Source organism: Chenopodium album, chromosome 24 (genome assembly GCF_948465745.1).
Source record: "Chenopodium album chromosome 24, dcCheAlbu1.1, whole genome shotgun sequence".
NCBI lineage: Eukaryota > Viridiplantae > Streptophyta > Magnoliopsida > Caryophyllales > Amaranthaceae > Chenopodium > Chenopodium album.
Window position 1 is genome coordinate 34,444,698 of NC_137857.1, and position 60,948 is coordinate 34,505,645.

Sequence of the window (60,948 nt, forward strand, 5' to 3'; positions counted from 1 at the left end):
AATGTAATGGATATAATGAAGATATATTAGTGTATATACTTAATCATTGTTTAGACTTTAGAATTTACTAAAATACAAATGCCTTTCTATGTCATAACTTTTAAAGTTTTAATGAGTATGTTGTCTTTAGGCCAGGTTATGTTATGTGTACGGTACTACGGTAAGTAATTAAATGTCAAGGTTGATAGTTGATACTGTTGGAGCTCATTTTAATTTTTTAATTGCCTATGAAATTTTCTTTATCATTGCATACGGAGTAGAATATTTGCTTGTAATCATTTGCAAAACACACAGATTCCTAGATATTTTTAGAGATGAGAGAGAAAGAAAAAAGAAGACTCATGTGATATGAGAGAGATAGAGAGAATTTATTAACAAAAAAGAAAATTAATGCATCTAATTTAAAACTTCCTTAATTAGAAAGTTATACATCTAAAAATAAACGGAGAAAGTATAAAAATTATTAAATTATCCTTAAAAAGACGGTTTTATAATAAAATTAACGTAAGCCCGCCTTATACAAGATTTGTTACACAATTGCATGTCTCATTAGGATTAAGACGGAAGGAGTAGGACCAAAAATAACAGATGCAAGAGTAAAATGATCTATGGACTATGGCCCATCATATCCAATTATATAATTCTTAGTTACATGACAATATAATCTAAAAGAAAAATAAAAATAAGAATGAATGAATAATGTAACCAATTAATCGTAGTTGGGCCGTGCTTCTCTGATCTCCATTGTATGTAGGCTGGATTGACTATGTACTATATATAGCGGTGATGACAAATAAAATAGTGATTAACACAAACAAATCTTTGAAGAATAAGATTATGCGTGTTCGAAAACAGTCCTTTCAATCAAAATGCGCAAAAGAAGACAACTTTTGCCTTTCAACTCATTTCGTCACCCTTTGACATTTTTCCTTAGTGTAGGACCCATACTCTTATCAATATTGCTTATGACATATTCACATTTACTGAAATGATTGGAGTTGAACTGAATTGAATTGAATAGAGTTAAAATGAATATTTTATGAGTGAAGGAAATTAAGAGCTGAACTAAACTGATTAGAGCTGAACTAAACTGAAATTAAGATGAAGTAAACAGACCTTTAATATACTCGTATTTTGTTACTCTATCGATTTTGATTTTGGAATAATTGGCATACTTCCTTGAACATGTAGTTTTAAAAAAATATATTTATAGATAAGGAGATCAAGGACCATAAATCAAGTTGTTTATCATAAAGTAAAATTAGTGAAATTAGTTTGTATTAGAAAGGGGACATGTGAGAGTGGGAGAGTCATAATATATATGGTAAATGATTGTGTATAATTTAACCCAAATTTTTATATGTGGCTGGTCATATGGTGTGGCCAACCATAATGGGGGTCACTTCATTAGTGTTATAGGGGTTACTTGATCAGTGTTACAGAGGTTACTTTGTCAGTGTTACAAAGTTACATGGGTTACACAGTTATTGGGGTTACTTGGTCAGTGGTATAAGGGTTACCCGGTTGGTGTTAAAGGGGTTATTTAGGGTCTGTTCTCTTCAGCTTAATTTCAATCCAGTTCAGTTCAATTCAGCTCAGTTCAGTTCGGTGCAGTTTAATTCCTAATTTCCTTCTCTTATAAACAATTCAATTCAGCTCAGTTCAGTAAATCAGAACAAACCCTTAGTCAATATTACAAGGATTATTCGGTTAGTGTTATAGAGGTTAATTTGTTCTTTTACCAACGGCTACACGGTGACCTACCGCACACAAGACGGGTGTTGTACGTCGCTCACCTTCCATCTGTTTTTGCTTTGCACAACTTTTATTTTATTTTTTCTAAATTCCTTATTTTCCATAATTATTGGTTATATCTATTGGCGGATGTAGAATATTTAGTGTGGAGGGGTACTAAATAAAAAAATAAATAAAATGCTTGTATAAGGGCTTGAACCTAAGACTTATATTCCAAATTCAATGCATTACCGCTATGACAAAGCTAATTTGATGCTATTTATTACATCAAAATTGTATTTAACCTATAAATTTACACATTTACTTAAATAAAAATATAAAAATTTGGGGGGGGGGGGGGGGGCGGTGCCACCCAGGCCCCTTCATAGATCCACCAATGGTAGTTACATCTTATATCCATATAATTAATCTTAGTATATACTTGTATATAACTGTGGATGTATACATTGTATTTTTCAAGGTACTTACTACCTCTGGTCCAATTTACTCGCAACAAAGGGGTATTATTTATGAGACATAAAATAATCCTTTGTTGCGAGTAAATTGGACCGGAGGTAGTAATATTTATAGCCCAAATGTCCGCCATGGCTAGCTGGCCTATAGAAGTATAGATGAGGCTAAGGTTATAAAGTTTAGGGTAAAAAGCTGGCTTAGGGAGAGGTTAGACTTACAGTAATTTCTTGGAAAAAGACTGCTCGTAAATAGTCAACACTCAATTTGTCCCAGGAAAACTAGGGCTCCTTGTTATTAATAAAATGCTAGGGCAAAAAAAAAAAAAAAAAAAAAAAAAAGTTCAAAATTTCCTATACAAATTAAGGAAAACAAATAAACTATAAGAGTTGCAATATACATGGTCAAGGGAGACTTTGTTGAGATTGGGTTGGTTGAGAGATCACTAAAAAGAGTCGTTGCTCAAGTATTTTTGTGATAATGTTGAAACTCATGTTGTGCACAAATGAATTGTTCCAAATTGTTGCGTGAAAGATCAAAGGATAGAAAATGCCATCTTATAAGTTAGGGGAGTTACTTTTAGTATCACAAATTAATATTAATGAGTATAAACCTCCTTTAGATTCTCATTGTAAAACACTCCGTCCTCTTTCTTAGGTTTTGCTTTTGACACTATAGTTTTGGGTAGCACTATTTTCACAACAACATTTACTTGCTACTACTTTGATAAAATAAATATCCAATCAACATCTTAATACATCAATTATCGCTATTTTTGCCACATAGGGCCATAATTTCTTATTGTGAGAATCGGAGGCCAGAAGTGTTAAAACCCCTCTATTACATTTTATCCTCTTAAACTTCGTATCTTGGAAAATGTTTTTCCTTTTAAAAATTTTGTTTGTCGTGGTCATTTATTTTTACACCTTTAATTTGTACATATGATCATTAGTTGTGCTTCCGCTATCCGCTAATCCTATCATAAATGTTTGACTTTGTAGCTAGTATGAATGCAAACTATATAGCATATGGTGCTAATTAATACATGGAAAAGTTATGAAATGGTAACCATTGGCTTGGCCTAGTGAGGGCCCTTTAAGAATGTAGTTAGTATATGTCTTCTTCTAATTGATAAAGACCTAAAGTCATAACAACTATACAAAACATATAAAACAAAACTTTCAAATTCAATAAATATTGGTCTCCATCATTTTTTATTAATTTCCCTCTTAATATTAAAATTAAATTCTCATGATCTTCGAGACTTGTTTGTGTGATGTTTTCAGCTCCTTCAAAACTTTGCGCAACATATTATTTATGATTCTTCATGTGATGTGCCTATCAATAAACTATAGCTCGTCAAAACAAAAAAGAAAAGAAAAGATAAAGAAGAAACAAACTATGGGTTAGCCTGTTAATAGGGAAACATAATTATGATATACTGTTACTTACATAGTTACATTAAATACTATAAATGGAAATCTTGTCAAAATTACTTGCATAATTGTCGTAAAAACTGAGTCATTCATGCACTTATTATTTTCCCTCCATTTCAAAATTAAGTATCTGTTTTTATTTTTGCATGGCATTCAAGACTTACTTTTGGCCATCAATATCTTTAGTTATGCATTAACGAAAATTATTCAAAGTTAATATTATCAAATTACTCATTGAGATGAATGTAATGATCTGATAAGTCACATGATCTGAGTATATATCTTTAAGATATTAATGAAAAATCTTATTAGTCGAATTGAAATTTTTAAAGTTTGACTATTAAAAATAGAAAACACAATTAATTTTGGGATAGAGGGAGTTTAAGTTTTTTTTTCTTCTTTAATCTATCATAAATGACTAAATGTTTATACTAGGTTGCCATGAAGTTATAAAGTGTAATATGCAAAGCACATATATAAATAATACGAAGTATGTCCTAATCTAAAATCTCATCACTATACTATCTTCATATAATGAACTTTCATATTAATAATTGTATGAAAATAGAGAGTACTATAAAAGTATAGTGAGATTACATTATTAGTAAAAAATAATAATGGTCAAAGTTAGTATATGAATAATGTAAAAAAGTCGAGTGTGTCAAATATTTAGAAACGTAAAGAGTATTTATTTTAGAAACGTAAAGAGTATTTATTTATAAATTATATTTAAAAAAGCCTTTGTAGAAGTAAATTAATATAATATTGTCGGATATAGTTCCAATTAAAAAGGCATGTAAAGCTTATTAGACAAACTAGCGTGTGCCTTACATTATTTTATCTTTTTTTTTTTGAGGAAATACATTATTTTATTCTTGATACCAAGTCTAAAGTATATATTTTGTGACTTAAAATGACCAAAAATTGATACCTTACTACATTATCAATTAATTTATTGGCAAAACAAATGATTTTAATCATTATTATATAAACTTTTAAGGATAAGTTATTATAGGCTTATAGTAGTACGATGATTATCAATTAAGAGTGAAATTACTACGTTGATTTAGAGTCCTTAGTTCGTTGTTATCGCTAATAAATTCCAGCTTGACACTCTCTATATTATATGAGTGGTACCACCTTAGCTTTGTTGAAATATTGCAATTACTTTGTTAGGGCACACATCACTCCATTTCGATGCCATTTCTAATTCACGTGTACACGAGAACCGTGGGATACTTGTCTTGTACCGTGACATTTACATACTATTTCAAATTTATTATTCATGAAAATTTCACCAACAAGCAAGAGTAAATTTATAGGTCAAAATTATGTATCATATGTTCATTCATATCCATATGATTGATATGAATATTGAATATATATGATCAATTCAACCTTGCACTCAGGGGCGAAGCCAGGAATTGAATTGAAATATGGGGGGAGTGTGGGGGCGGGATTTATTAAGTAACAAAATATTGTATTTCCCGATGGTATTTGTGATATTATAAATTAGATTTGACTATATTTTATTAAGCAACATACGTATTTCATCAAAATAATCAACATTACAACCTACGAAATCTTGCCTTATTGGTTCAAGTGAAGGATTTGTGTACGATATAAGAGTATAGGCTTGATTTCCTCCTATGTCCTCCCCGTTTATATTTAGTATTGCTCTTGTGGTTCATTTGCACAAAAATCAATAAAATATATATAGGAATAAAGAATAATTTTTTTAAAAAAAGTTATGCATTTTACTAATTTAGTAAATTAGAATATCAAAAAAAATAATAAAAGAAAGTTTGAAATCAAAACAATTGATAAACAAATAAACGTAAGATTGAAGGGATAAAAGAAATATAGAGTAAAAATAATAGTACTAGTAATTTCAAGTGGGGAAAAAAATCCCTTAAAAAAATTGAGAAAAAAAAAAGTAAAAGATTGCCGTAAAAAAAAATGAACAATTAAAAAAAACATAAAAGTGACACCTACAAGGATCGAACACCTGACCAACATGTGATAAAGCTTACATATTCCACTATAACTACTAAGCTATACACTTGAAAACTATACTTCCTCCGTTTTCTTTTACTTGCAACACACCTTTTAGGCACGCGGTTTTAGGAGATGATTAGTAAGGGTAAACGAGCGATTTTATAAATATAATTTTTACACGAAGATTAAAATAGGATTAAGTATCATTTGTAAAAATTATAATGAATAATTTATCCGTTTACATTACATAAATCCGACCTCAAAACACGTGCCACAAAGCTGTGTTGCAAGTAAAAAGAAACGGAGGAAGTAAAAAGAAACAGAGGAAATATATAAGTCCACCTTTATTATATATATTTATGGGGGCTAGCCTTCAAAATATAAAGGCCACCAATTGGGCCACAAGGGGCCGGGCATCCACCACCCCCCCCCCCCCCCCCCGCCAATGGCTCCGCCCTTGCCTGCACTGTGTTATCAGTATGTAACTATCTTTGTTAATTAATATATGGAAAATTTGACAATTACCACATTCTATTATGTCCATTTTAACAATTATCACCTTCTATTTTTTTTTTTTGTGGAAAATTACCACCTTCTATTCCCAAAAATATCAAAAGTTACTACTTTCTTGCCTCCTAACTACCACATGACGTCATTCTGGGCCCACTCTTTCCCTTCCCTCCCTATTTCCCTCCCATTTCTCATTCCTAACAAAGAAAAGATACATTAAGATTTAATCATGAGTTTTACATTCACTTATAACAAAGAACATGTTATATGCTGACCTTTTAGATTCATTTCTATGTGTAATTATTAACTTTTGTAATTTTAATAACATGTATTATAAGAACTCGTTAAAAAAAATAAAAATAACATAAGGTTCAAATGTAGGATATTTATTCAAAAAAAAAAAAATAAAAAAAAAAATATGTAGGATATTAGCCAGAGATGGTGGGCTATTTCTTTACAATAACGCTAAATCTAAGCCCGCCTGTATTGGACTCTTCTGGGCCACCCCACATAAAGTAATGCTATCTGATTCTAATCATCTATTTACTCAATAGTCCATTACGAAGCTTTTATTCAAAAAAGAGTTTTTATTGGATCTCAAGTCTAATTACAAACTACAAAAGAATCTAATTCCACAAACAAGGTCGAACAATATATATATTAAAACTAACTAGTAATAGTATAAGTAACTCATCTATTTTATAAAAGTAGAAACGTCAAATGGGCTACAATGAGTTTCTACAAACTGATCATCAATCAAGCCTATCCGCCCAATTTGAGCCCATAATTTCATCATTTACACACTAAAATCAAACCAAAACACGGTAGGTGAATTCAAACTCAACGTATTTGATGAGTATTAGAAAAGAAAGTATTGCAAAATATATACAAGACAATAAAAAGAATAAACGAATAACACACAAAAAGATATATATTCTTTATAATCAAGTACATAAATAACAACAACAAATTCATAAACCATACGTTGATATTAAGAAATTATACAATAACGTAAAATAACTCCATCCTGATCTCACAAAAAAAATTGTGAGGATATATAAATGGATTAGAGCATTGTTTGAAGATCATGCATGCAAATAAACCATTATTATTACATATTTAAATTATTACAACAAATCTATATATATTTATACCTTAAGTAGCATATATAATAGGCTTAATTATGGCACCTTTAATGATTAACCCTCTCTTCCAGCTCCCACCATCATACTCATATAAGGAAAACTTCATATCTCCTTGTTTATCTTTGGGTGCCTTGAATGTTCCGGCTCGAATCTCAAACCATTTTTCTTTCTCCAAGTCCTTCAAATGTAATCTGTACTGTTTGCCCGACGATGGGTCTTCATAAGGAAGAGTGAGCTTGAAGTTCACAGGGACTTCCCAACCATAGGAAGTGCGTTCGAGCTTGACTATAAATGATACTTCGTAAGTCATACCTTCTGTGAGGTCTGCTATGTTGAAATATCCATGCACTTCTAGCCAGGCAACATTCCTTAGTTGGGCTATTATAACGTTATCATCGCCAAGTTCACTACAAAATTGAAAAAAAGGCCTCTATGTTAAGGACAAAAGAATTGCGGTAGGGTTGCACTACTGACATGGTGTACGGGAAAGTATTATATATATACGTAGCATGTTTATGTATAATATCGATCACGTACTCATGGTTGTACTATAAGCATATTATTTGGCAATTGGCATGCATAAATTATAGAAGGCAAAGATTGTATTTTTATCACCTTTTTTTCTGTAAGTACCAATAATTTGGGTTATCGGACCAAGTTATCTTGAGACCATTGGCGAACACCATGAAGCAGTTGTTTCCCTTCTGGTCCACCCAATATTTCTGAAAATAAATTAACAAGATGAATCATAACAATAACCTAAGGGCTCATTTGTTATCATCGTTTAACAAATCCTTGAAAATTTGAAATAAGAAGGAACATTTTATTTTATGCGTTTCAAAATCAACTTGACAAAATAGTTATGACTATGTACTTTTATTACAGATTTTGATAAATGAAAACTAAGTAAATGAAATCTGACAATAGGTTATTTGAATAAGTCATGCATGCAACATTTCATGATTAAAATGACTACCACTATATTCAATTTTAAGTGGCTGATTTTTTTAATTTATTTTTTGTTGGTCAAACTTAATTAAACTTATTTTTCTTTTTAAAAAATTTTCAAAATCCATAAATTAATTTTTGAAAAAAAAAATAAAATTCCAAAATAGAAAATTCATTTTTAATAAGTTCAGTTCAACCAACAAAAAAAATTAAATAAAAAATCAGCCAATTAAAATTGAGTAAAGTGGTAATCATTCTAAGACGGACTAATATAGAATTTTCAATGCATGCTAGAGCTTTTGTGATGTTGGCGCCTAACACGACCTATCATGTGATTCTCCCAACACAACATCGAAAAATAAATTTAAAAAAAAAAAAGACGAAGTTACTAACCTTTTTCCTGTTATCCCAATACACCCCTTTACCCAATAATTCCTTATTAGGGTTTTCCCTTGCTCCAACACTGGAATTATCTTTGACGATGGCTTTCCATGTAGATTCAGATGGAGGCTTAATAGGAGTAGTAGATTGGTTGGTTTGGCTAGGTTCGGCCGTAGATGCATGAAGAACTCGGGGTTGATTTGACTGTTGTTTTGAATTTCTCTCCAATTCAGTCATAACATTTCCCATTTTTACCTTGAATTATTAGTGTGTTGTAGGATGAAGTATGATATGTAAGTATATTGGTGTTTAGTCTCTAGTTATATGCGTATATATATATTGGTGATAAGGTGCTAGTTTGTTTGCCATTTGAATTTATTGTGGTAGAAATTCAAAACAATGAGAAAAGAATATAAGAAAGATGGTGAAGACGATAAGAAGGTATCGATTCCAAAATCGTACGTTCAGTCTATGGAGATATGGTTGCCATTCAGATGATGAGCATCTTCTTTACTTTCTTTACTCACTAAAGTTATTCTAGATTTGTGTTACAATTTTGAATTGGTTACGTGGTTGAACAAGTGCATGGACAAATTAAACCAGTATCAATCGAATTCGCGGTCCTAGTAGTTTGATGTAAAGTCTGGTTCACAAAGAGAAAGGAATTCGAACTTGTTTTTTACGAACAGTACAGTATCTAGAAAATCAACCTAATGAAATGACACCATTATACATTTTTCCTTAGCTTACAAGTTACAAAAGTTTATTCTGCTAAGAGGAAAGATTAACCAAGGTGCGTTTGTGAATGTAACATTCATCGCACAATTATTAGTCAACCTTTGTTTTTAATACATTAGTAAAAAATAAAGAACAGTCAAAATTAGTACTCCCTCAATCCCTTTTTTGTTGCACCATCCCACTTTTTGTGAGCGAGCTTTATGAGTCATACAGTGTAAATAAAAGGGGACAGAGGGAGTACATAAATTGTGTAAAAGCTAATATTGTGTCAATAATTATTCAAAAACAAATTAAAGAGAGTATATGTCTGCTCGATCCCTTCCTAGTGTATGGCCGAGATGGTGCAGCAGTGCATGGGAGGGGTTCGGGGTTAGTTCTGCAAGCAGGCCATCTAAGCAGCTAAGGGATTTTTGGACGTGTTACTAGGCAAGTGCCATGCTTGGTCTATCTGCATCATCAGTAGTCTCCTATGAATAAGAAATCATAAGTTAGCGGCTGTAAGACAACAGCTTCCTTTCAAAACAGCTGGCTTCTTGTGATTTTGACTCCAGATCACAATATCCATATCAAAAGATTGTACTATACATTGAAATAATGATTGTATTTTTGTAATACATAATCTTATATATACAATATACTTCCGCAATATATGCGAAAATCATAAATTAAAGCTGACTTTTGGAATTACTATTTCATGTTAAAGCTTTGACTCATTGAGTATCATATATGAGAAAGAGTTGGGATCCAGGATTATTTGATGTTACCATAATAACTATATGTTGATGTTGCTTAAAAGTACATAGATGTGAAGAACTATGTTAGCGTTACAACTGTGTCACATCCAACTAGGCTAGCTTTTCTAATAAGTGTAAATGTTAGTTACATCACATCGTTGTTCGATGACTTCGATCGGGTGTTACGACGTATGTCTTTGGTTGAGCATGTACACACGGGACCTTGTGTCAAAATCCACCTTGTAGCAACCTTCCTTCCTAGCTTCGCCACTGTGATCGAGACTTGCTCCAAGGGTGTTGCTTTGATAGATTGTCTCATTAGAGATTTAGAGCATGGTTATGTTTTTATGCATTGGTTAGGTGTATTCCCTTAATCATGCATGACCACTTTATATTATGATCCGAGGTAAACTGAAAGAGACAAAACATTTATGAAGCTGAGAGACAATCTTAAAGTGACGGAGGGAGTACCACTATGCTAGTGTTGCATCTTATCAGTGAAACGATTACAAAATCATAAGTTCTACCGGAACGAAAACAGGGTAAATCAGCTCCGCGTAAATAACACAACACGTGAAATTTGTGACTGTCAAAACCATTCAAAACTTGGCAGGATATATTGTCACCTCCATACAAGGATTTCACTCACAACCACCATTTTATCTGATATTCAGTCATTCACTTAATTACATCATCCAACTATACTTTGCATGTATTTATTGATTTCTGACAAAAGAATTTTTCACCAACCAATTTCCTAATTAATTAAATTTTGTCACACATTTTTATCTGTCCAATTTCTTACTCCCATTTGCACTCTTTTCTTTTTACTAATGTTACTGCCTAGTTTCTCATAAGTATGCCAAAACCCACCCATTTCTAATCTTGTGCAGTTTGATCACATTATACAAAAGGGAGAATTTTCAAAAAAAAAAAAAAAAAAAAAAAAAAAAAAAAAACCATAACTTGCTATGCACATTGAAAGTCGATCTTGTTAATCTTGGCGATATGATAATCTACACGTACACACTGTTGCGTCTACTTTCTCCTTCCTCGCTCTCCCCTAGCATAGACCGAGACTTGGATGATCGCGATGATCTTGCTGAGCCTGATTTCGGAGAGGAGTTTGATGATTTAGTCTTCTTCCGCCTTACTTTCTTGGAATTGCTATTTGAAGGAGGGAAGTTGCTTAACTTATTAGTTGATGTTTGTCGTCCAAAACTTCGCTCAAAATCTGTAACATCTTACCAGAAAATAATAGGAATCAGTTTTGTCCAAGCAACAACATCATCAACCTAGTCAATATTAACATAAAATGAACTTGCTTGCATAATCAAGTAAAGCTTGACTTTGGTATCCAAATTTACTTGACCCAGGCATTCAATTTTCCCCAAGGATAAAAGATCACATTTTTTGGGTGTAACACAACTTAATTTTGTTGGATTTTCAATGAAGAGAATTCACCAAGCTCATCTTCAAAGTTCCTTTTAATCATGGGGAAATTAGACAAAATAGCCCTCATAGAGATCTCTTATTATCTAACTAGCAACATACTTTGTACAAGGAAAGTTTTGTATATTCCTCCAAAAAACAAAATGATCTTTACAATCGCTATTAAAATAAAGAAATTCTCTCCTATTATCTCATGTTGAACTAGTGCGGGACTAGCTAGACATGGATTCTATAAAAAAAATTACTACATCCATTAATTATAATGTGTAACAAAGGGGTATTACTTGTGAGACATAAAATATTCCTTTGTTGCACATAATAATTAACGGAGGTAGTATTTCATTTTCCAAGCAAAAAGCGTTCAATTCAACCTCCAAACTATTATTTAAATAATTGGATGGTTTAGTAACTATAGACAATCCTTATAAAAAATTATGAGTGTATAAATATACTACGGAGTACAATCAAATTTCTGACTCAAGTATATAATTAAAGCACCCACAAATTATCCACTACATGACGACTGAAGAATATAGTACAGATGTACAATAATAAATAACTCAATAATACATCATGTATGCCAAGGTTTGTCTTATTTTATCATTTAGGTGAAACATGAGAACTTAGCCAAAAAGTGATGTTTTATTTTTATTTCTCTCTTATATAAGCTAATCAAGCCAAAACATAAAAAGTCAAAATTGGCCTTGACATTGACAAAGAAAATTGGTCCCCTAAATTTAATCCCGTGACATGTAAGCCAAAGTCGAATGTCTACGTTTAGAGGCAACGAATCTTAGAAAAACATCTCTCAATATCACAAAATATTTGATATAAAGAAAGGCATGTGAGGTGGTAGATCACTCCCCCATGAATTTCATGAACTAGTTCATAAAATTATAGATGAAGTATTTTACTATTATATAGATATATTTAGATATAAGATTGCACGTCCTAATAATTCAATGAACATCATTATTGTGGAGGAGTTCTATTGGGAGAAATTGCAATGTTAGCAATATTATAGGTGAAGTAGATAAGGACTACTTATATTGCACTTGCCTCATTGATCCTAAACTCAAGCCACACTAGTGGGCGGCACAAAAAACAACCATTAAACATGGCTAGTCACAATCATGCATCGATACAAAATACAACAGAACGAGAAATAATGAAATCGTAAAGGGTCTATTAGGCAAGTTATGAGGACTTGAATTACGTGAACTTTTCACTACAGATATAGAAAGACGTATATTTTTCATAACCCGTGATTGGAAGAGCAATCAACTATCCTATAATTAATGAACCCTAAGATCATTGCCCTATATGCTCTGTGTTAAAATCATGCGACACCTTCAAAGTTCAAACACAACTAAACAAAAACACCAAAGGGTCTAAACGGCATGACTAGAGAAATATTAAAAAATTGTCGATAAGTCTATGTTTAAAGATGTTTTAAAGAAAGGTCTTTAACGGCCTTATCCTTAAGCCACCTCGCGGTAGGCCGAGGACGGCATTGTTATCACAAAAAGAAATTGAATGCAATCTAAGCTAAGGGTGGTTGGAGGATTGCATAGAAATTAGTATACCTTGAGATGTCCACGTCTGCTCTCTTGAACCACCCGCACTACCACCGATTGATCTCACTGCCAAATCTGAGCCTCCTCCAAATTCACTCATCTACATTGTTCAATAAAACATCAAACTTTAGTTTTAAATTCAAATTCATAAATATTGAATTACTCGTAAATTGTTTCATTTAAAGACTACTAAATTAAAGGTACAAAATCATTAAATTTACATAACACGTACCCAACTAGGAGTTGTGCCCTCTGGACCGTCCCAGCCAATGTGTGCCACATGTTTAACATCTGTTGGAAGCCCGATTTCCATCTCACGTTCTTTGACCACTACAAAATTAAACAATTGAATACATAAATAATCTAGCTCAAATAAAAACTATCCAATATGAATATAATAGAAGAATCCTCCAACCAAATTTAATTGTCACATTATTAGTTTAGATTACAGTATCGGGACAATTTATTCCCGGCCGAGGGTGATTAGACAAGGGAGTAGAATATTACCAAATATATTTGAGATGTATTTGAATGACCCTTTGCACATCCCTTTAATCTTGGTCGTCATTGCTGTAAGACTTAGAAGATATGTCGAAGAACAAACAAACAAACCAAGAAAAGAGCTCCTTTTTTGCCTGAAAAAACAGAGCAAGATTATATGCTTTAGAAACAGAGCAAATTCTAATAATTTAAACAAAAAGGTAAATTAGTGTTACAGAAGTTTCCTAAAATGAACTCCAATTAATTCATATAGTTCCCTTCTAAAATGGGTTTGGTATCATTCTATATTTATTCTGTACAAACACATTTCAAGCAAGATCAAAAGGTAGACCTAAAAAAACAGAGCAATTAAAATTTCAATTTTTTTTTGAGGTGTATAGAAAGTCATAGGGTAGTGATGAAAACGCGATTTCGTAGCTAACACTTTGGGTTTTTTATTTAGTGTATAGATTGTTCATACTTTCATAGGACAGTGATGCAGACGCGATTTGTAGATAATAGATAAAAAAAACCGGATTACCTTTTTCAAAAAGGCGGAAGGGCTGGAAGTATACCACCAAGAAATTCCTCCTATAATTCTTATTCTTTTCTTCTTTCTTTGTCTTTTCTTCTGATTCTGAAACTATGATGCATCCGTTTGTAATAATAGAGTTGTCAAAAGATGACCCGACCCAAGACAGACAGAGGATTTGGGTGTGTTTTTCAGGTGTTCTTCTCTAGGAATTAAGGGGAAAGAAAAAGGAGAGAGTTTGGTTGAAGAAGGATTAGAAAGGGAGGTGGAGAAGCATGATTCTCAAAATGGAAGTCAGTCAGGACATTGGGAAATTTGAAGGTGGAAATTAAGAAATCAGTCAAAATATAAAATACTCCAGCTGTTTTAAAATATACCATTGGTATTTTTTTGTTAATTAATTATTTTTGACATTGATGTTTTCCAACGGGAGCAATGTTTTTTGGGAGCACAAAAAATTATACTACCTCCGTTTCGCATTATCTGCAACAAAGGGGTATTATTTGTGAAATATAAAATATTCCTTTGTTGCAGATAATGCGAAACGGAGGTAGTAGTATTTATCTTCTTTTTATTTTTTTGACAAAAACAAAAATTTTTTTTTATCAAGTTTACCAAAAATATTCTTTTGATGGTTAATAATATATCACCATTCACCAACCTTTATTGCTCCATGTTATGGGTGATCCATGAAAATAATTAAACTTAAATTAAGGGCCGGTTCACATTTACTGAACTAAACTGAACTGATTGGAGCTGAACTGAGCTGGACTGAACTGATTGGAGCTACTGAACTGAACTGAGTTGAAATCAATATTTCATGAGTAATGTATGGTTGGTGCACCCGGAAAGAACATTAGGTATATTTAAAAGAACATGGGAAAAAAAAAAGAACATTATAGATATTTATAAAGAACGTGAGCATAATATGTTCTTTAAGTTTGATTAATATGTTCTTTGAGTTTGAAATATATGTTCTTTACAATATACAATATGTTCTTTAATGTATTAAAAAAAAAAATATCCGAGTAACCAGGAAAAAGAACATGTTCTTTTTGTAAAAACTTTATGTTCTTTGGCTAGAAGTGATCAAAGTTAGACCGGCCCGACCCGGCCCGATTTTGGACGGGTTTTGGGCAGAATTTTTTCGCCCCCACATCGGGTTGGACCTGGCCCGTAAATTTGATGTTTTAAGCGGGTTTGGGAATGTGTTTTTATGCATTTTAGTTGATTCTTTTACTCGACCCGAAAAAACCCGCATGGCCGGACTATTTTGGGTGGGTTTGGGCACAAAAAATTTGGCCCAAAACTTGTCCCGACACGAGAAGTGATCTGATTTTTTAACTTTGGCCCGGCCCGCCCAATGATTACCTCTATCTTTGTCAAATGCAAGCATGTTCTTTTTTTGTCAAATATTATGTTCTTTTTCAAACACGTTCAACCACCCGAGTAACCATGAAAAATAACATGTTCTTTTTATATAGACTCTATGTTCTTTGTAATGTCATGTTCTTGTCAAACACAAACATGTTCTTTTGTCAAACACAGGTATGTTCTTTTTCAAACACTAGCATGTTCTTTTTTTTTTACCCATGTTCTTTAAAATATGTCTAATGTTCTTTCCGGGTGCACCATGCGCATGGTGCACCCGGGTGCACTATACTATTTTCATTTCATGAGAGAGGGAAATTAAGAGCTGAACTGATTGGAGCTGAACTGAACTGAACTGAACTGGACTGATTGGAGCTGAATTAAACTGAACTGAAATTAAGTAAGTGTGAACAGGCCCTAAGTGGTTAGTAAAGGGTGAATTAATCCAATTGACAATTTTACCATACATGTTTACTACAAGTAGAAGGCTTGAGGCATATCCTATCATAGTAACATATGGCATTCCAGGGGGCGTTAAGATATGTATTAAATTGATATGATACTGATTAATCAAGTCATCTTCTTTGATCGACTAGTGATAACATCAAGAATTTCTTATATAGACCGAGAGGAATTCCATATGTTACTATCAAGTCATCTTCTTTGATCGACTAGTACTAGCATTTAGAAAATCACATGTCTTTACATTTTATGCAAAGTAAAAAATCAATGCCGAAATTATTGTTGAGAATTAATCATGTTTAGTTTACAATACAAAAATAATCAGTCATTTACAATATAATGCTTATGAATTGGTTGGTAAACCTCATTTAATCTTCCTTACCAATAGACATTTACTTCCAGGACAATCAATATATGCTCAGGTGGACCATATTTTAAATGTGTTCTTTTGGCAGTTAATATAACATGTCACTTTCTTCACTTTAGATTCACTTCAAGGATCTACTTCTACTACATTTATAGGATTTTATACGTAGTAGTTATGATGATTTAAAGTAACTAGAACAGAGTTGTATTGAGTTCAAACTTTCAACCTTTGAGTTTCACTTTCCTAACTGGTTTAGGGAGCACCTTTTTTTCATTTTTTTTTTTTTTTTTTGAAATGGTTTAGGGAGCACTTATTTTTAATTTAATTTTCTTTTATTCGAGTACAAACTTTCAAAGATGCATTCTTGACATCCACATAAATTACTACACTTTATGTAATAATTTCTAGTACGAGTGACTTTTAATTAACCTCTACTACTTTCAAAAATTTTTAATTTATCTCAATATTTTAATTACAACACTTCCAAATTCTTTGAAAGTTTGTACTCGAATAAAAAATACATTTTATGTAATAACTTCTAATACGAGTTACTTTTAATCCACATAAAAATTTGAAAGCTGTAAAGCTTTTAACTAAAATAAGTTTAAAAGGACTACTTTTCATTTATTTATTAAGTAATCCGACATATAGAACAATCAACTGTAAAAAAAATTAACAAATTCAAATAAGAATCAACCATGAAAGGGTTGCTAAGAAGAATCCAATTTGCTATACAAAAAAAAAAAAAAAAAAAAAAAATCCAATTCAAATGCACATATTAACACTTTAATACATTATTGATTCGTTGTCTAATATAACTTTATGAGCAGATGCGCGCTTTGTAATATCTAGGTAACATGTTACAGTAGTAGAAAATTTATAAGATCGAAAGATTATCGATTAATCAGAGTAATTAAGATGGAAAAAGAAAGGTTATCAACTGCATGTATGCATGGAAATGGTCATTATGTGTCATCTTATACCACATTTTTAGCTCTGCTTACGAATTCAAATGCGCGTATCTTGAAGAATCCAAGCTACCAGCTTCCTATGATGCAACTTTTCTACATTTCTTTTTTTTATATCTATATATTTGGTCAATCAGAAGAGAAAAGCAAGTAGTACAAATTAAAATTAGAGAAAATCAAGTTAAAAAAAGGGGAATAATGGAACCAAATGTAAAATTATAACTGTACTAGTTTAATGTTTCGTGGCACCAACATTATGGATATTAATTAGGTCTTTCTCATTTCACAAAATGTGCTTGTAATTTTCGAATCTGATTCCCCTTTTAAGGTCATGTCAGAGATTAAGAATTCTTCTAATATATAGTATTATGAATTATAAATAGTTAAATACGAAGTACTTCCTCTGTTCTTTTTTACTTGACCTGTTTCTTTTATCACGCTTGCCAATGTAAAACTTTAACGATCAATAACTTTAATTCTCGGTAAGTTAAAATTGTAAAATTTATATATTATGATAGTACTTATTGAGACGAATTCAAAAAGTTATTACATGAATATGTTTTTTCTTACATATTATTCACAAAAGACGGTCAAAGAAGGGGTGTTGAATAGTATAAAAGTCAAAGCGGGTCAAGTAAAAAAGAACGGAGGAAATATATAATATCATGAGATGCTCTTTGTATCTCCGCTTTTAATATGTCGTTTAAAATTATCAATTATGCATAAGTTGAACTACATATGGTACTCATTACCCAAGTTATTAAGTGTTAACTATTATTTATTTATTATTTGTGAAAGATTTGTTAATGTTTTTTTTTTCCTTTTATAATTATATTCCATTTGTTGCAAATATTGCAACATTTTGATTTTTATGTTGTTTTTCTCATATTTCCTTACTTATAAAAAAGGCAATTTTTATAATATAACATATGGTTGGATTTGTCTCAATTTATGTAGTTTTCACATGTCAATAGTTTTACTAAAACACAATTGCATTGGAGTATATATCTATAACCAATTAAACTTGCATTGTGAATACTGAATAGGGTGAAAAAAGAGCATAAATATTTTGAACAATATATGATACTCCCTCCGTCCCCTATTGATGGTCACTTTTGCAATTTTTGGTGACTCAAAATGTTAGTCACATTTGCTTTTTTCAAGTACCATTAATATTATTTTTTTACCAAAATTCTCTAACATTTGCAAAAATATTTGTGCAAATTGAACTTTCCCATGTACTTTAATTACTTTCTCTCTCTACTTTTTTGCATACCCAATGTAAATTTACTTTTTCAATGTACTTTCTTTATTTCTCCTTAATTTTCGTGTTTTTTTAGCAAAAGTGACCATCAATAGGGGACGGAGGGAGTAATAAATACAGTATGAATTAACTAAGTAGTTGTCATATATATTTTGTACAATCGATCGCCATCTTTACCAATATATGTATATATATACCCTTGTCAAAAAAAAATGTATGTATATACTACCTCCGTTACAGGTTATGTGCAACGATTAGACATTTTTTTTCTCTACTTTATATTAAATCGTTGCACATAACCTGTAACGGAGGTAGTATGAGATCTCTTTGTTGCATATTATCAAAAACAGATTAGAGTTAGTAATTCATCCCGAACATACAAAAGTTAGACCAAAAAATAATTAGGCTGGCATAACATTTAGGAATGATACTTCAATTCGTATATGTTACTATGTTAGATTGTAAGTATGTCTTCGTTGTTGTTTTATTCAATACTATACAAAAGAGATTTTGATGGTAGGGGGCACGTTTTAGGGTGTTATTAATCTTTATTGTTGCTTGCTGTGAAACAATTAAACTAATTGTTGGCTGAAAATTATAGATCATAATATACTTTGTCAGCAGATTTGCGACATTAATTAGACAAATGAACAATCATAGGTGTACGGGATAGTACCGGTAGTAATACCTAATTAGCCGGTAATATGCAATAATAACACAGAAACAACTGATTAATAAGAAAGCTCAAATGTCCATAACGGCCTTTCTAAACGGCCACGTGGAGAGCTGCTTCAGACCACGTAGGCACCTGCTGCCTATGAGGTCGGTTTGCCACCTATCGTTATAGGTGGCACCAGCTTGGTTATTTCTCTATATATACCCAAGCAAATGTTCATCCAAAGGTACAATCTTTTTTTCTCTCTCTCTCTACACATCAAAAACACTTTCTCTCTCTTCATTCTTTCTTCTTATCGGGTTGCTGACTTTAGCATCGGAGAGGTTATTCCCGGATAACCCCCGGGTTAGCTTATCTGTGTTGACTGTGCAGGTGCGTAATTGGACGATAAACCTTTACCAACCCACGAAGATTATCTGTGCCGGAATTACCCGGAACAGTTGGCGCTAGAAGGAGGGGATAGTAATAACTTCTATCGTCCAAATAATCTTCGCCAGTCATGGAAGAAAACCAGGAATGCATAACACCGACAGCAGAAACCGAAAACCGTCAGTATGATAGCAGCACTTTGAATGTCAATGCAAACAAGATTGTCAATGCAATACCCGAGATTGAAGTGGAGGATGAAACTCATCTTCTCCACAGGAATACTGTGAACACACCGGTAACACCAGAACGAAGCCCCGCACGAATGCCGGACCCCATGGAGGAATTTACCCCAAAGGAGTTAGAAGTAACGACAAGGGTAATGAAGGCGATGTCCCGAAAAAGGAAGGAGGCTGAAGCTACAGCCAACAGGGGGCGAATTAATACACCGGCCATTCCTGTGATTGTGAATCTGGCAAGCCAGTTCAACCAGGCGGACGAGCAACCGCCGCCACAGCCCCAAAATCGAGGAATAATTATTCCAAGTGAACGCCAACCAACTCATGGGACGCCGATAGGGGATTCAGGGTCCCGACAGCAAGAGGTCAGTAGCGGGCCGCTAAGGCGTGGAATCAGGACTATAGTCAGGCCGAGAGTATCACCCTTCACCCAGGAGGTACTGGATCAACAAATGGAAAGGATAAAAATGTCGGCATGTACCTTTGATGGGAAAGGAGATCCCAGGCGATATGTAGCGGCGTTTGAAAGCCATATATTACTTTATACCGACACCGATGCGGTGTGGTGCTAGGTGTTTCCGACAACGCTCACGGGCCCAGCCTCGGATTGGTTTTCCAATTTGGAGAATGGATCTATTGATTTCTTCGATACCTTGGTCGAATTGTTTACCGGTCAATATATTAGCAATAGCGCAAGGCAAAGAACTTCTGGAGAGCTTATGTCGGTCAGGCAAAGAAGGGACGAGTCCCTTAGGGATTTCATAAGGAGATTCAACAGTGAGGCTAATACGATACCGAAATTACAGCAAGAAATAGCTGTAATGGCCTTAATGAATGGTTTAAGGGATAGTGATTTCAAAAAATATATGGCGAGAAAGTCGTTTCCAAATTTAGGCGTGGCCTTTGGCAAGGCCTATGAATACATAAAAAGCGAGGAGTTGTTGAAAACCAGTAGCCAGATAGCGGCATCAGAACCCTCTCGAAGGCAGAACGACGGCGTTGCGCCTCACGCTTACATTGGCGGAACGAACAGATCACAGCAGCAATCAGGCCCACCAAGAGCCGCCAGGCCACCCAGAGGTCTTGGCCGGTACAACAGTTACACGCAATTGAACACACCCAGGGCCGCAATATATTCAATAAATCAACACCGAGAAGAATGGACGCGACCGGCACCAATGATAACCAAAGGTCGGGACACAAAAAAGTATTGCATGTTCCATAGGGATATCGGCCATTATACGGAGGAATGCACTCAGTTGAAGGAGAATATAGAAGACCTTATTCGAAAGGGCCACCTGTCTCAGTACCGGGCACAAGCAGGGTCAAGCCGGCAGCCAGCCCCACAACCCAGACAAAATGAATATCGAAGACAGGGTGACTCGTCCATGCAAGATGACACCTACCGGCGAAACCACAACGGGGAATACCGTCAGGGGAACGACGTGCCCAATCACAAAATCACCATAGAGGTTATTACCGGTGGTCCGACACATGGGGGATCAGTTAGCGGGGCGAAAAAGAGTTTGTCTGAGCACCGACACACAGTAAATGCACTAGGTATAGACGAACGCCCAAGGCCCGCGTCCATGCCGTCAGTGTCCTTTTCAGAGGCAGACGCCAAGGGCTTGGTTTTTCCTCACGATGATCCATTGGTTCTAATTCTGACGGTCAATGGAGCCAACATCAAACGCGTGCTGGTCGATGGAGGGAGCTCCGCTAACATCCTGTTCGCAGAAGCATTTGATGCAATGAGAATAGGCCGGAAGTACCTAACCCCGGTATCATATCCGGTTATCGGTTTCAACGGTTCTACAGTTAGGCCCGAAGGAAGTATAGCATTGCAAGTTAGAATTGGCGAGGGCATGGCGGCCAGGGATGTTATGACGGAGTTTTTAGTAGTTGATGTGCCATCGGCGTACAACGCCATTGTCGGTAGACCCCTGATCCATGATGTGCAAGGGGTAGTTTCGACATATCATTTGACAATGGTATACGTTTCAAATTTGGGGAAGACAGAGCGCGTTAGGGGAGGTTAGACAATGGCCAGAGAGTGCTATGTAACAGCTCTAAAGCAGCCCAACCGACAGCCCCAAGTTAATCAGGAAACGCAGAAAAGGGGGCGAGCTGTATCTACACACGACTTAGCAATGGAGAATTTCGATACGCGCCCGGCAGCAGTTCCCCGCCCTTCGCCGGGAGGGGAGACAGTAGAAATTGAATTGCAACCTGGGGTATCGGGAAGGACTGTGCGAGTAGGGTCAGACATGGATGTTGATACCCGTTGTCACCTGGTAGAACTTTTACGGGAGAATGCCGACGTATTTGCCTTCTCGGCAGATGAAATGCCAGGGATTCACCCAGACGTCATAGTGCACAAGTTGAATGTGGATAGAAAGGGCAGACTGGTTAGGCAGAAAAAACGAAACTTCTCGACAGAAAAGATAGAAGCAATACAAGCAGAGGTAAACAAATTGCTAGCGGCAGGGTTTATTGAGCCTTGCACATACCCCGAATGGTTAGCAAATGTGGTCATGGTGAGGAAGCCGTCAGGAAAATGGAGGATGTGCGTGGACTTTACTGACCTGAATAAAGCCTGCCTAAAGGATTGCTATCCACTGCCCCGAATAGATAGGCTGGTAGATTCCACTTCCGGCCATGCTCTGCTCAGTTTCATGGATGCTTTCTCGGGATACCATCAGGTCAGCCTGTATGCACCAGACAGAACAAAAGCGGCATTTATCACTGATGCCGGAGTATTTTGTTACAAGGCAATGCCGTTTGGGTTACGAAACGCCGGGGCAACATATCAGAAATTGGTAGACAAAGTCTTCGCAAATCAGAAAGGAAGAAATGTGAAAGTATATGTTGATGACTCCATCGTAAAAAGCCGGTTAGCCACTGATCACGTTGCAGATTTAAGGGAGACATTTGAAACTTTGCGTCAGTATCGAATGAAGCTCAATCCGGAAAAATGCGTCTTTGGGGTTCGTTCAGGGAAGTTCTTGGGGTTTATGGTTAGTGAGAGGGGGATAGATGCAAATCCCGACAAAATAGAAGCTATACTTAGCCTACCACAACCCAAGTCGATAAAAGATATACAAAAGCTTACTGGCCGCATGGCGGCGCTAACAAGGTTTATTAGCAAATCAGCTGATAAGGCCTTACCGTTCTTTGTAGTCCTCCGGCAAAACAAAACATTCATCTGGGGAGAAGAGCAAGCAAAGGCATTAGAGGTGGTCAAAAGCCATCTAAGGTCTCTCCCGACCATAGCACGGCCGAAACAGGGAGAGAGCCTGCAGTTGTACATCTCGGCATCTCCAAAGACGGTTGCATCGGTGCTGATAGTGGAACGAAAGAAGGCTCAACTGCCAATTTATTTTGTGAGCCACGTTTTGAACGCGGCCGAGAGAAGATACCTTCTGATAGAGAAGATTGCATATGCAGTGGTAATAGCAGCAAGAAAACTTAGGCCATATTTTGATGCGCATACCATTGAAGTATTAACAAACCAGCCGTTAGAGAAGTCCCTACAGAAGATGGAGACGTCAGGAAGATTGCTCAAATGGGCGGTAGAGTTGTCGGAATATGCTATAATTTACAAGCCACGAGTGTCGATAAAGGCTCAGGCTCTGTCTGATTTCATTGTGGAAGCATCTTACACAGAAGAAGAAGAAATCAACGGAGTGTGGAAGGTTTCCGTTGACGGCTCCTCAGCATCAACAGGCTCCGGAGCCGGTATTGTCATGACATCACCGCAAGGTGACATATTCGAATACGCCATCAAATTCAAGTTTAAAGCCTCTAATAATGAAGCCGAATACGAGGCAGCACTTGCGGGGGTGCAATTATGTGTTGCGGCTGAGGCAAGGCGGATAGAACTCACGACAGACTCACAATTGGTGGCAAGTCAATTTGACGGCACTTATGAGGCCAAGGAACAAACAATGATGGCTTACTTGGCGAAGTTGAAAGCGATAACGGCTAACTTGGAATCATTCGAAATACAATTGGTGCCGAGAGCGCAAAACACACAGGCAGACGCCTTGGCAAAATTGGCAAGTTCAAGCTTTAATGATCTAGAACGTACTGTGATGGTGGAGCTTCTGGAACGTAAAAGCATTGACCCCGACAACACTCCAAAACAAGTGAATTGCGTGGTTAACGGCAAAGAATGGTATGATGACGTACTGGCCTACAAGGTGCATAACGTCTTACCGGCGAACAAAATAGAAGCCCAGAAAATAAGGAAGGACAGTATCTGGTTTGTCATGTTCAAAGGAATGTTGTATAAAAGGGGGTTCTCGTTACCGTTGCGAAGATGTATATCGGCCTATGAGTCAGCTAGGCTGGTAGAAGAGATCCATGAAGGAGATTGCGGAAATCATGCTGGAGGTCGGTCAATGTCCTTGGAAGCAATGAAAAGAGGATACTATTGGCCAACAATGAATGCCGATACCTTAGCATACGCGAAAAGGTGCGACAAATGTCAAAAATTTGGGCTGGCAATAAATCAGCCGCCAAACGACCTGACACCAATTCTAAATCCAATACCGTTTGCACAATGGGGAATGGACATTATCGGACCTTTCACGTCAGCAACAGGGAGCAGAAAATTCCTAATAGTAGGGATTGACTACTTCACTAAGTGGATAGAAGCAGAACCGGTAGCAAAGATAACAGCCAGTGAAGTTAAGAAGTTCATATGGAAGGGTATATTCACCCGATTTGGGCTACCGGTCGCCATGGTATTTGATCACGGCTCCCAATTTGATTGCAATCCGGTTAAGAACTTCCTTAGCATATACAAGGTGAAATTTGCATATGCGACTGTCTGCCATCCTCAGTCAAATGGGCAAGCGGAAGCCGCAAACAAGCAGATATTAACGGCACTAAAAAAGAAAGTAGAAGATGCAAAGGGCTTGTGGGCAGATCTGATCCCGGAAATATTATGGGCGAATAGAACGACAACAAGGGAAACCACCGGAGAATCGCCATTCAACCTTGCTTTCGGCTCTGAAGCTGTCGTTCCGGCTGAAGTAGGACTCCCTACGTTTCGTGTTAAGCATTTTTGTGAGGATCAAAACGACTTGCTCCTACGACAACAGTTAGACTTCTTACCTGAAACTCGGCTTACGACTGCCATCAAGTAAGCGGCATATAAGAATCGTATGAGTCAAGCGTATAACAAGAGAGTTAATTACCGGCCTCTGGAAGATGGGGATTTGGTCCTTCGTCGAACGGCAGCGACGGGTAGAGGGAATGCAGAAGGCAAACTCACAGCAAATTGGGAAGGCCCCTACCAGGTGTATGAAACGGTTCGGCAAGGATCATATCGGCTAATGTCTCTAGAGGGAGTACCGTTAAAGAATGTTTGGAATACAAATGTCCTTAAAAAATATTAGGTTTAGATTGTGCATTTGCTTCTTATGTTAGGTACCGGCATGGCATGTAGTCATGATTTAATATTTTTGTAACCAACCTCCAGGCCTGTAATTTGTTTTGATGATTTATGGCCACGGCCGTTAATTAATAAAAGAAAGTGTTATAACATATGGAGCCATCCCCTACTTTCGATATGATCTGATAAACAGCCTAGCTAGCTGTCTCTTTCATTCAAGTAAGGAGGAAGGTTGGATAACTATTGCGCCTCAAGGCAAGTTGAAATTGATGGTCTGATCTACTGTCAAATACTTGGCCTGATAAAGGCTGCAGATACAGGAAAATACCGGCAATAACAGATTGATAAGGAATTCCGAAATCAATTTCTAAGGAAATTAATTGCGGAATTCGGGGGCATATGCCTAAGCCTAAGAGTCGAAAAGACGGCAGGGCAAGCTATAAAATTTTTTCGTACAGATAAAACAACGAATATGCAATTATAATACAAATTACAATCTACTTGTAAATAGCAGTTGTAGAAATCGCAGACAAGCATAGTGTTATTGACGGCATTAGAATGAAGACAGTAAAGGAACATGCAGACAGTAAAATAAAATCAACGGTAAAATTATTCAGAAATTAAGCTCAATAAAGAAGCCGTCGAACGGCAGCGCAGTCAAAGCATGCAGGACGCTAAGTTCAAACATTGCAGATACGTGTTTAAAACATTACAGATACGTGTTTTAACTCAAACAGGAAATAAAAATTATTAGAACATACATATGAAATCGACAGCCATCACCCAAAAAAGACAAGGGTCAGATCGGCCAAAATACAAGTTTTAAAAACAGAATAAATTATTGTTGTCTTCAAGTAGAAACAAACATAAGCTGCTCAACAGTGAGCCTTGGAAATTACAGATAAGGAGGACCCGCAAGATTCCGGTGATGACTGCCCGCCCCATTAATCTTTCTTTGACCCAGGCTCCTTCTCGGGGGCAGGTTCAGAGGTGCCGACAGCAATGTCCTCTTTGACAGGACTAGCAATAAGAGCATCAGCAAACTCTTCTTCCGGCAAATCTCGCGGATCCAGGTTCTTCAGCACTTCGATTGGAGGAGGGTTGTCAAAATAATCCCCTTCGTAGCTGGTAGGAGAGAGATGCATGTCTTCACCATAAGCAGCCTCAGCTGCCTGCCATTTCTCCGCATCCCAATTCTCGGCTTTGTAGACGCAACGGTGAGCGGCTACCCACCCACCAGTATACCGGTCCACCAGCAAATTCCGATAGTTGTCGGACTGCAGGAACCGGTTGACTGCCCGGCGCCTGATACCGGGCTTCTCCTCTTCAGCTTTTTTCAAGGATCCCTCCAACCTTGCCTTAGCCTCTTTTTCTGCTTTTAGCTCCTGCTCGAGGCTGGTAATCCTCCTCTGCATAGACTCCTGATTGGTCAGCTTTGTGTTTAGGACAACCAGTTGGTTCTCCATAGTTTTGACGGTGCCTTTGAGTTTCTCCTTCTCGTTAACAGCAGCTTGTCGGGCGTCGTCGCACTTTTTTAATTTCGCTTCAGCTTGATCATGACAGCGCTGGTAATAACGGTACATATGTACCACCTCGACAGCCGAATTAACCGTCTAAAGCAAAAAAAAAAACATAAATATATATATAGTAAAATAAAAAATAATAATAATATATGAATCAAAACATAAGTAATAAAAAGTAACAAGGGTCATGACGGCAATTTTGACTTACCCGGAGCATATCATTCATCATCTGACCGCAAGGAGCTATCAGCTTGTCAACAGGCCTGTCTGCCGGCGTGGCCAAATCCTTCAGCATTCTCCACCCCATGCTGCCTCCGGTATTGGGATCGTCGCAGATAACAGACTCTCCCCTATTCATGTTAATGCGCGGAAGCCACGGCTCGCCAGCACTGCCGCTAGGAACCAAGAACTCCTCAGCCACCTCGGTAAGAAGCTTTACATGGGGGACCTCGATATAATCCCCTGTCAGCACAGGTATAAAGGCGTTCTTGCTGCTGGCGGACTTGCCCGACAACCGAGTTTGTCGGACCCTGAGAGAAGACTCTTCCGCCGGTACCATCTTCTCAGTTGTAACAACTTTCTCCGCCGCTATCACACTTGTCTCAGCAGGTCGGCGTAAAGTGATATTTAACTTCTTGACACCGGCAGGAGCGTCGTCCTCCAAATTCACGACGTTCAGATCCTTGAAGGCATCTGACGGCTTCTGCTGATCCTTAGCGGCCTCCTCCTGTTTTTGTTTTTTATTCTGGTCACGGCCGGAGAGGTCGCTGGACCTTTTCTAAGCATTTGCTCCACCTCTTTTGACCGGAAAAGCACGGGGAACTCTGGTCCTGCGTTGCTCGTTGGAAGTCATGTCTTGCCGTCTTCTTTTCTTCCCTTTATGAGCACGTGTGCAGTAAACAGGTAAGGTATCGTAACTGTGCTTTGGATTTGGAGGGCACTGATATTTCACCCTGCCGTCAGGATGTAAACCCAAGTTGGCGAAGTCTAACTTATCAATACCTGCACCACAGCAAGCACGCAAGAAATGAATACGAGTAACAGGATTGTGAAGCTTAGATACACTAAAAATCGAGATACCGACAGGGCAGTCAGTTATTTTGAAATAACTGGTTCTAGGCATCGAGATATTCCAATAAAAGTACATAAATAAAATATGACAGTAAAAAGAGAAGAAGACAGTAACGATGTACATAAAAAATAGTAATAATCACGATGAAAATGAAAAAAATAAAGCAAAGCTGTTAATATGAGAAGAGCCATACCAAATGCGTCAGTCCAGCAGAGACCGACATGAGACAAAGGGGCGTTACCCAAGATATAATTACAGTTGGGTAGCCACACCCCCGGTACAGCTTTATTCTTACTACCGGCCCTCACATATGTACAGTCAAAAAACTTACAAGCGTACTTCTCTATCTCACCTAATCTTCTATGCCTAATAGTATCAAACATGCTATGAGCAGGATAGAAACGCCTGCGAACTTTGTATTCTTCATTTACAACTGGTCAGTTTTGGCCAGACCGTGCATTTACCCCGGGCCGTGAACAATGACCAAAACCCTGGTGACTGACTATCTCTCTTTAGCCAGTTAAGAGTGCGAAATAAGTTCAAAGTAAGAGGGAAGTCCATGAATATCATTACCCACACCAGTGAAATAAGATTACGAATAGCAATGGGCGTTAGCTGCGCCACGCACACATTCCAAGCCCTAAAAATTTTCTCGACAAAAGGATGTAGTGGGAACCGTAAGCCATACTCGAGATGTTTTGCATATACAACTATATGACCGTCAGGACAGTCAAGAGCAGTTTGACCCTCTTCGGGTAATTTCAAATCATAGCCGTTAGGGAGGTTGAAGAAATGAGCACCGATACGACAATATTCTTTCTCGGTAGCCTTCGCAAGCCATTCTGGGTCAACTTTCGTTGACACAACCTTATACTCGGCCTTTAGTTCAAGGGGTTCTCGGTATTTTGGATCGTCGTTTTCAGAGTCATACCCCTCATCTAAATTCTCTTCTTTCATGACGGCATCGCTTCTTTCAGCGGCCTCACCCTCCCTCACTCTCACCCTTTGCTCACTTACCTCGGTATCCTGGCTGCCATCCCCACTACCGGGTTCACCGGATCCCTCATCTCCACTCTCACCTACACCTTCATTTTCACTGTTACCTACACTCTCCTCACCCATATCCTCCAGAGATCTCTCTACAGACTGTATGTGCTCCTCACCGACATCAGAATTTCCCTCAACCACAGGTTCTTTGCCTTCACGGTGTTCAGAGGTTTCACATTCCTCAGGTTGATAACTAGTTCTTTTGGTTCTCGGCATTGCTGTTGTTTTACGACCTATCTTGCCTAAGTTTGACCCGTATTGAATAATCTCGAAAGTAGAATGCAATTGAGGGCAAATGCTTATCGGGGAGATTGAGATGATCTCAACGTCTTCCAAAATATTAGACCAGGTAGGCTGACAAGAATATTCAACTTCGTTCACCGGAGCTGGGGACAAGGGTGCAAACGGGTCAGCCTCGCCGGCCTTACCCGAAGTCGAGTTTGGAACAAATTTAGGCATAAACTTAACAAATACAACCACAGACACAACACTAAGGCGAAACAGGCAACTGACGCTCTAAATTACCAAAATAAACAAAAGTTAGGGCTTTTTACCTCGTAGAATCAAATGAACTTCGTATGAAAGAACGGACAGAAACACTGAAGTGAGAAAGTTGAGAGACTTGGATCTTCAAGCAAGCAATTGAAATCGTTCTCCTCTTGATGATGCAAATCGATCGACGAAACCCTAAGTGTGTTCGCAGAAAATGCGTCGGAGAAATTTTTTGAAACAAAGAGCAAATGAGGAAAATTGCTGATTTTCAACGCTTAAATACCCCCATGAACAGTGGCAGTTGAAGTGACAGTTTGTGCATGCAATCCAACGGCTGGGGAAAAACGCCTTTTCGCAACCTAAAACGCAGGATGAATGACACGTGCCCCACTCATTTTAAACTCTTCCCGCCCACGAAATTTAGCAGTTTTTAAATTTTTCATCAAAGTGATAACACCTAAGCGAGCTATCGGTACTATGCTCACTTAAGGGGCGAATCAGAGATTTTTTGTAAAATCTCAATCAGTTTTAAAGTGACCAAAGTACTATCGGTACTTTGCTCACTAAAGGGGCAAATTAGAGATTTTTTGTAAAATCTCAATCAGTTTTTGAGTGACCAAAGTACTATCGGTACTTAGCTCACTTAAGGGGCAAATCAGAGATTTTTTGTAAAATCTCAATCAGTTTTAAAGTGACCAAAGTACTATCGGTACTTAGCTCACTTAAGGGGCAAATCAGAGATTTTTTGTAAAATCTCAATCAGTTTTAAAGTGACCAAAGTACTATCGGTACTTAGCTCACTTAAGGGGCGAATCAGAGATTTTTTGTAAAATCTCAATCAGTTTTAAAGTGACCAAAGTACTATCGGTACTTTGCTCACTAAAGGGGCAAATTAGAGATTTTTTGTAAAATCTCAATCAGTTTTTGAGTGACCAAAGTACTATCGGTACTTAGCTCACTTAAGGGGCAAATCAGAGATTTTTTGTAAAATCTCAATCAGTTTTAAAGTGACCAAAGTACTATCGGTACTTAGCTCACTTAAGGGGCGAATCTTACATTTCTAATTTCAAAATACTATCGGTACCACATTTTGTTCTGATTCTTCTTACACTTACAAGTGAGCACGCCGGTTTCACCGACGACCTCACTTGGGGGGGCTAGTTGTACGGGATAATACCGGTAGCAATACCTAATTAGCCGGTAATATGCAATAATAACACAGAAACAACTGATTAATAAGAAAGCTCAAATGTCCATAACGGCCTTTCTAAACGGCCACGTGGAGATCTGCTTCAGACCACGTAGGCACCTGCTGCCTATGAGGTCGGTTTGCCACCTATCGTTATAGGTGGCACCAGCTTGGTTATTTCTCTATATATACCCAAGCAAATGTTCATCCAAAGGTACAATCTTTTTCTCTCTCTCTCTCTACACATCAAAAACACTTTCTCTCTCTTCATTCTTTCTTTTTATCAGATTGCTGACTTTAGCATCGGAGAGGTTATTCCCGGATAACCCCCGGGTTAGCTTATCTGTGTTGACTGTGCAGGTGCGTAATTGGACGATAAACCTTTACCAACCCACGAAGATTATCTGTGCCGGAATTACCCGGAACAATAGGCAATATTTATTTGTTTTTTATCTTCTAGCTAGCAGGTTAGTGGTTGAGATTAAGCAGCTATATTATCATCATCAACTAGATCGATCATGTACTAGTGGTTCTAGCTAGTATGAATGGATAAGATGTTGCTTACTCTATGATCTATTGTGGCTTGATAGTAGTTATGTACAATTAAGACATGTAGTTTTTTGCTTGTGTAGATATATAGCTCAGTATTACACCAATATTTCGAGCTAGGTTAAAGTGAGATGATTGATCGATAGGGCGTTTTATGTCTCATATATAGTAGAGTCTGGTCTGTCTTTATTCTCTATAAATCAAATTCGTATATCATCTATCAAATGGGTCTAGTTGTACTCATTAATAAGCTAAGGATAGTTGACCATTTGGAAGCGCTTCATCGATCCTAATTACTACTTAAGTTTGGAGTAAGAGGGTTATCAATTCAATCAAACTCATACAACAATATCTCTCTCATTTTTTTTAATGTAATCTAACAACCCATGTAGATAATTCATGATGAAATGTTAACATGACATTATAACTTCTTAGGAGTAGATATAGAGGACATCAATCCACGCTGAGATTACAGTTATAACTGAGCTTTATTGTGAGCATCGACCACCATATCCCTGTCCACCTTCCGAATAGTACAAGTTGTAAACAACTTGCCCCTCTTGCGTATCTCCTGAAGCGTCCAGACAAGCCGAATATCTTGTGTGCACTCATCCTTAGGAGTAGATATAACTGTAATTTAGTTAGTTTTTTCTTTTCTTGTTTGTTTACATGATGTCAAAAAAAAAAAAAAAAAAAAAGACATTATAACTTCCACTTACTTGTATTAGTCCATAATTTTGAACCTAGCTAACTTTGTCCTAACTTTTCTATAATACCATGTCAAATTCATTAATCCAGCAATACTACTACATTACCTCAAACTTTTTGACACCTACATGGCTATACATATCGATCTCGCATGTTATTAGATATCTTTCATAGTATGCTTTCAAAGTGTTTTTTTTTTTTTTTTTTTTTTTTTTTTTTTTTTTTTTTTTTTGTCAAGATTCATAATATATACTGTAGTCATTAACTCATTACATCATCCTCATATGATTGGTTTAGTTTACATCATTAGTGAGCATTATTAATTGTGATTTAATAATTGTAGAATTGTGGTCCATCCTGTTGATTAATTCATACGGAGTAGTAAGTATACACCCCTAATACCTTCTCTTGCTTACTTGGTAACTTCCAGCTAGAATTGATAAACATATTCCAAGTTTCATTGAAAAATTCATGATATTTTCCTACCAAAAATTTCATTTTTCTTAGTGATATGACTATATTCATATCTTAGTACATCAGATTTCTTTGGACAGATCATTAAAGAAGAAACGTCAAACCCAAATTGATTGTGACTCACCAATAATCATCATTTTAAATTTTGTAAATTCATCAACTATTATTAGTATTTTTTAATTTTTTAATTGATTTTAGCTACAAATGGCAAGAAAGACTTGTGATAAACCAGATATGTTTTTGACAATTGTCTTCAGCAGCCATTGTCACTCTTTAATTACTAATTAGTCAGCCTTATTATCATCACATAATACTCATTGACTTCTATAAAGTATAATTAGTTTCCTCCTTAATCATCTAACCATTTTATAAATTATTTTGCCACATAAAACACTCTGCCACGGTCCGCGGGTCCGGTATGGGCCGGGTCTAGTAACTTATTATCCTATGGGCATAACCGACTAATTTATATGAGTAAAACAACTTATGTTTTTCAATTTGGCCTATTTCTGTTAGGAATATATTTTTTTTTTCTCATTAATTTGTACCATTGGCAACACATAACTTTAACCAATTATATATACTTCGTATATAATTATATATTAAATACCGTATAATTATAAAATTTTAGTATTTAAAAATATATATGTATTACAAGTTAAAGTGGAACTAAGAACTAATTAACTTATGAAGTACGAGTAGTAATTTTTGAAATTGATAAAGTCTATCATCAATTGTACATACTCCGTATAGTATTATACGAAGCACAAACTATATACAAGTATTATATTAACTAGATGAAGCCCGTGCGATACACGGCTTGTTTGAATTTTTTTGAATATTTTTTTTGTATTTATGTGCTAAAATTTGTTGTATATTTAGATAAAATTCTTAATATCAAAATATAATATTTTATATTTAATTAATTTAAACTTAAGAATCTCATTCGCCAATTTTGCTTGCGTGGCATTTGAATTAATTAATTCTTAAAGAAATTAATAATCTCTTATTTAATTGGCTACAACTAAACTTTATAATCCTACATGGCGCCCTGAGAAAATTAGATCCTACGTGGCTCTCTAAAAACTCGGGAAAAAACTCCTTTTTATATATATATATATATATATATATATATATATATATATATATATATATATATATATATATATATATATATATATATATATATATATATATATATTAGATTAGTAAAAACATGCATGATAGATTCTTTTCTTGGCTCCCTCAAGATAATCTAACTTGGGTAGATCAAATAAGTTTCTAGGATGATGTTATCCTAGCTACTAAGGGCCTAATGCCCTAATAAATCAAAAATTAAATCTAGCTAATTCAGAAGTTAATCGAACGTATGCATTACTTAATCACGTTGCCTAGTAAGTTTGACTAGATCAGGAAAAAGCTAGCAAGTGAGCTGTACTGTTGTGATTTCTTATTGACTTATTGTTAATTGTCTAGTAGAGTAATCTTAGTTGCTTTGTTATGCAAATTTGATTTGCTTCATTCATGAATCTAATTACATGGTGTCTTAAATTTATTTATAATAATCCATCCTGTACTGTATGATACTCCACTATTTAAGACATGACATACATTATGTCACATATATACTCGCATAAAATCTGCCAAGGGCGTAGAATTGACACTCTTTGTGTTGGCATAGGTTGGCCTAATGGGACCACCATGTTTAAGAATTGACTTGGCTAGGCACGCACAGGTTTATCCCAGTCCAGCCCCGGCCAACGGCCAATCGACTTGAGCTTGTCAATGTCAAGTTTGCAGGGTGGTTAAGGGCCTAACCCAAGCCCCACCACTGCACCTTGAAGTTTGGCCTGTGAATTTGCTTCTTTAATATACGAACATAAAACATTTGTGTAAGACCGTCTAACCATTATAAACTACTTTTATAAGTCCCATTGTTATAAGTCAATACAAACATGTGATCTTATCCTAATTTCTCTCTCTTTGGCCCAACCCACCTATAAAATGGTTTTATACTTTATAGGTGAAATAGTTTGGTTTTAAAAATTTGTATAAACATGATGATATTCAAGCAATGCATGATATCTGTTGACCGTTGAGTGATCTTGTGGCTATATAACTAATATAAGCTTTGTTTTTTATCCTAATAAATTAAAATCATTAAATTTTTTTTTTTTTTTTTTGAAAATTATATGTATTTACTACCCATTTAAATTGATGTATTTTAAAAAATTTAAATTAAAAATACTGATCAAAGATTTATTTTAATACTCTCTTTGTTTTTAATAAGTGCTCCACTTCTCATGAGTACATATACTAATGCAAATTTTTGACCATTAATATCCTTAATTATCATTAAGTATAAATTATTATTATTATAATTAAAAGTTAATAGTTTATTCATTGGAACAATTTCAACAATTACGAATAACACACTATTTATTCTACCATATAAATCACATACATTAATAAAAAAAAATCAAGTGAATTTTGCAAAAAGTTTTTAGGAGTTCTATAAAAAAAAAAAAAAAAAAAAAAAAAAGGAGTAACACCGATTGTAGCCGCGCAATCTATGCAACTAACCGATAATGGCTTAAATAGGCTGGCCTAATTTTAGGTTAGTTTTTGGTGCAGTCCCTACAGATTTCCGGCCCAAAAATTAGGCCCAACTGCAGTTTATGATTGATTAGCGCTTTTTTTTTTTTTTTTTTTTTTTGAGGGGTTATGATTGATTAGCTTTAGTGTTAGAACTGTCCTAAAACTTCTCTCCCGATCACTCTTTCCCACTTGAAATTGTCTTTTTTACAAAAAAAAAAAAAAATTTACTAATAGTACATATAAAGAAAGACAGAAAACAATAAAAGCTAACAACAAACTACACTATGAAAAACCCTGAAAAAACATTTGCGAGCTAATTTCATTCGAGCTAAGTTAAAGTACTTTGAATCCACTCGAGGTCCTCGACAACGCGCTTTACACCCACAAGAACCACCTGACTAGCTGTAGATGATCTAGCTCGTTCCCCAAAAGAACGTGATTTCCTACACCGATGATGAGAAATAGACCGTTGATAGCAAAGTGATTGACCCGAAGACTTGGCAGTGAAGTGGATAACTGGAAACTGGAACTATGTACCTTTCCTACAAAATCCTGTGAATTCATCCCCTATTAAATGAGTTAAACTTGATTGGCCCTATGTTTATGATTAGCTTCAGTGTGTTCTTGTAGTTATTCGTTTATCTTGCATACGTTATAACACTCTTAATGTCAAAAAAGTTTATGTATATGCAATTTAATTTATAGATTATTTAATTTGATTACCATATATATAGTACATACGAAGTATATATAGCCTCCATTTCTTAGAGATACTTGTGATGAGGAGAGAGGTAGAGAGAAATGATAATTTTAAAAAACAAAAAAAAAAAAAAAGTTTTGTTACAAATAATATGAAATGGAGGTAGTATATTTTTAAGATCATCGTGTATATAGATCTTATACTTTCAAACTAACTAGAAAGATATAATACAAATTCACAAATTGTAAATGAAATATCATTCTAAAATCGTTTCAAACCCAAATATTTGAAACTCAACACTACCAACTTACCAACGAAACAATCCAAAAAAAGTTCATTCCTAAAATTTGATGTACAAAACCTAATAGTTTTTGTCTTTTTGCTTTCCTTAAATTTGTCACTTACTTCCCATCTTCCTTTGTTAAACCAAATGAGGCAAAATAACGTTGATAAACAAAGGAAAAACAAGGACAAAAATAAGCACAATCCCAGCCACAATGGCAATGCAGTACCACTTCCTTGAGCTCTTCTGTTGCTCTCTTGCCTCCACAAGTTCATCAGTTCCACGCCTCACGAACGAGCTTGCGTGAGCCACGTGGCTTTCGATGTTATTAAGCTGTTGTCCCTGAGCCTCAACTAAAGCAGCCATGTCAAGAAAGACTTGGTGAAGTTCAATCAAATTCTTCTCAATCTCCTTCACAGCATCATGCCTTTCTTGGAGCTCCGATATTGTGTCTAATATCTGCCCTCTTCCTTGATCTTGTATCGCCTTTTGGAGGAAATTTTCACTTTCTCCACTCTCGATTAGGTTCTCAATCATCGTCTCATCTGCCTTCTCTCCGGTTATAGTAAAGTACCTAACACAAGATAAATACATTAAAGTTTTACTTTCTCTGTTACCTTAATATATATTAAAGTAATTTTATTTGACCACGTGCTTTTACTAATATAATTACAAGTTTGTGCATTTTATAAATTTTTAGTACCTTCTCTCCATAGTTTCTTTGTACTCGGATTGCATTTTCCCTCTTAGGGCTTGGAAGTTGTCCATCATGTCCTTAAGTTTCTTCCCTAGGCCGCTAACTACCGATGTACGGGTCCTATCAGCTGAGGACCCCGGTCCACAACCAGGCACGTTACGAGCTTGTGCATTGGATTTGTCTAGGGCTTCAAGCTTACCCTTGACGATCTTCACCTTTTTAAGGACTAAGGCCACATCCGAGTCCATCCGTGCACGAAGCTCCTTCATGGTCTTGGCATTGTGGACAACCCTACTTTCTTCGTTCGAGTCTTGGAGCCTCTTGTAAAGCCTCTCCACCTCCCTCATGTCTTCCTTTACCCTCTCCACATCGTCGAAGAACTTGTCAAGGTTCATCCCTCCTGTCCCGGATTCCACATCATATTTGAAACCTTGTTGATCAAATTCCGATTGCTTCTTAAACGAGTTAGAAAATAGGTCATTCATTTTCGCTTATATCCTAGTTAATACCTATGTTATCCTAGCCAACACTAATATGTTACAATTCTTTTGTTAGAATTCAAACAATTTTTATTTTCTTCCTAGTGATCGAATATGGTGAAGACGAAAACTAAATTGAAATAGGTACAATTAGCCTCTTCACCATATGAAGAGAGAAAAATTGTGTAAAGAAAAATTAATCATCAAAGTTAAAATTGGAAGAAAGTTTGTTAAAGTGTTTGCTTCTTTTTGGGGTTTTGGGGGAAGAAGAAGGTAAAAACTATTGACGGTTGTAGTTCATAGGTGTTTAGGACCATAAAAAATTCATCCCAAAGAAAAAAAAAGGGTGGTTTAAATGATACATTCCTTAATTAGGCTGCTTAATTAAAATTATGAAGTGATATAATCGTAGAACCATATCCCTTCATTTTGAGTTAATTGACCTTTTTTCTTTTTTTTTTGACTGCAATCGACCTTTTTTCTATTAATTTACTAATTTTCTATCAATATTCTGATTTATTGTAGCATGGTTTAAAATTTAGCTTCAATTATTAGTCTAATAATAACCTATATATAACTTCTCTTATTCAAAAGCTAATTAATTGTGACATTTTTATAAACATTCATTATGTGTTCAACTATCATAAGATTCATAACAAGTATACAATGACGAAAATTGAAGATGATTAAAGTGATGCACGAGTTTTTGAAAGACTTGATGCCTCAAGGATTACGGAACTTAATGCTTGGCCTCAATATTCATTGTCCTATTTCATTTTTCACGGTTTTAAAACTCATCTTAAATCATTAATTATTCTTCCATCTATGCGTAATAGATATTTTAAGTACATACTCTACAGTTGATGATCTAAAAGTTGTAAAGTTTGTCCCAAGAAGTGGTGTCATCAGGCCAACTTTTTGAACAAACACTAACCCAAAATGGGTCTTCCGGAATTGATGACTTGATCATATGATCAACTTGTTTGTTACAAATACAATAACTAACTTGCAAATACAGTAATAAAAACTAAATTACCAAATGAAGAACAATAATTCTGATCCATACATATAAATATTGTTTGCAATTACAACCAAGATTTATTCCTGGCAAAAGTAGCAATGAGCAAATCAACAGTAATTAAGACGGAATATATCATTTTGCACAAAGTAGCTGCCTTGCGTTGTTGGAATCAAATGAAACATCTGCATCAAATTACATCAACACACAAATTACAATATTAGCAATACTTAACTGCAATCAAACTCGTGCAACCTATTAGGCTGCTAGCGTGGTGTAACAAGTACACTTTCAACCAACGAGAAATTTGAACAATATCAATCTTTTGCTTCTTTATTTTTTATATACCCCTGCGCCCCTATATTACAAGGCCGGCCTGTAAGAGAACATGTGGTGCAACTTTTGTATTATAAAATTTGTACATTAAAATCCCAATATAACCAAAAGTCCAAAACCAATACAAAGAATGATACATTTAGCAAAAATAGTCTACCAACTTTCAATCTTAAAATTTTCACTTGTGTTATGATATAAGGGCTATAAGTAGTATGTGGATTTAACTTAACATATTTTAGGACGACATTTAACATTATCAACGTCAAGAACTTAACTACACAAGTGATCATGCGAAGAATTAATAAGCAAAAATTGGAGTTACCTGGCTAAATCGTAGCTGATGCTCTTCTCCAGCCAATTGCAAACTGCCACTCACAAAGACGATTATACCTCCATTGATAGACGAAGGTTGAGTATCGATGGTGCTAATCGAATGACGACATTGATTGAATGGCAAACTATTGATCTTACTAGAGATTTCATCTACACCTTGAAACTTTTGTCCTTCAAAAGTGAGCAAAGAAGTTGGTTGATAAAGAGATTTAAGAGAAGGACGTTCATTATCAAACAAATTGTAGTAATGAATCACAAATGATGTTCCTAACCCTTCATAATCTTCCATTTTTTTTCTCTCTTGGTTACAATTTCGTAATCTTTGAATTATATTTCTTAGGGAATACTACTATATAGAGGAATAACATAACTTTAGCATAATTTTTTTTTTTTTTTTTTTTTTTGAAAGAATATTTCTATAAAGCTTAAGCAAAGCATAAATGTGTCTAATGCGGCTTACAAAGATACTAGAAGGTGGTATGGGACTGCTTCTTGTTAGCTTTTGGAACAACTAATTTTACCATGTTGCCCCGGCCCCTTGAATAGTCGAGTCATTAGATATGGTGGTTAAGATATTAATAATTTTCTTTGTTAGAAAGAGAGGTAAGTTTTTGGAAATAACCAATGTAACATTGACTATCATTTGCTAATATCAAATTATCAATACAATATGAAAAGTTATTTTAAGATATTAATAATTCATTTTACAATACAAAATTACCAATGGAATGTAACTAGTTAGCTATAACATAGGTTGTATAACTAGATGATTTTTACTTTTAGTAAAGGGTATTCATGGAATTGTGCTCTAAAGTTGGACGAGAATTGTCTGCTGTGATTCTACGCAAAGGTAGAAATCTGATAAAGGGAAAGAGGCAAAGAGCATCCTTTTTTGCATCATGCATTAGCTTTTCCTGTGCTGAAACCTATTTTATGTTTACAATGGACTAGTTCCATCCTCTTCTTATTGGGCTTTGAAGGGTTCTAACCCATATATTGTGGTATTACCACTTATATTGGGTTTAATATGTCAATTTGGGACTTTGGGTGTCCAAATTGGGTTTAGTGAGGTTGGGTCAGGTCAATTTTTAAAGTCAAATCATACTAAATTGGTATGTTCACGCGAGTCGAAATCTGAATCAGATATTTTTCAGGTTAATGTTGGATCGGGTTGGGTCGGGTGTGATTTTTGACCCCTCTGCTAGTTTTATCTCTACTTTTTCTTGTAAGAGTTTGAGCATTAGGTAGAACTATTATTCGTCGTTTGGTAGTTTATTTGGGGTTGATTCACGCCATACTATGATCTAAAAGAGAGTACGTAAACACTGGTATTTTATGTCCATATGACGTGCTAGTGAGCCTCGTCCTCAAGCAGGGTGTGCTTGGAATGAGCCAAGAAAGAGTTGTGACATGTCGATCATTTAAAAATGAATCAACCCCAAATAATGTCTCGTGCCAAACCGAGCTAAGGCTAACAAGAAAGTAACAAGCCAATTGGGAATTATTATATTTGGTAAACTGGTTAAAAAGAAAAGAGATTCAAACTCGTCTAACTTTTAAATATTAATCCATTCACAACCCTTGATTCTTTAGCATTGTGGTGTCAAAAACCAACCCAATCAACTTGACGAGAAACTGATCCAAACAAAAAACAAAAAAATCTAATTCAAATTTCGAATATTATAGACTCAATAATTGAATATGACTCAAATTTAAAATAAATCCAACCCAACCAGGCTCGACTTCATCGAACCTAACCCAAACACCTGAATTGACACTTGTCCTGTGATGTCCCAGGTCGACCCATTTTCGTGGGTGCCAACTCAACTCGTCTCCTCATCAGTGAGTCAACTCACCTCCTTGACTTGTAAAACCCCCGTTCTCATTCCTCAGTCCACCCACCATCCCTAACCTCACTCCCAATTTCTCTGCGATCCCCAAATCTCCCCCAACAATGGCGCCACCCCATCTCACCACCACCCTCTTCCTCCTCCCCCTCCTCCTCTCTCTCTCCTCCACCACCTCCACACCCACCAACGACCTCATCTCGGAGCTCCAACACCTCCAATCCACCGCACCCAACGGCGTCCTCCGCCTCACCGACCACCTCCTCGGCCGCATCCTCTCCCTCCCTCGTCCTCGCCCTTTCTCTCTCCTCATCTTCTTCGACGCAACCCAACTCCACGACAAATCTGAACTCCAACTTCCAACCCTCAAATCTGAATTCTCCATTCTCTCTAAATCCTTCCTTCACAACAACAAAGACTCCCCTGATTCCCAGAAACTCTTCTTCTGCGACATCGAATTCAAGGATTCTCAACGATCTTTCAGCTTATTTGGGGTTAATTCACTCCCCCACATTCGCCTCGTTTCGCCCCATGTCGAAAATCTCAAGAACTCGGATCATATGGATCAGGGTGACTTCTCCAGACTCGCGGAATCAATGTCCGAGTTCGTCGAGTCGAGGACAAAACTCACTGTTGGCCCTCTTCAACGCCCACCCATGTTCTCTGGTAAGCAGATTACCTTCTTCTTAATCGTTTTGATGATTTGGGCACCTTTTGCTGTGAAGAAGATTCTAGCAGGTCAGACATTGTTGCATGATTATAAGCTGTGGTTGTTTAGTTCTATATTTGTATACTTTTTTAGTGTTTCTGGGACTATGCATAACATTATTAGGAAGATGCCAATGTTTATAACTGATAGAAATGATCCATCAAAGATGGTGTTCTTTTACCAAGGTTCTGGGATGCAATTGGGTGCTGAGGGTTTTGCTGTTGGGTTTTTGTATACTGTTGTTGGTTTGCTTCTTGGGTTTGTTACCCATGGACTTGTTAAGATTAGGAATGTCACCTTTCAGCGGTTCGCAATGGCCGTGGCTTTGATCGTCTCGTTCTGGGCTGTGAAGAAGGTTGTGTATCTTGATAATTGGAAGACTGGGTACGGCATTCATGCTTACTGGCCTTCGAGCTGGTAATCGAGGTGATGGATATTGAATTTTAGTGTTGAGGAAATGTTGGTTGCTAAGAACATTATGCTAGATTGTAACCATGACAATTTTTGTTATTGCTCAGGACATATACATGGAATGAAAATTTCTAGTTATAGTTTCTTGAGTTGTGCCTCTTTTGATTGATTTTGTTTGGTTTATGGCTTTTGCTTCTTTTTTTTTTTTTTGTTTTTTTTTTTTTTTTGAGCTTGTTCAAGTGTTATGGATGCCATATCATTAGTCTATACATTTTCTTTACTTTGTTGAAATCATCGGATTCATAGATGGAATTGGTGTATGACATTACTACATTAGTCTTGTTCATGAGTGCCAAATTATGGTTGATAATGCACTAACTACCTAGCGTGGTGATTCCATTAATCAATGGAACTATGATTAACAGTGAGCTAACAAAAAAGAGTGAGAGGAATTCAGTGTATTAAGATTGGATGTCTGTGAGGATATGATGTTCAAACAACACACAATGTAGGGTTCCATTGATTGATGGAATAATAGATATTGTGCAACCTGAACAGGATCATTTAGGGAAGTATGTTTAGGCATATACAATCAACACAATAGCTGCTTATCTATAACTTGAAGCATGTTACCTGCATTAAACTTGAAGTGGATTAGATTGTGGCAGAAATCTTCTCGGTGTTGGGAATTGTTTATTCGTATGGTAATGAATCAGTTCATATGGTCAGATTAGTACACTTGATAGGATAATATACCTCAGGAAAGAAATGAATTCCTGGTGAATAAAGTACCATAGTTGATCATTGATTGATGTTATGGTTTCCTTGGCAAAAGATTGCACACCCAAACTAAGTACGGGGTCCATTTGATCCCTTTGTGAGCATTCTTCCTACATGTATGTTAAAGTAGGATAGAAATGAGATCCTCCGAATTGTAATTCACTGATATCCCTTGTTCAATAGCTCTTGTCCAGTAGTATTCTTTATATTTGAAAGACAAAAGTTTTCATGGAAGCACATTTTGTTTATCTAACATTGTGGAAATTGATGAGGAGTTACTTGTTTTGAAAGACTGCTCTTTGTTGGTTTAGTTATGTGTGAATTGATGGGCAGAAGGTTTCGGAAAAAGGATGTTGTCTAAGATAAGAGTTTGTTAGGCATTACTTTTGCTGCAAAAAAATCTTCTTAAATGTCATTCCACACTTCGGAAACATATAGTATCAGCAATTCTTGGGGGCACTCAGGCACGCTTCTTTTTAGATTTTTGATCTTTTCCTGTGGTTCTTGTCTTTCAGACCTTTGGATATCCGTAGTCCCACCTTTAATTTATACCGTCTTTTGAAAGGAAGACAAATATGAGGTTCATGTTCATGCCTTGTAAGCAAGTTAATAGATGTTACTCCCCTGTCTTTCCAGAAGCTCATTATTTAACCAAGAATGAAAGAAAAATTTAGGTCATCCTCAGAAATAGGAAAAGACCTAAAAAATTTGCCAGCCTTCTGAGAGGTTAATGCAATATCCAAGACTATGGCACATCGCTGCATCATTTATCTAAATTTTGACTATTTTCAGAGAATAATGCACAAAGTCATGAAAGAAGATTAAGTTTAGCTATTAAGATCTCAGTAAACCTTTAATTTCTACTGAACAATTTCCTTGTATTTGTTATTGCCACATTTGTGTAGTTTACTACTCCGTATTTCCAAGTGTTTCGAATTTTACCTTCTGCTCCTGTTTCCATATCCAGCAACATAGGGAGTTACATCTGCAAAGAGATGCTTTATGTTGTAGGACTTGTAGCATCAGCAGACACTAATCAAAGTTTTTACGGATCTCGTATAACTTTTCTTGCTCCTCTCTGGTTTGTGGTGTTATCCATAGAAACTTCATAAATAATTCATCTCTGGATAGAACTAGCTGGATCTGTCAATAGCTGTCTGATACCCAATTTGCAACTCTGTTTGCAATTTATACGTTACCAGGTTTTCATGGTTTATCAGCTGTTATCAGGTGGAGATTGCAAAAAGTTTTCTCTTTTGCTAAGATATGTGAAAGGATTACTTCAAAGATAAATCTCTGTTTAGTTACAGTTTTCTTACCAGTTTGAACATGAACTACTTAGGGTTGGTGCTGTGAATATTTTGCATGAACAGCTCTCTTTACTACTCGGCAATTAATTTTCTTCTCAAATAGTTTTGTTGGAGAAAGCAGTTTTTATGGTTTTGTTATTGAGCAGTCCTCAGGTTCATCATGGCTTTGCTATTGCGTAGTCTTCAGGTTCAGTTGCAGTCTGCCTTGCACTTTTTCAAGCCTGTCAGAGTGTAAGGAGCTTACAGTTTCTTTTATACGGAGTATCTTATTAGTTATAACTTAAGCATTGGAGGGAATTTTGTTATCCCCCTATCACCCTATGTCACTCCCAGGCTTAGCTGATTGCGAAGCTGAAAGACCGTCTCAACAGAGCACAGAATGCGATTGATGTGCCTCTGTAATTTACTTATCTTTAAAATTCCGATGCTGTCTTGACTATATATATATATATATATAATCAGTGGATCACATTATAAACCATTGGCGAGACACCAAATTAATAGAATAAGTAGCTAAGAGAAAAACCAAGCATTGTTATTATAGCACTTAATTTAAAAGAACAATAAGCCAACTACCTTTTGTCACAGACTCCTGACCAACGTTATTTCAGTAATGCATTTTAGATGAGCTGATATGAATATATTGTTAATACTAGTCCAAGACCTGAAGGCATTTGTTCCATAAATGGTCACTCCTGTTATGCATATGGGTAGACCTCTTTTTATCGATTCCACCAAGCACGTCATCCACAAGCAAATCATTACAATCCTTCCCCATCCAAATCATCTGCTTACAACATCTGGCCTCGAAATGAACACTTAAGAAATCATTGCCCATTATCTCAACAGCACAATCTAAGGTTACTTTGAATGCACAAACCCAAAATGCTGGGTCAGAGGTAGGCTCTGGGACATAGATGATGTCGGAGTCAGGTGCCAAGCTATTGTCGGGGGCAATGTCAAACTCTAGAATAGTTGCTGCAGTAGGGTGTGAAATCACCACAATGGCCAAGCTGATGGCTAGGAACAACTGCGACATTGATCTAACCGCCATTTTTCTTTCCCTTGTGCCGTGAAGGGTTTAGCTTGGCAATAAAATATAATATGGAAGGCCTGTAGAATGATAGTGTGGGTGGTTTCTTCATATAAGATTTTGTGGACTGATGCTAGCATATGCTACGTAAGTGTAACGTTCAGTTAGTGGTAAAGGTAGAGGTGTGAAAGAAATGTAGGCTTTCTTCACTATTTAGGGCATGCGACTCTTTATTGTACTACATTCATTTGGGACACCAGAAACGTAACTTCTGATTTGATGTATAGCTGTTTCTGCTTTCTGTTTTAACATGTTGTCAACATGACACTACCCGGGCGAAAGAAGAAGGAAAATAATTGCACATTTCTCAGCTGATCATGGTCAGGGGCTCAGAGCCAGGCGGCCAGCCATAAAATCTGCATTTTGACTTGGTATATCATGGACAGGCCACATTCTGAAGGAAAACGAAAGTGTGCCTAATCCCGGTAAATAACAGCAGACTGCCAAAGCCAACTACAGTAAAATGCATTAGGTTGCACATCCTTTGCTGCTTGAAATAGTTGCAGATAATTAACAATTGAACTTTGTAGACCACCTCAGATGCAGAACGGATCTCAATGGCATTAGAAACACATCTATAAGACTATAAGTCATGAAAATTAACTACCAGGAACCAAAACTACAAAGACATACGTAGTATTTCGTTCTGGGGATAGAATGATGCTCCATAAAGAAGCTTTTTTGAAGAGATCAGGGGCCTAACAGTCACAAGTGAAACCAAGCAATAGCATTCATTATGAGTTGGTGTTGGCAGCTGAAACTATTACTTGGTTTGACCTTGCAAAAGACTGCACTTGTAAAGAAAATCATGTCAATTGGTCATGGGGGCAGCTGCATAGAATCAGATCGCTGCAGCATTTTTTTGCAACCTTGAATTTGTTAAGACCACATGTAATGCCCAAATAAATTACTCGAGAAGTGTACTTTTTACATTCAAAACCTTGATTATGAATGGCTGTGATGATTTTGAAACTTCATCGAATTAATCAAATCATTTAATTATGGTTTCTTGAATACTTGCAGTTATGTGTTATCTCATAGTAATTCAATTCAAACTATTTGGATGGAGGGGAAGTTTGTTGTGAGAATACTGAATTGAATAGCAGAGAACTCCAGAATCTTCATAGTTTCTTTTCAATATCCATTACATTTATAAAGGCAGAAGTGGTAAAGGCGAAAGAAGAAAAAAAAAATGACCATAACAGATCTTACTTTTAGGAATGCTATACAGAAGGAAATGGTGAAGGCCACTACAAATTGAATTCAAGTAGTTGCTAATGCAAACTCGAGTACTCAACAACACAGTATCATTATCACTTGGGTGCATGAATAAAATTTGACATCCCATTGCTTGTGTATTATCTTCCACGAATTTATGAAATAAATCTGAATCTAAATCACACAGACAAATCATTCGCTTCAAGGACCATTCACCGATGTCATAATTCTTAAATCTTAAGCTCCCAAACCCCACTATTTTGTGGTCAATACTAGCCTGAAAATATCCACTTGGTTCAGCTGCAAAGCATTTGTAGCAGGGCCGTCTTTAGACATGTTTTTTCTCACACACGTAACAGGGCTCCCCAAAATCAGGGCCCCATAATTTAAAAAAATTAAGATCATAACCTTACAAATTCACCTTAGCTTCTTCCTCGTAAAATACCATCATTTTCAAACTAAAACCTAAAAATTCATCTTTGATTATGAAGATATAATTATGGATTTTGCTTCAAAAAATATTAAAAGGATGACACTTTTTAAATAAAAAGTTTTTGTTTGTTGTTTTATTGAATTGCTATTAAACTTATTACTATGAATATTTAAGCTCTATAATAATCTGTAGTACTGTACTCGAAAAAAAAAGCCATTTTATAATAATAATATTTTTAACCTTTTAAAATAGTCCTTCAAAATTAAAGAGCCCAATTTTAAAAGTTAGAACAGGGCCACCAAATTGTCGGAGATGGCCCTGATTTGTAGTGCTGTACTAGTAGTATTTGCCACTCAGAATTCCAACAAGTCCAGCATGCACTCATTTTAGAACCATCACATGAAGTTATCTGAATGAAATGGCTATTGAAGATCCCACTCTTCACTGTAGCAAGGATAAGAGCGTGCCACGCTCTTCCCATTAGGGCATTTATCATCTTATTCATAACTTGAAATAAAATTAAAAGAATACTAACTTGAGGTTAAGGCAGAACTACTGGGATAGATACATGAATCCTCATCGCAACCTTGAATGTGAAATGCAGAGAAAAGGAATTCTTCATTCTCCTCCATTCTCTTGTTCTTTGACTTCTACTGGTTGTTGATTAACCAATCAGCTGAGAAGCATATTCAGGCTAAGATATTACTTTGGTCACAACGCTATTGCTAGCAACTTTCTGCCTATGCATAAACCTGAGATAAGTTAGTATAATGCAGAGAAGGCAGAGGAAGCCAACCAAGAAACACATGATGCTTCCAAGAGTTCAGTAATTCTGTTTATGCTTAAGTTCATCACTCAGGTAGATGATCAATTGATAAATAATTGCCAATCTTTAATGTTTCTTGATTATAATAACAAGCTGTGGCATGAAATAATTATCCCATCCCCATTTCATTACTGGCAAGGAATAACCTCAGCCAACTGCCAGCATGTGTAGCACTTTAGTCATACATTGCCCACCAAAAGTTGGAAAATTCAGTCACCAAGGATTCCCGGAAGCTGTAAATCTCCTCAATCTAAGCACTCAATAATGTTGAGGTTTATTCAGAGGCTCCAATATCAATCAAACTCTTAGTTGTGCATATCACATCATCAACTGATACAAACTTTTGGGATTCTGCTTGCGAGAGTAGTGATTAAAAGCACTTGTATTAAACACTTTCAACTTTCAAGCAACTCCAAAGTGTTAAGTAATTATCACAGTCAGGACATTCAAGAAGACGGAATTCACAGAGACTGATGGTCCTACTCATTGTAGCAACGCTATACACAAAGTTCATGTGAATATCTCATGCATTTGTGGCAAGATAGACAAGTTCAACGAATATGTAGAAAGTTCAAATCACTATCTAAAAACAGATATCAAGCTTTTGTAAGTTTTTGAGCTTGGCTTCAGACCCATTTTCAGCATGTCATCATGAACTTGCATGGCCTTTCTCATTTCCTTTACTTGAGACAATCCACTAATCATAACTAAAAAGCTTGCTCTGTTCACCACATTATTACTTCTCATGCATTCAAATATTTTGAGGGCTTCGTCAACCCTCTCTTCTGTAAGCAATTTACGAAGAAGTATATTATAAGTAGTGACATCCCATAATATCTCAGAATTTCCCAACTTATTATGCAACAACAGTGCCAAATCAATCTGACCCGAGGAGCAGTAATGCTTTACCAATAAGCGACAGCAAACAGAATCCGGTAATATATCTGCTTTTAACATTATATTCAATAAGGCTTCTGCATCTTTCCAATTGCCTTCCCCACCCAGCTTCATCATAAACTTCGAAATTCCTGAAACAGAAGGGCTAAACCCTTTCACGATTAAACGTATCAACAATTGGTTCACCTTTTCTGATGGAGTCCCCTTGCAAAGACTTTCAACCAATTCTTCATAACAACTTTTATGCATCACAACTTTCTCCTTCGATATTATCTGATACAACCCTATTAATTCATCTACTCTCCCTCCTTTGCAAAATGCGCTAAGCATACACTCGAAAGTTGCATTTGCCAATCCAACTCCCTCATCTCGTGCTTTATTGAACAAAAATTCAGCAGCATATGAGTTTCCCACTTCACAAAATTTCCTAATAACATCATCATACTTCGACGACAGATACTCAGGAAGCCATTTCCTATCTCTCATTGCGCACATAACCGTGTCTATAACATTTGTATACCTAAATTTACAAGCTCCATCAAGAATAGAGCCATAGGTGCAAAAACCTGGCTCAAGATTTCTCTCACACATCTCATTTACTTGATCAATTGCAGCTCCAAAGTTACCAATTCTGCTATAACCATCAATCACTAAATCGAAAACAGCCGAATTACAAACACCCGAATCCAACAGCCTAACAACATTCTCAAATTTCCCATTCTTACAAAGAATCCTAGCTATAACAGTCCAAGTACTCATATTTGACACAATCCCATTTCTAATCATTGAACCATACAAACAATAAGCTAATTTAAACTCACTAGCATGGTCTAAAACATCAAGCACAACATTCATACTACTAGTTTTAGGCAAATAACCACATGATATAACTTCTCTATACACTTTTAAGCCATCAAAATAGAAACCCTTTTGAGCATAGCACTCTATAATTGAACTAAAAGCAAGAGGTTGCAAGTTTGTACCTTTACAAGCCTGAATCATAGAACACACAACTTGGGTTGGTGGGTTCACCCCAATGAATGAATCCAAAATGGGTTTAACTGGGTGGGTTTGACCCGAACCGATTAAAATCTGGAAGATTTTGCAGTGGATTTTGAGGTCTGGTTGAAACCCAACAAGATTAGATTTTGCCCAATTGAAGAAACTGAGTGAAATTTCGGGGTTTTCTTGGGTTTTGTGAAGGATTTGAAGGAAGACTGTTGGGGTTAATTTAGAAGAGAGATAAAGGGTTTTGAGAAGAGATTGCCAATTATTTCTTTGAAGAAGAATGGAGGAGATTTGTGAGATAAGTTGGCGTTCTTGGGCTTGGATTCTCCAAGTAGATGTAGTTGGTGAAGAGGTTGATGGTGATTTTGCAGAGAATAATTTGATGAAATGGTAACAATGGAGTGTTTTAGTGATGGACATTTGTGTTCTTCATTCATGTGAATGAAGATTGTTAGAGCTAAGGCCTAAGGGGATACAAAAGTGTGTTTTACTAAGGTAACTAGTGTATGGCCTAAGTGATGTTCTAGGGTTGTTATTTTTGAACACTTGTAAGTTTTTTTTTTGAAGAAAATTTATAATAGTTTTTCATTAAACCTTTGAATAAATTATTTATAGAACAACTATCGATTAAATATACAAACGTGTTCCTGTCAAAAAAAAATTATATAAACATGTCCTTTGTTTATAATTTATAATATAATGAAAATAAAGTCATAATTATTATCAAAATAATTAAATAACTAAATATTATCAAAATAATTAAATAACTAAAATTAATTTATAACAATCGTTAGTTTTTCTTGCTTGTATGTATTACCTCCATTAGCATAATTGGCAAAAAATAGGATTGATTTTTTTTTTTTAAAAAAAAAGAATTGCAGTTATTAAATGTTTAGATCTCCATCCAATCCATATAATTATATATTTATGAATCGAGTATAAAAGCATGACTAATATATGGATGAGATGGTAAGACACCTAGTGCATATTTTTGTGGTTATGACTTATGAGTTCGAATCTCATGATCTGATGGACATTTTTATTAGAATATGCTCATAGTTGAAAGATGACATGGCGAGAGTGCCACGTGACACATAAACGTTTTTAGGAACGCTTTTTAATATATAAGTATAGATTCATTATTTCCATTAATAAATTAGGTTTACCCTTTAGTCACAGACTCACGGTATGTCTCTTACATCCTCGGTTGTTTATTTCACTTGAATAGCAAAAATCAATATTTGTACACTTTTAAAAGCGAAATTGCAATCTATGTTTTTATTTAGTTTTTGTGATTAGTGTCGTTTTTAAAAGAGTGCAAGTATCAATGTATTTATAATCAAGACAACATAGAAATATTGTGAGCATCAACTATAGTGCCCCTTTATTTTGAATGTATTGCAATCAATCGCTATAAATAACTATAGTTCTAATGTAACACAAAGAGAAACTCTCAAAAAACAAAAACATTGTAGTAAAAGCTTCATAACATGAATCAAGAATTTTTTCCAGTGCTACTTCCTATCCTTAATTAAAGCGCGAACTAACACTTAACATCCCAACCCAAAATAATCGATGCAAAACAATGACTGATTAAGACTTTAATGGTTTTACTTATTGATTAATGATAACCAAGATTTGTTAATAATAACCAAGGTTTGCTATGAGGCACACGCTACACATGTACTGTACATTTTGTATTTTACACGCATAGCGTGTAGCTCTTAGCTTGTTTCATTAAGGAGAAAAACATGGCAAGTCTTATTATGTTAGGATCAACAAACTATTCAGAACCAAAGTATTTACTTCCAGAATTGAAAAGACAAAACAAAATTTGAGTCAAATCAAAGTATAGTGAAAAGTCCATGCCTTTTTTTTCATCATATATACTAGTAATATATTCAAAGAGTCCTATGAAAGAAAAGAATAATATTTTTTTTTTTAATTTTGAATAAAAAAAAAATGGTTAGTTCTTAGCTAGTTAATTATCTGTTAAATCTTTGATTTTTACTTACTGTATTTTTTACTCCGTTTGAAAAAAGAAAAAATATGACGGCTGTGGGATTTGAACCCACGCCCTTTCGGACCAGAGCCTAAATCTGGCGCCTTAGACCACTCGGCCAAACCGTCTTGATGTTTATTATTAGCTCATTCAATAATTTATATATTAATAAAAGTAATTGTGTATATTCTGTTAGTCAAAACTTCCATATTCTTGAGGACCAATATTTTATTTTGGTCACATAAACTATTATACTGCACTGCACTAATATTTCATACAGTGCACTAGTGGATCATAATTATTATCACCAAAGCATAACTAAACCTAGCTTAATCACTTGTATTATTCGCATAATTCTAATTAACACCTTCAGCACCGACACATGGGATCATGGGAGTTGAGATGTCAATGTAAAGCATATCACATGTTACTTGCATTATTTTTTATTGAACTTGTTATTTATATCCTTTGACTTCTTTCTCTTTGAAATTTAAAAAAAAAAAAAAAAAAATATATAGAAAACTGTACTCTTTATTTTGAAGTGTGTATATTAATGAAATAAAATAGACCTTAGTTAGTTTTTTTTTTTTTTTTTTTTTTTTTTTTTTTTTTTTTTTTTTTTTTTTTTTTTTTTTGTTAAATGCTATTGATCAACAAAACGGAATATTATACATGTGATTATGTTGTAACTAATACATACACTGGAAAAAAAAATGGTAGGGAATGACTGTCATATAAGTTTGGCAAATTACTTCATTGTACTCTAACAATCGGATTTAGGGTAATTTCATGTTGGTATGGGTGTGTAGATTGTTCATTTGATTTATAAAGTTATGATGTGTTATCACTCAGCTTTATTAGCTAGATACTCTAGCGATGATAATAAATGGGGTGTTTATAGTTTGGAGTTTTGATTGATCATGCATGTATATATGTAATAATTATATTGTTCATTAAGAAATCCTTTTTCATTAAGGAGTTCTTGATATTAGGTGTATTATTATTGTCAATTTGCCTAGCCTAAGCCTAAGCCTAAGCGGCTAAGCCTAAGCATATAAAGACTGTGAGGGCGGGGATACATCTAACCAATTTAACCTAGAAGTTGAAGATTGTACTCACTATGTTATTAGTAATACTCAGTAGCTTATAAATCGAAACAATATAACTTTCATTTCAAAAATTATACTTACATCACAACTAAAGGTTAATTAATCGCCTTTTGAGATTACAAAAAAGCTTAAAATGATGTTTACATACGAATAGAGAGAGTATTGTTTTGTTTGTTCTCGAAAATTTGACAATTTAACTATAACAAGCAACCATGCCAACCAATAATGGAACAATAATCATGATTAGAACTTAGCATAGGCTTTGCTAATCACATGGAAACTGAACTGGCAAGACTTAGCTTATGTTTGGCAAACCAATTAATTAAAGAAGCAGTGAAATTATATTGCATTATATAAAAGCAGCTTCATAGCTCTATCTTTATTGGTCCTTATTATATATGCATGTAACCGATGAGCATGTTGGTCATTTGTTATCCAAAGTTATTCCAGCTAACTTTCACCTGTCTCTTATTGGTAACTTGCACTGTCCTTGAGACAGCCAGAAGACAAAATCTTTTGGGTTACAAACTTAATTGGATTCTTTAATTTTTGATTAAATCTCTTAAACACATGTAATTAGCACTCCGTACATTGTTTGTTTAGAAGATTAAGAACTTTATCGATTCCCCAAAGTGGATGAAACTCAACATTATTATTCAAGATTATAAAATTTCTATGTTAACCATTTAAATAATTAAATGAGATCAAGAACATATTGTATCATTGTATGATCTAACCAAAGTTTAAACTTTGTATATCATTAGGCATCAGGCTAAAATTTTTTGTGGAATGTTAAACTTATAGTATATATAGGTTTTAGACAATACTACTTATAATTTAACTCTGAATGTGCAAAACAATTTTAGAAAAATTTATGACTAAGGGCCTGTTCTCTTACGTTGAAATTCAGTTCAGTTCAGTTCAGCTGAGTTCAGTTCAGTTCAGCTCCTAATTTCCTTCTCTTATAAAATATTCATTTCAGTTCAGTTCAGTTCAGTTCAGCTGAGTTCAGTTCAGTTCAGCTGATTTCAGTTCAGTTCGTTCATTTCAGTTCAGTTCGCTGAGTTCAGTTCAGTTCAGTTCAGCTGAGTTCAGTTCAGCTGAGTTCAGTTCAGTTCAGTTCAGTTTAGCTGAGTTCAGTCAATGAGAACAGGCCCTAAGTCACGTTTTGTTTTTGAAGGTTTTAGCTAGCAATCAAAATTTTGGTTAACTTGCTGATCCATTGACGGTATCAAAGCTAGTATGACAATAATATAATGTTACATTTCCAAATCTCATTTACGACTTTTTTCAAAAGTGGAAAAATTAGCGTTGGAAGATTCATGCTTTTCACATTTCAAACTGAAATACTCTTATGTGAGAAGCTATAATAGAATATAAAATTTATTATACAGTTTTAAGTTTTAACCATTAGCTTTGATTTCGTCTGAGTTTATGATTTGACGTATACGTACTTCCCTCGTTCATTTATTATTGTAGCGATTGGAGTTTACTTCAACATCTTAACGCAAAACTTTGACAATTATTATCTTCAATTATTAGTAAAATTATGAAAAGTTGATATTTTAAAAGTTTAACTCAAACCAAATTAAATTGAATTGAAACTCCTCATACATTTAATGTTCATTGATAAAAGAAAAGATGTTATAAAAATAGTGTCAAAACTCAATTAAGGAGCATTACACAATTACAATAATAGACTACTAAATTTGTGCCATGTAGCAATAACCACATCTCTTAACTTTATTTTTTTTGAGAACCCAAATCTCTTAACATAGAACAAGATCAGAGATCAAAACCGACACATTCATTCCAGTTGGCAAGGTGATGGTGAAAACTTTAGGTTAAATGATAAAATTAAATAATTAATAATAGTCATAGTATATTACTCGTAGTATTATTAAGTTAATGTAGAGGGCCAATGAAAGTCTACTTCCTAGATCACGTTCTTACATAGTGTTGATACAAACAATTGGGCCCCATTTTATATGGTATTTTTACGACAAGAGATGGTGCCTTTTCAATGGGCAGCCTGGATTTTCTCATTTTTCAATTCTCAATAATCCATCCATATATTCTATGTCACTTCTACTCTGTCTCTACTTGCTATTACAAGCATATTATTCATTATTGGGCAGTGAGTTTAATTTTCTACCAATGTCAATAATTTTATAAATAAGATTTATTAAATTGTGTGGTAATTCGTTTATTCTGTAATGGGTTCGAAATCTTGGAATATATACATGTGAATTCTGACCATTTAATCTTCACTAGCTAGGATGAATTATTATGATTTTTTTAGTGGCAGAAATTCTAGGTTTATTGAATAATGATAGTGTAGATGTAATTTGATCTCATATATTGTCATATTGGATATTATCGGTATCTCTTAAAATGTTCTCCATGATCAAATACTGTAATTTTGTGTGTTTTGATTTTTTATTTTTTTTTTTTTTTTTTGGGAACTCCTCTCAAAGGGAGTGTTTTGATTGTTGGTGACATGACAATAAAAATCACAAATTGTTTTGATTTGTTACATCTATTAAGCCCAAAAAAAGTTAGCTATTTCAATTTTATCATGTGTTCTTGTCTTTGTCTTTTGAAGCTTTGACCGTTAATCATGAAATCAAACATTGGGTTGCACCCTAATTAATACATCAAATCTAATTATGTAATGCGTAAATTTCTACATAAAAATTAAACAACTTAAAGCGAAAGACACATACCGCCCTTTTTCATTTCTTCCACATGACAATTTTTCAATTAACACACAATTTCACACACAAAAAGTACTCCGTAATACATACTCCTTTAGCTTAAAGTATCATGCCATTACCATCAACAAATTAAAATTTGCTTGATTAGTGGCATAAGTAATCTAATTACCCCAGCCCCCCAAAATAAATTGTGCAATTGGGAAAAATAATTGAATAAATGAGAACATTATTAAATAAACAAACAAAAGTAAACCCCATTAATTATTTTTTTAAAAAACCTCTTTCACACCCTAACTTCACTATACAAAGCAGAGTCAATTTAAAAACAGAGCATTGATTACTCTGCTCTTCCTCAGAGCTCAAGTGAAGGGAAGAGAGAGAAAACTCAAAATCCCATCAAAAATGGAGAACAGAGTATTTCAAATGGCAATTCCTCTGTTCTTTGTAGCTTTAATAGCTACCCTTCTTTCATCATCTTCAGCTGTTTCATTGACAAAAGGATCATTTGATGATAACTTCGACATCATGTTTTCTGAGAGTAATTTCAAGACTTCTGAAGATGGGCAGATCTGGTATCTCTCCTTAGACAAAACAAGTGGTAATTATAATTTGTTCATGCTTACATCACACTCTAACTCCGCCTTTAAAGTTTTTCTTGTTCTGACACTTTTCTGTGAGACAATCACCGCCTGAACAGGAAGAATTTTTAGAGACGGAAATACAGAAATTAGGTTTCTTTGAACTTAAGTCATCATTACTTTTTGGTTTCAGGATGTGGGTTTCAAACAAAACAGAAGTACAGATTTGGGTGGTTTAGTATGAAGCTTAAATTGGTGGGTGGTGATTCTGCTGGTGTTGTCACCGCTTATTATGTAAGTTCTTTTCGTTACCATTTATTCCGCTCTATTTGGAATCAATAGTTACGTAGATGGTGTAATTTGAACTAGTAATGCGACAGCTAAATCCGAAATGAGATAATAATTTATGTTTATTTATTGCAGATGTGCACAGATGTTGATGCATCACCAACAAGAGATGAGCTAGATTTTGAGTTCTTAGGGAATAGAACAGGGGAACCATATATAATTCAAACAAATGTGTATAAAAATGGAACAGGAGGAAGAGAAATGAGGCATGTATTATGGTTTGATCCTACTGAAGATTATCACACCTATTCAGTTCTTTGGAATTCCCATCAAATTGTGTAAGTTTGATTTCTTTTCTTGTTTTACTTTATTGTTAGAGTATATAATCAAGGTTCTCTTAGACTCCGACAATTTGATACTTCATCACACATTGTTATTTCCAATGGTCTTATCAATAGTACTCCTTATTAACTAGGAGTAGTTTAAACAAATTGATGTTGAAGGGTAGCTATCTTGTACGTCACTTATAAACAAGGCAATTAAGTATAAGTTGATAATGTTGATTGCACCCATTTGAGATTCAATCTCGGGTACTTGGTTTGAATCACCGCCATCACGTGTTATGTTTAAACATTACTAATCGTGGTGTGTTTGATAAGGTAGTGATAAACAATAATATGGTTGGAAATGAATGGGTAAATAATATAAAATCCTATGAAAAATTCGGTAATGTTGATTTATTTACAAAAATGTCATGATGATTGAGATATTTTGTCGAGTTGTTTACAGATAAATTTGTATTTTCTCCTTCAAAGCATCCTTTTTTCTAAAACTATTCGTATTTTTTGGACATGAACAAATTTATGATCAATCTCTAAAATTTATTCTTATTGCAAACAGATTTTTCGTTGATCGAGTACCAATAAGAGTATACAAGAACAATGGCAAACCCAACAACTTCTTCCCCGACGAGAAGCCAATGTACTTATTCTCAAGCATATGGAACGCGGATGATTGGGCTACAAGAGGTGGTCTTGAGAAAACCGACTGGAAGAAGGCGCCTTTCGTGTCCGCCTACAAGGACTTCAGCGTCGATGGGTGCCAATGGGAAGACCCTTACCCTGCTTGTGTATCAACCACAACCAAGCATTGGTGGGATCAAGCCCCTTCTTGGGAATTAAGTGATTCTCAAAAAGAGGATTTTGCTTGGGTGAAGAGGAACCTTGTTACTTATGATTATTGCGAGGATACTGAGAGATATACTACTCCAATGGAAGAGTGCTCTTTGAATCCTTGGAAATAATTTTACATGAAAATACAAGCAAATTTTTTCTAGCAAATGTATTGTATTGGCTTATAGTAATTCTTCAATCTTCTTATGTATCAATTTTGAGCTTTTTATTGGGCTATTAATTGTGTAATTTATTATTCTTTATTTATTATTTATAACAAAATTACTTCATGAATATGGCTTGCACATTACTCAATATATGGAAGATATAATTGGAGTACAGTATCATGTACTCCATCCATCCCATAATTATAGGTAAATATACTATTTTAGGTGTCTCAAAATGTTCCTCCCATTACTAAAAATAATATCATTACTTACTTTTTAGATTTTCCATATAAGTTACACACATACCTAAAAAATCACTACTTACTTTTTAAAATTTTCATACAATATTCTCTACTTTTTATTATCCCCATACATACACCATATTTCACCTTTTATCTTTTCCATACAATGTTCCTATACTTATTTACTATTCCTTAAAAACCACATTTTTTTAGAGTTAGGCCCTGTTCTTTTCACCTTAAAAAAAATAATATTAAGTAAAAATAATTTCAGTTTAGTAAAAAATAAGTTCAGTTCAGTAAAAATAAGTTCAGTTCAATAAAATTCAGTTTTCTTAAAAAAGAATTATAATAGAAAATCAGTAAAAATAATTTAAGTTCAGTAAAAATAATTTCAGTTCAATAAAATTAAGTTCAGTTCAGTAAAAATAAGTTCAGTTGAGTAAAAATAGTTTCAGTTCAGCAAAATTAAGGTGAATCAAACAGGGCCTTATTTACCTGTAATTATGGGACGAAGAGAGTAGGTGGTTTTTTTTATGATTTCATAAAACCAAAAAAATCTAATGTAAGTGTTGTACGTACATCTTTTGAGGAATAGATAATTTTCAATTAAATGAACTAATTATTTATACCCTACATAAGTGGAAGTGTATGTAAGAAATAAGGACATGTTCTGTTACGTTGAAATTCAGTTCAGTTGAGTTCAGTTCAGTTCAGTTCAGCTGAGTTCAGTTCAGTTTAGTTCAGCTCAATTCAGTTCAGTTCAGCTCCTAATTTCCTTCTCTTATAAAATATTCATTTCAGTTCAGTTCAGCCGAGTTCAGTTCAGTTCAGTTCAGCTGAGTTCAGTCAGTGAGAACAAACTAAACAAGTTGTTTATAATTCCTACTAAATGAAAATTATTGGACAAATCAACTTCATTGGACATGTTATATCCATCTATAACTAATACTAAAGCAGTAACCACTGATGTCATTTTTTTTCGAAATTGTATATGTGGTGTTATCTCATGAAAAGATTTCCCGCTCAATTGCTTTTTGTTTCTTTTTTTTTAAAAAAAAAAACAAAATGCTATTTAATTTTGGCAAAATTGGCCTCAACAACACAAACTTTTAACAGGGTGCATATAATAGCATGAACTTTGACTAGTAGCCGTAACAGCACCAACTTCTTAACCGGGTGCACAAAATATCATAAATGAAACCTAGGACCGAAACTTTTATTGACTACGTGGAATCTTTAATATCTTATTAACTTTTTGCAAATTTTGATGTTACATTTAGTCCTCAAGGTCCAAATTGACCCAATACCTTAATCGAGACATTTTTATAGCACGCAAATTGATGTTTTTATAATTTTTTTTTTTTTTTTTGCTAAATTTGATCTCAAAATTGACTAGATTGACCTCCAAAACCTTGTTTGATAATTTTTTACTGCATACAAGTTGAGGCACACAATACCAGTAGATTTTTTATGATAATAAAATATTAGATACTATGTCTTCGGCAAAATTTTTTGGTATCGAGCTTTATTTATGATATTTTGTGCAGCAAATAAAGAAGTTTGTGTTGTTATAGCTACTAGTCAAAGTTCATGCTGCTACTTGCACCTTGTTAAAAGTTTGTGCTGTTAAGGCCAATTTCGCCTTTAATTTTAAATAGGTAATAACTATTTTTAGGTAATTAATTAAAATAGGTACCTATTATTTTGGTAATTTAGGTTGATATTAGATTATTCGAGTCTTTATAGGAGTTATTAGCATTGTTTTTTTACAAAAAAAAAAAAAAAAAAAAAAAAAAAAAAAACCAAAAAAAAAAAAAAAAAAATTACAACAATAAAATTGGAATTGATTAAAAAGTGTTATTAGCAAAGTTAAGGTCAATTAAAGTGAGCTTATAAACATTTTGAACTCAAAAAAAAAAAAGTTGAAACAAAAATCCAAAGATAAATTACTATGAAACTCGTGCATTGCACAGGTGCTAACCTAGTATTCAATTAAATGATCAACCAGCTAATATTTTAATTTGATCTATGCATTGCAATGGCAAAGGCATTGACGATAATGTCTTGCCAAGAGGAGGGACATTTATTTGTTGATTATTCAGCTTAATTTATTTGGTTTAAGGCTTGTTTGATGTAATTCAAATTTTATAGGCCCATTGTTTTGGTAGAGTATTTGTGCATATTTTAGAAGATTCCAAAAAATCAAACAAGGATAATAATTGTTCATAATTTCGCTAGAATTATCTAGTCGAAAGTTCTAGAGAAATCTTGACATTGGAAGAACTAGAAATACTGTTTGTGAAATTTTCAGATTATTAGAGCTACAAGAATGATAAATTAAGTTCTGGAATATTTTAGGAATTTCTTTCAAGCTCCATCTTTAACTATAAAAATTGGTGATGACATTTGATCAAGTAATACACCCCATATTTAAACACAAGTCTTCCCACACAAGAAGTCATACCTATACACAAGTCTCTTACCTAACTACTTCTGTGTGAGTTCCTATAACAAGAGGTATTATTGTACTACTTAGTATTCACTAAGGCTCTTGTACTCGATCTCCTATTTTCATATTATAGTGGATTAGAGTGCTCATCATTTGTAGGTTTTTAGGCCTCTATTGAAGATTTTTCCCATGTTAATTATTGAAATTATGTGTCCTTTTGCTATTTATCTTGACTTTATTTATCTTCATATTCCTATTTTTCAATCACTAAATCTTTAATTTAATTTTGTTGTGCCCTCACCAACTCTAACAAGGCTAAAAGCAACACCTTTCAAGATGTTTAGTGAGTGATTAAGCAAGTTTTGTGATTTTGTCTTCCACTCTAGTGAGGAACAAAGTTTATCAAAAATTAGATTGCAAAATTTTTCATAAAACTATTTTGACAAAACATGACATTATGTATATTAAGATAATTATGGGAGAATATATTTGATATATTTTGATATATATATATATCTGTCTAAGTTAGGAATATTTTCAAATCCGAAAAGTGATATAATTATGCCAAAATTAGCTCTCCTTTTCTATTAAGGTATAATAGTATTTTCATATCTGGATGATTCATTAAGAGAATGAGATAATGAACATCAATGCTTTTTATGACTATTACTAATTTACTAATATATTTCATATCATCACTTAGTTTTGGACTCAGATTCTTGAAATGTAATGGAACGGGTCAACGGGGTCAAGAAGCCAAGTCAACCACCACTTTTGGTGTACTCAAGGCGCGCAAAACAGGGGCAGCAAGAGTCAAGGGCAATCAGAGACAATGAGCTTCAGGACAAAGTTAATTAAGAGGGTTCAAGGAAAGAGAGGAAGCTGCTTTAGCAGTGTCATTAGATGGTCTTTCCATTCTTAGCTTAGAAAATCACATGTATCCC

The 60,948-nt window shown here is 35.0% G+C and overlaps 7 protein-coding genes and 1 non-coding gene across 10 annotated transcripts; 2 read left to right on the plus strand and 6 right to left on the minus strand.

The window, feature by feature from the left end:
* Nucleotides 1-7,119: 7,119 nt before the first annotated feature.
* LOC145612225 (uncharacterized protein PHLOEM PROTEIN 2-LIKE A4-like) lies at nt 7,120-8,954 on the minus strand. The gene is made up of 3 exons (XM_081667604.1): nt 8,636-8,954; nt 7,910-8,016; nt 7,120-7,701 (listed from the first exon to the last, which is right to left on the minus strand). Exons 1-3 carry the CDS (start codon nt 8,870-8,872, stop codon nt 7,305-7,307), a joined length of 741 nt encoding a protein of 246 aa, XP_081523730.1. The 5' UTR covers nt 8,873-8,954; the 3' UTR covers nt 7,120-7,304.
* Nucleotides 8,955-10,781: 1,827 nt separating this feature from the next.
* LOC145611744 (CRIB domain-containing protein RIC10-like) lies at nt 10,782-14,472 on the minus strand. 3 transcript variants are annotated; one of them, XM_081667105.1, is made up of 5 exons: nt 14,146-14,472; nt 13,632-13,759; nt 13,357-13,454; nt 13,134-13,224; nt 10,782-11,338 (listed from the first exon to the last, which is right to left on the minus strand). In XM_081667105.1, the coding sequence occupies exons 2-5, from the start codon at nt 13,690-13,692 to the stop codon at nt 11,112-11,114; spliced, it is 477 nt and encodes a 158-aa protein (XP_081523231.1). In that variant the 5' UTR covers nt 13,693-13,759; nt 14,146-14,472; the 3' UTR covers nt 10,782-11,111. The 3 variants fall into 3 exon arrangements, with proteins under 3 accessions (XP_081523231.1, XP_081523233.1, XP_081523232.1); XM_081667107.1 differs by having other exon boundaries at nt 10,782-11,329; nt 14,146-14,471; XM_081667106.1 differs by lacking the exon at nt 14,146-14,472 and adding an exon at nt 13,957-14,068.
* A 21,551-nt stretch (nt 14,473-36,023) lies between these two features.
* Nucleotides 36,024-37,067, minus strand: LOC145612263 (syntaxin-125-like). Its single transcript, XM_081667640.1, has 2 exons — nt 36,589-37,067; nt 36,024-36,459 (listed from the first exon to the last, which is right to left on the minus strand). The coding sequence occupies exons 1-2, from the start codon at nt 37,065-37,067 to the stop codon at nt 36,024-36,026; spliced, it is 915 nt and encodes a 304-aa protein (XP_081523766.1).
* A 1,007-nt stretch (nt 37,068-38,074) lies between these two features.
* Nucleotides 38,075-39,091, minus strand: LOC145611761 (nuclear transport factor 2B-like). Its single transcript, XM_081667122.1, has 2 exons — nt 38,738-39,091; nt 38,075-38,264 (listed from the first exon to the last, which is right to left on the minus strand). The coding sequence occupies exons 1-2, from the start codon at nt 39,035-39,037 to the stop codon at nt 38,190-38,192; spliced, it is 375 nt and encodes a 124-aa protein (XP_081523248.1). The 5' UTR covers nt 39,038-39,091; the 3' UTR covers nt 38,075-38,189.
* Nucleotides 39,092-40,641: 1,550 nt separating this feature from the next.
* Nucleotides 40,642-41,864, plus strand: LOC145611803 (putative dolichyl-diphosphooligosaccharide--protein glycosyltransferase subunit 3B). The gene has a single exon (XM_081667170.1). It carries the CDS (start codon nt 40,703-40,705, stop codon nt 41,723-41,725), a length of 1,023 nt encoding a protein of 340 aa, XP_081523296.1. The 5' UTR covers nt 40,642-40,702; the 3' UTR covers nt 41,726-41,864.
* A 4,200-nt stretch (nt 41,865-46,064) lies between these two features.
* Nucleotides 46,065-49,743, minus strand: LOC145611704 (pentatricopeptide repeat-containing protein At4g21170-like). Its single transcript, XM_081667054.1, has one exon. It carries the CDS (start codon nt 49,698-49,700, stop codon nt 47,955-47,957), a length of 1,746 nt encoding a protein of 581 aa, XP_081523180.1. The 5' UTR covers nt 49,701-49,743; the 3' UTR covers nt 46,065-47,954.
* Nucleotides 49,744-51,330: 1,587 nt separating this feature from the next.
* Nucleotides 51,331-51,410, minus strand: TRNAL-UAG (transfer RNA leucine (anticodon UAG)). Its single transcript has one exon. It is a non-coding gene; the product is annotated as a tRNA-Leu (tRNA).
* A 4,022-nt stretch (nt 51,411-55,432) lies between these two features.
* On the plus strand, nt 55,433-57,440 carry LOC145612235 (putative xyloglucan endotransglucosylase/hydrolase protein 8). The gene is made up of 4 exons (XM_081667613.1): nt 55,433-55,706; nt 55,880-55,980; nt 56,110-56,312; nt 56,875-57,440. Exons 1-4 carry the CDS (start codon nt 55,511-55,513, stop codon nt 57,275-57,277), a joined length of 903 nt encoding a protein of 300 aa, XP_081523739.1. The 5' UTR covers nt 55,433-55,510; the 3' UTR covers nt 57,278-57,440.
* Nucleotides 57,441-60,948: the final 3,508 nt, after the last annotated feature.

What these genes read in the sequence shown, in the direction of transcription:
- LOC145612225 (XM_081667604.1), bottom strand. Translation starts at nt 8,872, where the DNA reads ATGGGAAATGTTATGACTGAATTGGAGAGAAATTCAAAACAACAGTCA. An exon ending in ATTGGGATAACAGGAAAAAG is followed by an intron (nt 8,017 to 8,635) that starts GTTAGTAACTTC and finishes ATTTATTTTCAG; the next exon opens with AAATATTGGGTGGACCAGAA. An exon ending in TGGTACTTACAGAAAAAAAG is followed by an intron (nt 7,702 to 7,909) that starts GTGATAAAAATA and finishes TCAATTTTGTAG; the next exon opens with TGAACTTGGCGATGATAACG.
- LOC145611744 (XM_081667105.1), bottom strand. Translation starts at nt 13,692, where the DNA reads ATGACGACCAAGATTAAAGGGATGTGCAAAGGGTCATTCAAATACATC. An exon ending in ATACATCTCAAATATATTTG is followed by an intron (nt 13,455 to 13,631) that starts GTAATATTCTAC and finishes TTAATTTTGTAG; the next exon opens with TGGTCAAAGAACGTGAGATG. An exon ending in AGGGCACAACTCCTAGTTGG is followed by an intron (nt 13,225 to 13,356) that starts GTACGTGTTATG and finishes TGAACAATGTAG; the next exon opens with ATGAGTGAATTTGGAGGAGG.
- LOC145612263 (XM_081667640.1), bottom strand. Translation starts at nt 37,067, where the DNA reads ATGAATGACCTATTTTCTAACTCGTTTAAGAAGCAATCGGAATTTGAT. An exon ending in AAAGAAACTATGGAGAGAAG is followed by an intron (nt 36,460 to 36,588) that starts GTACTAAAAATT and finishes ATCTTGTGTTAG; the next exon opens with GTACTTTACTATAACCGGAG.
- LOC145611761 (XM_081667122.1), bottom strand. Translation starts at nt 39,037, where the DNA reads ATGGAAGATTATGAAGGGTTAGGAACATCATTTGTGATTCATTACTAC. An exon ending in ATCAGCTACGATTTAGCCAG is followed by an intron (nt 38,265 to 38,737) that starts GTAACTCCAATT and finishes AATTTGATGCAG; the next exon opens with ATGTTTCATTTGATTCCAAC.
- LOC145611803 (XM_081667170.1), top strand. Translation starts at nt 40,703, where the DNA reads ATGGCGCCACCCCATCTCACCACCACCCTCTTCCTCCTCCCCCTCCTC.
- LOC145611704 (XM_081667054.1), bottom strand. Translation starts at nt 49,700, where the DNA reads ATGTCCATCACTAAAACACTCCATTGTTACCATTTCATCAAATTATTC.
- LOC145612235 (XM_081667613.1), top strand. Translation starts at nt 55,511, where the DNA reads ATGGAGAACAGAGTATTTCAAATGGCAATTCCTCTGTTCTTTGTAGCT. An exon ending in GTGTTGTCACCGCTTATTAT is followed by an intron (nt 55,981 to 56,109) that starts GTAAGTTCTTTT and finishes TATTTATTGCAG; the next exon opens with ATGTGCACAGATGTTGATGC. An exon ending in TGGAATTCCCATCAAATTGT is followed by an intron (nt 56,313 to 56,874) that starts GTAAGTTTGATT and finishes TATTGCAAACAG; the next exon opens with ATTTTTCGTTGATCGAGTAC.